At 44.3% G+C, this 72,089-nt stretch overlaps 1 protein-coding gene across 1 annotated transcript; it reads left to right on the top strand.

Annotated features, from left to right (window-relative positions):
* The first annotated feature begins 52,402 nt into the window (after positions 1-52,402).
* TNIP2 (TNFAIP3 interacting protein 2) lies at positions 52,403-58,114 on the top strand. Its single transcript, XM_069744865.1, has 6 exons — positions 52,403-52,941; positions 54,541-54,831; positions 55,218-55,301; positions 55,738-56,019; positions 56,135-56,251; positions 56,566-58,114. The coding sequence occupies exons 1-6, from the start codon at positions 52,576-52,578 to the stop codon at positions 56,797-56,799; spliced, it is 1,374 nt and encodes a 457-aa protein (XP_069600966.1). The 5' UTR covers positions 52,403-52,575; the 3' UTR covers positions 56,800-58,114.
* Positions 58,115-72,089: the final 13,975 nt, after the last annotated feature.

Below are 72,089 nucleotides of genomic sequence, written 5' to 3'. Positions count from 1 at the left end.
TTTCATGTGTCAAGTTGTGTGTTGAGTTGCGTGTGGCGACATGCATGTAGCGACTTTTGTGAGATAAGTTTTGTGTGGCGACATGCGTGTAGCGACTTTTGTGAGATAAGTTTTGTGTGGCGACATGCGTGTAGCAACTTTTTGTGTCGAGTTGTGTGTGACAGGTTAGTGTAGAAAGTCGTGTGCAGCAAGTTGTGTGCAGCAAGTTTTGCGCATGGCGAGTTTTATAAGTGGTGCGTTTTGAGTATGTGCAAGTTTTGTGTGGGGCAACTTTTGCATATGTTGCAACTTTTGTGCATGTGGCAATTTTTCCGCGTGTGCAAGTTTTGTGTGTGGCGAGTTTTCCATGAGGTGAGTTTTGCACATGTGGCGAGTTTTGCGTGAGCCTAGTTTTGCATGTGGCAAGTTTTGCATGTGGCGAATTTTGTGCATGGCGAGTTTTGAGCGGTGACTTTTGTGTTTCGACTTTTATGTGGCAAGGTTGGTGTATGTGTGGTGAAATGTGTGCTGAGGGTGATATGTGTGTTCAAGCACGTGAGAGTGTGTGGCGCATTTTGTGTGTATGTTCATATCCCCGTGTGTGGAGAGTATCCCATGTTGGGGCCCCACCTTAGCAACTGTACGGTATATACTCTTTGGCGCCATCACTCTCACTCTTTAAGTCCCCCTTGTTCACATCTGGCAGCTGTCAATTTGCCTCCAACACTTTTCCTTTCACTTTTTCCCCATTATGTAGATAGGGGCAAAATTGTTTGGTGAATTGGAAATCGCAGAGATAAAATTTTGCTTCACAACATAGCCTATGACGCTCTCAGGGTCCAGACGTGTGACTGTGCAAAATTTTGTGGCTGTAGCTGCGACGGTGCAGATGCCAATCCTGGACATACACACATAAACACACACACACACACATTCAGCTTTATATATTAGATATATACATGCACAGGTGTGTGAAAAACTGTTCGGCCCTTCCTAATTTCCTAAACTTTTGCATATTTGTCACACTTAAATGTTTCAGATCGTCAAACAAATGTAAATATTACACAAATATAACACACTAGATGGTGGCCAGATTCTAACGCATCAGGTATTCTAGAATATGTATGTATGTATGTATGTACGTCGCGCTTAGCACAGCCACGTAGTATATAGCACAGCCACATAGTTTATAGCAGCCACAAAGTATATAGCAGCCACATACTACAGTATATAGCACAGCCCACGTAACACAGACAGCCACATAGTATATAGCACAGCCATGTAGTATATAGCAGCCACATAGTATATAGCAGCCACATAGTAAATAGCACAGCCCACATAATATATAGCACAGCCCACCCAGTATATAACACTGGCCACGTAGTATATAACACAGCCCACGCAGTGTATAATACTGCCCATGTAGTATATAGCAGTCAGGCAGTATATAACAGCCCACGTAATATATAGCACAGCCCACGTAGTATATAACACGCATCGGGTATTCTAGAATATCTATGTATGTATGTACGTTGTGCTTAGCACTGCCACGTAGTATATAGCACAGCCATATAGTATATAGCAGCCACATAGTATATAGCAGCCACATACTATATAGCACAGCCCACGTAACACAGACAGCCACGTAGTATATAGCACAGCCATGTAGTATATAGCAGCCACATAGTATATAGCAGCCACGTAGTAAATAGCACAGTCCACGTAATATATAGCACAGCCCACGTAATATATAGCACAGCCCACGCAGTATATAACACTGGCCACGTAGTATATAACACAGCCCACGCAGTGTATAATACTGCCCACGTATTATATCTAAAAGATATATCATTTTATTATATAATAGAAAAGGTAAAATGTCAGAACAATATATAGTACACCAAAAAACAATGCAGACTGTTATGAACCCCACCCACACCTATCCCCACCCCGCGTATACACTTCAATCCCTGGAAAAATAAATAAATAAAGGTCCAAAGACTGTAACTCAGGAAAAAGACAGTGCGTCCAAACATGGACGTCAGGGAAGCAGCATGCATGAACCAGATGATCGGGAATAAAGTTACACCCGTCTATCTAACATCTGGTGCAATAGTGCATGGCAAGAAATGCAGCGCTTACCAACAGATGAGTGGAAACAAGGAGGGGGGTGGATGGAGGGTGTTTTTTGGTGTTCTATATATTGTTGTGACATTTTACCTTTTCTAAGATATAATAAAATGATATAATATCGTTTAGATATAATCAGTTCGCTCTTTTTGTCCTCCTGTTGTTATCTGATACTGTTTGGAGCTGATTTTTTATTTGGGTTTGCAGACAGATATTCTCTGCCACCATGGTCTCTAAGTATGTACATGGGATTTTGGTTGCTGCCCATGTAGTATATAGCAGCCAGGCAGTATATAACACAGCCCACGTAATATATAGCACAGCCCACGTAGTATATAACACGCATCGGGTATTCTAGAATATCTATGTATGTACGGACGTTGCGCTTAGCACAGCCACGTAGTATATAGCACAGCCACATAGTTTATAACACAGGCCACACAGTATATAACACAGCCCATGCAGTATATAACACAGCCCATACAGTATATAGCAGCCACCCAGTATATAGCACAGCCCACGTAGTATATAGCAGCCATGTAGTATATAGCACAGCCCACGTAATATATAGCACAGCTCACACAGTATATAACACGGCCACGTAGAATAAAACACAGCCCACGCAGTATATAACACTGCCCACGTAGTATATAGTAGCCAGGCAGTATATAACACAGCCCACGTAATATATAGCACAGCCCACGTAGTTATAACACAGCCCACATAGTATATAACACAGGCCATGCAGTATATAGCACTGCCCAAGAGTATATAGCAGCCAGACAGTATATAACACAGCCCATGCAATATATAGCACAGCCCACGTAGTATACAGCACAGCCACATAGTATATAGCACAGCCACATAGAATATAGCACAGCCACGTAGTATATAGCACAGCCACATAGTATATAGCACAGCCACATAGTATATAGCATCCACATAGTATATAGCAGCCACACAGTATATAGCACAGCCCACGTAACACAGACAGCCACGTAGTATATAGCACAGCCATATAGTATATAACAGCCACATAGTATATAGCAACCCACGCAATATATAGCACAGCCCACGCAGTATATCACACAGGCCACATAGTATATAACACAGCCCACGCAGTATATAACATTGCCCACGTAGTTTATAGCAGTCAGGCAGTATATAACACAGCCCACATAGTATATAACACAGGCCATGCAGTATATAACGCAGCCCATGCAGTATATAGCAGCCACGTAGTATATAGCACAGCCAACGTAATATATAGCACAGCCCATGCAGTATATAACACGGCCACGTAGAATATAACACAGCCCATGCAGTATATAACACTGCCCACGTAGTATATAGTAGCCAGGCAGTATATAACACAGCCCACGTAATATATAGTACAGCCCACGTAGTTATAACACAGCCCACGTAGTATATAACACAGGCCATGCACTATATAGCACTGCCCACGTAGTATATAGCAGCCAGACAGTATATAACACAGCCCATGCAATATATAGCACAGCCCATGTAGTATATAGCACAGCCACGTAGTATATAACACAGCCACATAGTATATAGCACAGCCACGTAGTATATAGCACAGCCATGTAGTATATAGCACAGTCACGTAGTATATAGCATCCACATAGTATATAGCAGCCACACAGTATATAGCACAGCCCACGTAACACAGACAGCCACGTAGTATATAGCACAGCCATATAGTATATAACAGCCACATAGTATATAGCAACCCACGCAATATATAGCACAGCCCACGCAGTATATAACACAGCCCACATAGTATATAACACAGGCCACGCAGTATATAACACAGCCCATGCAGTATATAGCAGCCAGGTAGTATATAGCACAGCCCACGTAATATATAGCACAGCCCATGCAGTATATAACACGGCCACGTAGAATATAACACAGCCCACGCAGTATATAAAACTGCCCATGTAGTATATAGCAGCCAGGCAGTATATAACACAGCTCACGTAGTATATAACACTGCCCACGTAGTATATATAATACAAGAATGAGGGTATTCAATAGCAACATCACTAAAGTAGAATCTATATTAATCTGTTGCTTTTATAGGGGATTATATTCAAGCCAAGCCGTACAACAGCACATGAAAAAAGGTGTGGAAACCACATAAAATGACCAAAACTGGAAACTCAATTCTATAAATAATTTTATTGAACATATAAAATATTGTACACAAAAATCATGACAAAAACTAGGACATAAATGGTACAATGTGGGACCATGGTGCGAGACACCGCACAGAGATGTGATTGTGCCAGCAGATCGGAAACCACAGACTCCTAGTTATAAAAGATGGCTGTATAGAGGAGAGGACACCAGGGTATAGACATCAATCATAAGGATATGGGGCATAAAATGATGCTAGGATGTAGGCGCTACAATGTACTAATAATTATAATTTATACCACATAGGGTTAATAAAATAGGTGCCTATAGCCCAGCAACACATATAAATCCCTAGGAAAACCGAGTGGGGAAAGGAATCAAAGATGCACCATAAGCCTTGCCTACATAGATCCCCCCATGGTCAAAATTTGACCAAATATAGTCCGAATCTAAATGTCACTCCATGGGCTAGCGGCCGTTAATCCCATATGTATTACCTCTCAAAAACGGGGGAGCTCTCCGGTGTCCCTGGGTCCGGTCCGCTGGTAGCCCGACGCGCGTTTCGGAGCCCGCAAGCTCCTTCGTCAGGGGGCGTGTTTAATGGCCAGGACGGCGGGGTTTAAATAGAGGGAAGCCGAAGACCGCCGCGGCGCCAACCGGAAGTGACGCAGGCGTCGCCCAGGAGACCCGAGACTCCAAGCGGCAGCGGCGTCATACATGAGCGTCGCCATAACCATGGCGACTACTCAAGCATAAAGACGCCGCGAGTCGCCGGGAGTGACGGCACCAAGCGCGCATGCGTGCAGGCGGCGCCGCGGCGGTAAACGGACCAAAGAGGAAATGATTGTAAATGAGGGAAAGAATAAAAAAATAAAAAACAATAAGGGAAAGAAAATTATATATATATATATGAACATAGAAGAGAGGGGAGACATAACAAAAGGAAAAATGGGAATAAAACAAAAAATCCAAACAAGAAGGAGAAAGAAAATGAATAAATGCGCCTCCATACAGCTAATGCAACTCATTAATCAATTATGAACCATAGTACGAGGCACATAGCATAATACAACCATACTGACAAACGTTCCCACCTCCCCCAATTACAACCATATTGACAAACGTTCCCACCTCCCCTAATTACACCTAACAACATGAACCCCCCACAAGGGATAACAAGAACACAAATTGTTTAACATAACCAAAAACAAAAGGACATATAATGCCACATACACAAAACAAATAAACAAGGACAAGAAAAATATGTATATATATAGAAATAATACAATAATACACGAACGATAGACGAGAAATGATGAAAAGACTTGAATCCCAAGCGAGAGCCATCAGACATATACATAGCATAAACATATCTAAAAAAGGGGAAATAAAAACAATAATTAAAAACAAGCACAAAAAGCACGAAAATGCGGGTGTACCACACTACCCGTGCACTGCCAAGATCAGAAAAATGGCGCATAGCTGATTGTTTCGTTTAATCCATGAGGGTGGACAGTATTTAAGGTCCACATCCACCGAGTCTCGAGCTGTGCCAACCGTTGGGAGATTCGGCCACCCCTAATATTCGGCTCCACCATATCGATACCTTTAACACGTAAGGCATTACCATTGCATTGATGGTGAGATTTAAAATGCCTCGGTATCGTTTTTAGCGTGTGAACATCCGTTACGTGTGCTGCAGCCTCGATCCCCAGGACGTGTTCACGTACTCTTGTTTTCAATTGTCGGGTCGTTAGCCCCACGTAAATCAATGGGCAGGGGCAAATCGCATAGTACACAACGTTCTTTGATGTGCATGTTATGCACTTAGTTATTTTAAAACTTCTCCGTCCTGAGGAGTCCACAAATGTGTCATCTCTAGCGATATTCCTGCACGCTACACATCGACCACAGGCACGACAGCCACCACTCGGTTTTTGTTGAGAGCTGTTTAAAAACGTTCTCAATGGACTAAATGTATAGTGGCTGCGTAACAAATGGTCGCGTATATTCTTGGCCCTACGGAATGTGATGGACGGATGATCGGGCAATAATTTAGCCAATGTCAGATCAGTTTTTAAAATAGGCCAAGCTCGTTCCAAAACATTCCGTATGGCACCTGCCCTAGAATTGTAATTTGTGACGAACCTGACAACCTCAGATCCGCTACTTCTGGTACCATTACCATAGAGCAGAACATTTCTATCACTGTGCTTGGCGCGCAGGTACGCCCTTTTAATGGCACGATTGCTGTACCCCCGTTCTTTAAACCGGGCCTTAAGGTCCCTAGCCTGGATCTCGAACTCGATGTCAGTAGAGCATATACGACGTAAGCGTAGGAACTGTCCAATTGGGACAGCTCACACCATGTGAGCTGGATGAGAGGAGGAAGCATGGAGAAGCATATTCGTTGATGTAGGCTTCCTATGGATTGTAGTTTGAATTGTATCCGTACGGTCTCTTGTTAGTGTTACATCAAGGAATTCAATACTAGATCTACTCGATGTTGCTGTCAGTTTAATGTTCCTTTCATTTACATTCAAGGCGGCCACAAATTCAAAAAACGCCTCACTACTGCCCTGCCAGACAATGAGAATGTCGTCTATGTAGCGCGCCCATAAAAGGACGCGCTCCATAGACGACAGACCGTCTGACTGTAGGAGGTCCCTTTCCCACAGCCCCAGGAACAGATTAGCATAGGACGGCGCAAAGGCCGCCCCCATGGCTGTTCCCTGGAGCTGCAGGAAAAAGGACCCCTAAACGTAAAAAAATTATGGGTCAGTGTGAATTCCAAGACTTCAAGAAAGAATGCCACAAATTCAAGGGACCACCTGGATGTAGAAAGAAAAAATTGAATGGCCGCCAACCCATCACTATGGCGGATACAAGTGTACAAGGACTCTACATCCATAGCCCCCATAATAGTATCCTCCCCCAGCTTAAGGTCATCAACTCGGCGTAATAGTTGGCTAGTATCTTTCAGGAAGGAGGGAAGCTCCTCCACAAGCGGTTGCAGAATCGAATCGATCCATTTATTAATTGATTCTAAATAACTCCCACAACCCGACACAATCGGGCGTCCGGGAGGTGCAGACGTATTTTTATGTGTCTTAGGGAGCAAGTAGAAAGTCGCTATTGTGGGTTCTGTTACGACTAATGCAGTGTTCAATTCCTTTGTAATAACTCCCCTCTCAGTAGCTCTATTAAGGATCTCCCTGAGTTGCGCGCAGAAGGCAGACAAGGGGTTGTAAGTCAATTTCTTGTAACATGTGGAATTTAATAATTGGCGCATGGCTTCCTGCTCGTACATTGCCTTAGGCAACAACACAATGTTACCCCCCTTGTCCGCCGGCTTTATCACAACATCAGGGAGATCCCTAAGCTGCTTAAGGCGTGATCTTTCATGTCTCGTTAAGTTATCATTTTTTATGGATTGGGGGATCTTGCCCACTTCCTCACTGACCACCTTAACAAACGTGTCTATAGCACTGCAGCCAGACAGGGGAGGAAACTTCTTAGAACGTACACGAATTGTTGGTGGAATCATACCTCCTTCCTCCATCAAGTGCTCCCTGGACAGCTCCTCCAAAATTCTTAGGGCCAACTGCTCACTTTCTGTAGGAAACAATTCATGGAGGTTATTGTCAAAGAAATGCCGCTTGAATATCAAGGACCGAGCAAAAAGGTGCAAGTCCTTGATAACAGTAAAGCAATCAATACCTGCCGTTGGGGAAAACGACAATCCCTTGTGCAGAAGTGAGTAGTCAGCTCTAGAAAGAGGGTATTTGCTCAAGTTTATTAGCTTGTTGTCGCCTTTTGTGGTCTCAAAGCTCCGTGGTTTGTATCTCTTATACGGATGATATTTATGATTTCTTGCTCTACCGTAACTTGCTCCTGAGCGTGTAACGGCCGATGATGCTGATATATCCGATTGAGAGCTAATAGATGATATGGAAGTATTAGACCCACTACGTTGGATATAGTGTTGCTGTGTAGAGGGTTTCCTCCATTGATACACATTTTGAGTCTGGTAATCTTTTGTGTCTCTATTCAGTTTGGAGGCCTGTGTCTCGCTGATCTTTTTCACAGTCGTCTCCACAGCCTTATCCATCTGTATCTCATAATCCTTTAATTGCTCATCCGAGCACTTGCTCCGTAATTCGGATAGTGCCAGATCAATTTTTTTTATCCAATTCATCAATAGTTTTAGTGTTAAGCCCAATGAGCAATTTCATCAGGGTGACTGAGCAGGAACCACAAGCCTCCTCCCATCCAGCCACAAACTCCAAATCATCCACTGGGAAGGTTGGCACAACTCGGACTCGGAGGCCCCTAGGAATCATTTTCTTTATGAGATATTTCTCTAGGAACATCCTGTTCCACCAGAGTCTAGTCCGTTTTAATAATATTTTTTTCATGGATTCAAAAATAATATCGCCACTATGATCCTTGGCAGGCACACCACTCGTCCCATCATGTCCGAAAACCTGTTAAATTTGTCCTAGCCAGGACTTTTCCCTGGCTCTGAAATCCATAATACCCCAAAGCGTACAATTTGTGTTCTTGTTATCCCTTGTGGGGGGTTCATGTTGTTAGGTGTAATTGGGGGAGGTGGGAACGTTTGTCAATATGGTTGTAATTGGGGGAGGTGGGAACGTTTGTCAATATGGTTGTATTATGCTATGTGCCTCGTACTGTAGTTAATGAGTTGCATTAGCAGTATGGGGGCGCATTTATTCATTTTCTTTCTCCTTCTTGTTTGGATTTTTTGTTTTATTCCCATTTTTCCTTTTGTTATTTCTCCCCTCTCTTCTATGTTCATATATATATATATATATATATATATATATATATATATATATATAATTTTCTTTCCCTTATTGTTTTTTATTTTTTTATTCTTTCCCTCATTTACAATCATTTCCTCTTTGGTCCGTTTACCGCCGCGGCGCCGCCTGCACGCATGCGCGCTTGGTGCCGTCACTCCCGGCGACTCGCGGCGTCTTTATGCTTGAGTAGTCGCCATGGTTATGGCGACGCTCATGTATGACGCCGCTGCCGCTTGGAGTCTCGGGTCTCCTGGGCGACGCCTGCGTCACTTCCGGTTGGCGCCACGGCGGTCTTCGGCTTCCCTCTATTTAAACCCCGCCGTCCTGGCCATTAGACACGCCCCCTGACGAAGGAGCTTGCGGGCTCCGAAACGCGCATTGGGCTACCAGCGGACCGGACCCAGGGACACCGGAGAGCTCCCCCGTTTTTGAGAGGTAATACATATGGGCTTAGCGGCCGCTAGCCCATGGAGTGACATTTAGATTCGGACTATATTTGGTCAAATTTTGACCATGGGGGGATCTATGTAGGCAAGGCTTATGGTGCATCTTTGATTCCTTTCCCCACTCGGTTTTCCTAGGGATTTATATGTGTTGCTGGGCTATAGGCACCTATTTTATTAACCCTATGTGGTATAAACTATAATTATTAGTACATTGTAGCGCCTACATCCTAGGATTAGTCTTAGCATCATTTTATGCCCCATATCCTTATGATTGATGTCTATACCCTGGTGTCCTCTCCTCTATACAGCCATCTTTTATAACTAGGAGTCTGTGGTTTCCGATCAGCTGGCACAATCACATCTCTGTGCGGTGTCTCGCACCATGGTCCCACATTGTACCATTTATGTCCTAGTTTTTGTCATGATTTTTGTGTACAATATTTTATATGTTCAATAAAATTATTTATAGAATTGAGTTTCCAGTTTTGGTCATTTTATGTGGTTTCCACACCCTTTTTCCACGTAGTATATAGCAGCCAGGCAGTATATAACACAAGCCACATAATATATAGCACAGTAGTATATAATACAGCCCATGCAGTATACAACACAGCCCATGTAGTATATAACACAGACCATGTAGTATATAACAAAGGCCACGCAGTATATAATACAGCCCACATAGTATATAGCAGTGTGGGCACCATATCCCTGCTAAAAAAATAATTAAAATAAAAAATAGTTATATACTCACCCTCCGTCGTCCACCGAAGCTGTCCCGACATGCGCGATGCGGCCGCCAGCTTCCGTTCCCAGAGATGCATTGCAAAATTACCCGGATGACTTAGCAGTCTAGCGAGACCGCTAAATCATTTGGGTAATTTCGCAATGCATCTCTGGGAACGGAAGCTGGCGGCCGCATCGCGCGCATCAGTGGACGTCAGAAGGTGAGAATAGCATAATTTTTTTTTTATTATTATTTTTTAACATTATATCTTTTTACTATTGATGCTGCATAGGCAACATCAATAGTAAAAAGTTGGTCTGGAATGGAGCGACACACTGGCACTGACTGGAGGGGAGTAGGGAGAGGCCAATTTGCTGCCGGAGTAAGCCTGTAGCTGATTGGTCATGGCCTGCCGGCCACGATCAATCAGCGACACGGGATTTCCGTTACAGAAAGACAGACAGACGGAAGTACCCCTTAGACGATTATATAGATAGATGTTGTTAGATGTCGAGTTTCCTCTGCTGCACAGGGGGAATCTCGATCCGTCTCCGCTGCGGTCTCCCATTCTCCTCCAGCTGCAGTGGAGTCTGCTCAGCAGGGACGTCGATCCCAGCATCTCGCTCAGTCTGACTCTGTGCGAAGAGTTACTGCTGCTTTTCCTGCTTCTGCCATTGAAGCCAGTGCTGGGCAGCGGCGAGTGGACATTTCTGGATCTAAGTCCTTATTTGCACACACTGAGCATGCCCAGGGCAAGATCTCCTGTTGGAGATCGAGGGTCACATGCTCAGGTACTGCAGCACATCCCATTGGTCCTTTTGGCAGGTCCTGAAAGGGCAAAACGTCTGTAGCTGTTTCCTGTGCTGCAGCTATATAAACTGCGCATGACCGCACGGCCATGCGCTAGTATTGTCTTGTAAATATGTGTGTGTGTTGTGAGTGAAAGTCGCTCTTTAAATAACCCTCCCTATTGAATGTCTGTTCGCGGAAGGTGTATGTTTGCTATCTAGCGCCCGACTTATCCAACAGCACGTAACACACATTACAGCTACCAGTTGCTGTGTCCGCCTGTACGGCGCCATGCGCTTGCTCTGCGCTTTCCTGACCCAAGCCTGGGTGGTTAGTGGCGTCCGTCTGTGCGGCACCACACGCACTCTTGTGCCTTTCATATTATTATTTAGTTTCCTTACACACCCAGTTGCGGTGTTGTGCCAGCAAGTGTCTAATCGGACTTCAATCCTAGTTGGGGTTGAGTTCGCTGACTACTGACGAGCGCATGGGGTCTTCTGAACTCAAATCCTCAGTCTCGGGTTTGAGATTAGTGACTCCTTGCTCGCGCTCTATGTGCGGTACCGCGGTCCTGTGACGCAACAGGATCGCTTCCTTCACGCAGGGTGTAGTTAACCCGTGCATGTATACTTGTAGTACCGCCATATAGTCCGTCTTACTAGCAGCAGGGTTTTTACCTGCACGGTGGACCTCGGACTGCGAACGCACCTAGTTCCATTTCATCTAGTACTTAGTGCGTTCCGCCAGTCCTAACAGATGTAAACACAAAATGCAGTTTTTAAATGAAGGTCTTTATTATTTATGGAAAATAAATCCAAACCTACAGGGCCCTGTGTGAAAAAGTATTTGCCCCCTAAACGTAATAACTGGTTGGGCCACCCTTAGCAGCAACAACTGCAATCAAGGGTTTGCGATAACTGGCAATGAGTCTTTTACAACGCTCTGGAGGAATTTTGGATACTCATTTTTGCAGAATTGTTGTAATTCAAGAACATTGGAGAGTTTCCGACCATAAACCACTTTTTTAAGGTCTTGCCACAATATCAAAATCAGATTAAGGTCAGGACTTTGACTAGGCCACTCCAAAGTCTTAGGCTACTTTCACACACCTGTCCCGCGCCGTCACGCATAATCCGGTGGCAGGACGGATTGCTAGATCTGGCACAATTAGTGTAAAAACTGATTCCGCCAGATCAGCCTTTCTTCCAGATCAGGGATAAAGATATAATGTAAAAATATAATTTAAAAAATTAAAAATCGTGATATTCTCACCTTCCGGTGTCCCCCACAACATTCACGCTCTTCGCGATGCTCCCGGTCCCAGTAATGCATCACGGCAATGACCTCTGATGAGGTCTCAATTACTTTGTTTCTCATTTGTTCCAGAATTTCTTTGGATCACAGTATGATGTCTAGCTTTTGAAGAACTTTTGGTCTACTTCATTTTGTCAGGCAGGGCCTATTTAAGTGATTTCTTGATTGAGAACAGCTGTGGCAGTAGTCAGCACGAGATGAAGCTGGTGAGAAACAGCGTTGCAGTGTTGTGAAAGGGTTGAAGTATGTTCTCCAGTAGTGATTTTGGTATAATAGTCTGCGTGTATTCTATAATTGAGAAATGTAATAGCACTTGCACTTTATATTACCTATTCAGAATAGGGAACTATATTTCATTCTAGTCCTCTTAAATTAGATAACAATTGGTGACTACTGGGTATCTTTTGGGCAGGAGAAATATAGGAGTAATGACCTAAGAACTTCTACTTCATCATATATATTATGTTAATTAATTTGTAAATGGTTAATTATGGAAGTAATTATTATTTGATAATTTTACATTGTATTTGACATACAAGATGTTATGTACATGATTAATGGACTTTATTACACCACCATCATTTTGAGGGCATACCCCCCTCCTGTTTTTTAATCATTCTTAATTTGTTCTTGTTTTGTGTTTGATTTATTTACTGAATAAAATGTTAACTGGACTCTTCTGATTGTTTCATAGTAACATAGTAACATAGTAACATAGTTAGTAAGGCCGAAAAAAGACATTTGTCCATCCAGTTCAGCCTATATTCCATCATAATAAATCCCCAGATCTACGTCCTTCTACAGAACCTAATTGTATGATACAATATTGTTCTGCTCCAGGAAGACATCCAGGCCTCTCTTGAACCCCTCGACTGAGTTCGCCATCACCACCTCCTCAGGCAAGCAATTCCAGATTCTCACTGCCCTAACAGTAAAGAATCCTCTTCTATGTTGGTGGAAAAACCTTCTCTCCTCCAGACGCTAAGAATGCCCCCTTGTGCCCGTCACCTTCCTTGGTATAAACAGATCCTCAGCGAGATATTTGTATTGTCCCCTTATATACTTATACATGGTTATTAGATCGCCCCTCAGTCGTCTTTTTCTAGACTAAATAATCCTAATTTCGCTAATCTATCTGGGTATTGTAGTTCTCCCATCCCGTTTATTAATTTTGTTGCCCTCCTTTGTACTCTCTCTAGTTCCATTATATCCTTCCTGAGCACCGGTGCCCAAAACTGGACACAGTACTCCATGTGCGGTCTAACTAGGGATTTGTACAGAGGCAGTATAATGCTCTCATCATGTGTATCCAGACCTCTTTTAATGCACCCCATGATCCTGTTTGCCTTGGCAGCTGCTGCCTGGCACTGGCTGCTCCAGGTAAGTTTATCATTAACTAGGATCCCCAAGTCCTTCTCCCTGTCAAATTTACCCAGTGGTTTCCCATTCAGTGTGTAATGGTGACATTGATTCCTTCTTCCCATGTGTATAACCTTACATTTATCATTGTTAAACCTCATCTGCCACCTTTCAGCCCAAGTTTCCAACTTATCCAGATCCATCTGTAGCAGAATACTATCTTCTCTTGTATTAACTGCTTTACATAGTATTGTATCATCTGCAAATATCGATATTTTACTGTGTAAACCTTCTACCAGATCATTAATGAATATGTTGAAGAGAACAGGTCCCAATACTGACCCCTGCGGTACCCCACTGGTCACAGCGACCCAGTTAGAGACTATACCATTTATAACCACCCTCTGCTTTCTATCACTAAGCCAGTTACTAACCCATTTACACACAATTTCCCCCAGACCAAGCATTCTCATTTTGTGTACCAACCTCTTGTGCGGCACGGTATCAAACGCTTTGGAAAAATCGAGATATACCACGTCCAATGACTCACCGTGGTCCAGCCTATAGCTTACCTCTTCATAAAAACTGATTAGATTGGTTTGACAGGAGCGATTTCTCATAAACCCATGCTGATATGGAGTTAAACAGTTATTCTCATTGAGATAATCCAGAATAACATCCCTCAGAAACCCTTCAAATATTTTACCAACAATAGAGGTTAGACTTACTGGCCTATAATTTCCAGGTTCACTTTTAGAGCCCTTTTTGAATATTGGCACCACATTTGCTATGCGCCAATCCTGCGGAACAGACCCTGTCGCTATAGAGTCCCTAAAAATAAGAAATAATGGTTTATCTATTACATTACTTAGTTCTCTTAGTACTCGTGGGTGTATGCCATCCGGACCCGGAGATTTATCTATTTTAATCTTATTTAGCCGGTTTCGCACCTCTTCTTGGGTTAGATTGGTGACCCTTAATATAGGGTTTTCATTGTTTCTTGGGATTTCACCTAGCATTTCATTTTCCACCGTGAATACCGTGGAGAAGAAGGTGTTTAATATGTTAGCTTTTTCCTTGTCATCTACAACCATTCTTTCCTCACTATTTTTTAAGGGGCCTACGTTTTCAGTTTTTATTCTTTTACTATTGATATAGTTGAAGAACAGTTTGGGATTAGTTTTACTCTCCTTAGCAATGTGCTTCTCTGTTTCCTTTTTGGCAGCTTTAATTAGTTTTTTAGATAAAGTATTTTTCTCCCTATAGTTTTTAGAGCTTCAATGGTGCCATCCTGCTTTAGTAGTGCAAATGCTTTCTTTTTACTGTTAATTGCCTGTCTTACTTCTTTGTTTAGCCACATTGGGTTTTTCCTATTTCTAGTCCTTTTATTCCCACAAGGTATAAACCGCTTACACTGCCTATTTAGGATGTTCTTAAACATTTCCCATTTATTATCTGTATTCTTATTTCTGAGGATATTGTCCCAGTCTACCAGATTAAGGGCATCTCTAAGCTGGTCAAACTTTGCCTTCCTAAAGTTCAGTGTTTTTGTGACTCCCTGACAAGTCCCCCTAGTGATAGACAGGTGAAACTGTACAATATTGTGGTCGCTATTTCCTAGATGCCCGACCACCTGCAGATTTGCTATTCTGTCAGGTCTATTAGATAGTATTAGGTCTAAAAGTGCTGCTCCTCTGGTTGGATTCTGCACCAATTGTGAAAGATAATTTTTCTTGGTTATTAGCAGAAACCTGTTGCCTTTATGGGTTTCACAGGTTTCTGTTTCCCAGTTAATATCCGGGTAGTTAAAGTCCCCCATAACCAGGACCTCATTATGGGTTGCAGCTTCATCTATCTGCTTTAGAAGTAGACTTTCCATGGTTTCTGTTATATTTGGGGGTTTGTAACAGACCCCAATGAGAATTTTGTTACCATTTTTCCCTCCATGAATTTCGACCCATATGGACTCGACATCCTCATTTCCTTCGCTAATATCCTCCCTTAAAGTGGACTTTAGACAAGACTTTACATAGAGACAAACCCCTCCTCCTCTCCGATTTTTACGATCCTTTCTAAACAGACTGTAACCCTGTAAGTTAACTGCCCAGTCATAGCTTTCATCTAACCATGTCTCGGTTATTCCCACTATGTCAAAGTTACCTGTAGATATTTCTGCTTCTAGTTCTTCCATCTTGTTTGTCAGGCTTCTGGCATTTGCGAGCATGCAGTTTAGAGGATTTTGTTTTGTTCCAATCTCCTCGCTGTGGATTGTTTTAGAAATGTTCTTACCTCCCTTCTGAGTATGTTTTCCTGGATCTTCTTTGTTCAATTCTAATGTTTTTCTTCCCGTCCCCTCTTCTTCTAGTTTAACGCCCTCCTCATGAGTGTAGCGAGTCTTCTGGCGAATGTGTGTTTCCCAGGTTTGTTGAGGTGTAGTCCGTCTCTGGCGAGGAGTCCATCGTACAAGTAATTCACACCGTGGTCCAGGAATCCGAATCCTTGTTGTCTGCACCATCGTCTTAGCCAGTTGTTTGCATCAAGGATCCTGTTCCATCTCCTGGTGCCATGCCCGTCTACTGGAAGGATAGAAGAAGAAACTACCTGTGCATCCAGTTCCTTTACTTTCTTCCCCAACTCTTCAAAGTCTTTGCAGATTGTCGGTAGGTCCTTCCTTGCCGTGTCATTGGTGCCAACATGTATCAGAAGAAATGGGTGGACGTCCTTGGAGTTGAAGAGCTTTGGTATCCTATCGGTCACATCCTTGATCATCGCACCTGGAAGGCAGCATACTTCTCTTGCAGTTATGTCCGGTCTGCAGATGGCTGCTTCTGTGCCTCTCAGTAGTGAGTCTCCCACCACCACCACTCTTCGTTGCTTCTTGGCTGTACTTTTTGCTGTCACATGTTGCTGTGTGCCCTTTTCTTTTTTGCTTGCTGGTATTGCTTCATCCTTAGGTGTGCCATCTTCATCCTCTACAAAGATTTGATATCGGTTCTTCAGTTGTGTGGTTGGTGATTTCTCCATGGTCTTCTTGCTTCTTTTGGTCACATGCTTCCACTCATCTGCTTTTGGAGGTTCTCTGACACTTTTTTCACCTTCTGTGACCAGTAGAGATGCTTCTGTTCTGTCTAGAAAGTCTTCATTCTCTTTGATGAGTTTCAAAGTTGCTATTCTTTCTTCCAGACCCCGCACCTTTTCTTCTAAAAGGGCCACTAGTCTACACTTCTGACAGGTGAAATTTAATTCTTCTTCTGGTCGATCTGTGAACATGTAGCACATGCTGCAGCTCACCATGTAGGTTGTCACATCTGCCATGTTGCTCCTAGATCCTGCTGACTTGCTGTGTGTTTTCCTTCTTGTGTAATCTACTCAGCCAAGCTCTCTTGCAATAATGTCCTACAGGCAAATTAGCCTCCTCAAGCTTGAATCCCTGGTTTGGTGATTCTTTCCAAGCAGCTGGTCCCGGCTGTACCCAACGATCTTCTAGCTTAGGGAGACTCTTCGCTTTTCCCAGCAGGCACCTGGAATATGCAAATTAGCCTCCTCAAGCTTGAATCCCTGGTTTGGTGATTCTTTCCAAGCAGCTGGTCCCGGCTGTACCCAACGATCTTCTAGCTTAGGGAGACTCTTCGCTTTTCCCAGCAGGCACCTGGAATATGCAAATTAGCCTCCTCAAGCTTGAATCCCTGGTTTGGTGATTCTTTCCAAGCAGCTGGTCCCGGCTGTACCCAACGATCTTCTAGCTTAGGGAGACTCTTCGCTTTTCCCAGCAGGCACCTGGAATATGCAAATTAGCCTCCTCAAGCTTGAATCCCTGGTTTGGTGATTCTTTCCAAGCAGCTGGTCCCGGCTGTACCCAACGATCTTCTAGCTTAGGGAGACTCTTCGCTTTTCCCAGCAGGCACCTGGAATATGCAAATTAGCCTCCTCAAGCTTGAATCCCTGGTTTGGTGATTCTTTCCAAGCAGCTGGTCCCGGCTGTACCCAACGATCTTCTAGCTTAGGGAGACTCTTCGCTTTTCCCAGCAGGCACCTGGAATATGCAAATTAGCCTCCTCAAGCTTGAATCCCTGGTTTGGTGATTCTTTCCAAGCAGCTGGTCCCGGCTGTACCCAACGATCTTCTAGCTTAGGGAGACTCTTCGCTTTTCCCAGCAGGCACCTGGAATATGCAAATTAGCCTCCTCAAGCTTGAATCCCTGGTTTGGTGATTCTTTCCAAGCAGCTGGTCCCGGCTGTACCCAACGATCTTCTAGCTTAGGGAGACTCTTCGCTTTTCCCAGCAGGCACCTGGAATATGCAAATTAGCCTCCTCAAGCTTGAATCCCTGGTTTGGTGATTCTTTCCAAGCAGCTGGTCCCGGCTGTACCCAACGATCTTCTAGCTTAGGGAGACTCTTCGCTTTTCCCAGCAGGCACCTGGAATATGCAAATTAGCCTCCTCAAGCTTGAATCCCTGGTTTGGTGATTCTTTCCAAGCAGCTGGTCCCGGCTGTACCCAACGATCTTCTAGCTTAGGGAGACTCTTCGCTTTTCCCAGCAGGCACCTGGAATATGCAAATTAGCCTCCTCAAGCTTGAATCCCTGGTTTGGTGATTCTTTCCAAGCAGCTGGTCCCGGCTGTACCCAACGATCTTCTAGCTTAGGGAGACTCTTCGCTTTTCCCAGCAGGCACCTGGAATATGCAAATTAGCCTCCTCAAGCTTGAATCCCTGGTTTGGTGATTCTTTCCAAGCAGCTGGTCCCGGCTGTACCCAACGATCTTCTAGCTTAGGGAGACTCTTCGCTTTTCCCAGCAGGCACCTGGAATATGCAAATTAGCCTCCTCAAGCTTGAATCCCTGGTTTGGTGATTCTTTCCAAGCAGCTGGTCCCGGCTGTACCCAACGATCTTCTAGCTTAGGGAGACTCTTCGCTTTTCCCAGCAGGCACCTGGAATATGCAAATTAGCCTCCTCAAGCTTGAATCCCTGGTTTGGTGATTCTTTCCAAGCAGCTGGTCCCGGCTGTACCCAACGATCTTCTAGCTTAGGGAGACTCTTCGCTTTTCCCAGCAGGCACCTGGAATATGCAAATTAGCCTCCTCAAGCTTGAATCCCTGGTTTGGTGATTCTTTCCAAGCAGCTGGTCCCGGCTGTACCCAACGATCTTCTAGCTTAGGGAGACTCTTCGCTTTTCCCAGCAGGCACCTGGAATATGCAAATTAGCCTCCTCAAGCTTGAATCCCTGGTTTGGTGATTCTTTCCAAGCAGCTGGTCCCGGCTGTACCCAACGATCTTCTAGCTTAGGGAGACTCTTCGCTTTTCCCAGCAGGCACCTGGAATATGCAAATTAGCCTCCTCAAGCTTGAATCCCTGGTTTGGTGATTCTTTCCAAGCAGCTGGTCCCGGCTGTACCCAACGATCTTCTAGCTTAGGGAGACTCTTCGCTTTTCCCAGCAGGCACCTGGAATATGCAAATTAGCCTCCTCAAGCTTGAATCCCTGGTTTGGTGATTCTTTCCAAGCAGCTGGTCCCGGCTGTACCCAACGATCTTCTAGCTTAGGGAGACTCTTCGCTTTTCCCAGCAGGCACCTGGAATATGCAAATTAGCCTCCTCAAGCTTGAATCCCTGGTTTGGTGATTCTTTCCAAGCAGCTGGTCCCGGCTGTACCCAACGATCTTCTAGCTTAGGGAGACTCTTCGCTTTTCCCAGCAGGCACCTGGAATATGCAAATTAGCCTCCTCAAGCTTGAATCCCTGGTTTGGTGATTCTTTCCAAGCAGCTGGTCCCGGCTGTACCCAACGATCTTCTAGCTTAGGGAGACTCTTCGCTTTTCCCAGCAGGCACCTGGAATATGCAAATTAGCCTCCTCAAGCTTGAATCCCTGGTTTGGTGATTCTTTCCAAGCAGCTGGTCCCGGCTGTACCCAACGATCTTCTAGCTTAGGGAGACTCTTCGCTTTTCCCAGCAGGCACCTGGAATATGCAAATTAGCCTCCTCAAGCTTGAATCCCTGGTTTGGTGATTCTTTCCAAGCAGCTGGTCCCGGCTGTACCCAACGATCTTCTAGCTTAGGGAGACTCTTCGCTTTTCCCAGCAGGCACCTGGAATATGCAAATTAGCCTCCTCAAGCTTGAATCCCTGGTTTGGTGATTCTTTCCAAGCAGCTGGTCCCGGCTGTACCCAACGATCTTCTAGCTTAGGGAGACTCTTCGCTTTTCCCAGCAGGCACCTGGAATATGCAAATTAGCCTCCTCAAGCTTGAATCCCTGGTTTGGTGATTCTTTCCAAGCAGCTGGTCCCGGCTGTACCCAACGATCTTCTAGCTTAGGGAGACTCTTCGCTTTTCCCAGCAGGCACCTGGAATATGCAAATTAGCCTCCTCAAGCTTGAATCCCTGGTTTGGTGATTCTTTCCAAGCAGCTGGTCCCGGCTGTACCCAACGATCTTCTAGCTTAGGGAGACTCTTCGCTTTTCCCAGCAGGCACCTGGAATATGCAAATTAGCCTCCTCAAGCTTGAATCCCTGGTTTGGTGATTCTTTCCAAGCAGCTGGTCCCGGCTGTACCCAACGATCTTCTAGCTTAGGGAGACTCTTCGCTTTTCCCAGCAGGCACCTGGAATATGCAAATTAGCCTCCTCAAGCTTGAATCCCTGGTTTGGTGATTCTTTCCAAGCAGCTGGTCCCGGCTGTACCCAACGATCTTCTAGCTTAGGGAGACTCTTCGCTTTTCCCAGCAGGCACCTGGAATATGCAAATTAGCCTCCTCAAGCTTGAATCCCTGGTTTGGTGATTCTTTCCAAGCAGCTGGTCCCGGCTGTACCCAACGATCTTCTAGCTTAGGGAGACTCTTCGCTTTTCCCAGCAGGCACCTGGAATATGCAAATTAGCCTCCTCAAGCTTGAATCCCTGGTTTGGTGATTCTTTCCAAGCAGCTGGTCCCGGCTGTACCCAACGATCTTCTAGCTTAGGGAGACTCTTCGCTTTTCCCAGCAGGCACCTGGAATATGCAAATTAGCCTCCTCAAGCTTGAATCCCTGGTTTGGTGATTCTTTCCAAGCAGCTGGTCCCGGCTGTACCCAACGATCTTCTAGCTTAGGGAGACTCTTCGCTTTTCCCAGCAGGCACCTGGAATATGCAAATTAGCCTCCTCAAGCTTGAATCCCTGGTTTGGTGATTCTTTCCAAGCAGCTGGTCCCGGCTGTACCCAACGATCTTCTAGCTTAGGGAGACTCTTCGCTTTTCCCAGCAGGCACCTGGAATATGCAAATTAGCCTCCTCAAGCTTGAATCCCTGGTTTGGTGATTCTTTCCAAGCAGCTGGTCCCGGCTGTACCCAACGATCTTCTAGCTTAGGGAGACTCTTCGCTTTTCCCAGCAGGCACCTGGAATATGCAAATTAGCCTCCTCAAGCTTGAATCCCTGGTTTGGTGATTCTTTCCAAGCAGCTGGTCCCGGCTGTACCCAACGATCTTCTAGCTTAGGGAGACTCTTCGCTTTTCCCAGCAGGCACCTGGAATATGCAAATTAGCCTCCTCAAGCTTGAATCCCTGGTTTGGTGATTCTTTCCAAGCAGCTGGTCCCGGCTGTACCCAACGATCTTCTAGCTTAGGGAGACTCTTCGCTTTTCCCAGCAGGCACCTGGAATATGCAAATTAGCCTCCTCAAGCTTGAATCCCTGGTTTGGTGATTCTTTCCAAGCAGCTGGTCCCGGCTGTACCCAACGATCTTCTAGCTTAGGGAGACTCTTCGCTTTTCCCAGCAGGCACCTGGAATATGCAAATTAGCCTCCTCAAGCTTGAATCCCTGGTTTGGTGATTCTTTCCAAGCAGCTGGTCCCGGCTGTACCCAACGATCTTCTAGCTTAGGGAGACTCTTCGCTTTTCCCAGCAGGCACCTGGAATATGCAAATTAGCCTCCTCAAGCTTGAATCCCTGGTTTGGTGATTCTTTCCAAGCAGCTGGTCCCGGCTGTACCCAACGATCTTCTAGCTTAGGGAGACTCTTCGCTTTTCCCAGCAGGCACCTGGAATATGCAAATTAGCCTCCTCAAGCTTGAATCCCTGGTTTGGTGATTCTTTCCAAGCAGCTGGTCCCGGCTGTACCCAACGATCTTCTAGCTTAGGGAGACTCTTCGCTTTTCCCAGCAGGCACCTGGAATATGCAAATTAGCCTCCTCAAGCTTGCATCCCTGGTTTGGTGATTCTTTCCAAGCAGCTGGTCCCGGCTGTACCCAACGATCTTCTAGCTTAGGGAGACTCTTCGCTTTTCCCAGCAGGCACCTGGAATATGCAAATTAGCCTCCTCAAGCTTGAATCCCTGGTTTGGTGATTCTTTCCAAGCAGCTGGTCCCGGCTGTACCCAACGATCTTCTAGCTTAGGGAGACTCTTCGCTTTTCCCAGCAGGCACCTGGAATATGCAAATTAGCCTCCTCAAGCTTGAATCCCTGGTTTGGTGATTCTTTCCAAGCAGCTGGTCCCGGCTGTACCCAACGATCTTCTAGCTTAGGGAGACTCTTCGCTTTTCCCAGCAGGCACCTGGAATATGCAAATTAGCCTCCTCAAGCTTGAATCCCTGGTTTGGTGATTCTTTCCAAGCAGCTGGTCCCGGCTGTACCCAACGATCTTCTAGCTTAGGGAGACTCTTCGCTTTTCCCAGCAGGCACCTGGAATATGCAAATTAGCCTCCTCAAGCTTGCATCCCTGGTTTGGTGATTCTTTCCAAGCAGCTGGTCCCGGCTGTACCCAACGATCTTCTAGCTTAGGGAGACTCTTCGCTTTTCCCAGCAGGCACCTGGAATATGCAAATTAGCCTCCTCAAGCTTGAATCCCTGGTTTGGTGATTCTTTCCAAGCAGCTGGTCCCGGCTGTACCCAACGATCTTCTAGCTTAGGGAGACTCTTCGCTTTTCCCAGCAGGCACCTGGAATATGCAAATTAGCCTCCTCAAGCTTGAATCCCTGGTTTGGTGATTCTTTCCAAGCAGCTGGTCCCGGCTGTACCCAACGATCTTCTAGCTTAGGGAGACTCTTCGCTTTTCCCAGCAGGCACCTGGAATATGCAAATTAGCCTCCTCAAGCTTGAATCCCTGGTTTGGTGATTCTTTCCAAGCAGCTGGTCCCGGCTGTACCCAACGATCTTCTAGCTTAGGGAGACTCTTCGCTTTTCCCAGCAGGCACCTGGAATATGCAAATTAGCCTCCTCAAGCTTGAATCCCTGGTTTGGTGATTCTTTCCAAGCAGCTGGTCCCGGCTGTACCCAACGATCTTCTAGCTTAGGGAGACTCTTCGCTTTTCCCAGCAGGCACCTGGAATATGCAAATTAGCCTCCTCAAGCTTGAATCCCTGGTTTGGTGATTCTTTCCAAGCAGCTGGTCCCGGCTGTACCCAACGATCTTCTAGCTTAGGGAGACTCTTCGCTTTTCCCAGCAGGCACCTGGAATATGCAAATTAGCCTCCTCAAGCTTGAATCCCTGGTTTGGTGATTCTTTCCAAGCAGCTGGTCCCGGCTGTACCCAACGATCTTCTAGCTTAGGGAGACTCTTCGCTTTTCCCAGCAGGCACCTGGAATATGCAAATTAGCCTCCTCAAGCTTGAATCCCTGGTTTGGTGATTCTTTCCAAGCAGCTGGTCCCGGCTGTACCCAACGATCTTCTAGCTTAGGGAGACTCTTCGCTTTTCCCAGCAGGCACCTGGAATATGCAAATTAGCCTCCTCAAGCTTGAATCCCTGGTTTGGTGATTCTTTCCAAGCAGCTGGTCCCGGCTGTACCCAACGATCTTCTAGCTTAGGGAGACTCTTCGCTTTTCCCAGCAGGCACCTGGAATATGCAAATTAGCCTCCTCAAGCTTGAATCCCTGGTTTGGTGATTCTTTCCAAGCAGCTGGTCCCGGCTGTACCCAACGATCTTCTAGCTTAGGGAGACTCTTCGCTTTTCCCAGCAGGCACCTGGAATATGCAAATTAGCCTCCTCAAGCTTGCATCCCTGGTTTGGTGATTCTTTCCAAGCAGCTGGTCCCGGCTGTACCCAACGATCTTCTAGCTTAGGGAGACTCTTCGCTTTTCCCAGCAGGCACCTGGAATATGCAAATTAGCCTCCTCAAGCTTGAATCCCTGGTTTGGTGATTCTTTCCAAGCAGCTGGTCCCGGCTGTACCCAACGATCTTCTAGCTTAGGGAGACTCTTCGCTTTTCCCAGCAGGCACCTGGAATATGCAAATTAGCCTCCTCAAGCTTGAATCCCTGGTTTGGTGATTCTTTCCAAGCAGCTGGTCCCGGCTGTACCCAACGATCTTCTAGCTTAGGGAGACTCTTCGCTTTTCCCAGCAGGCACCTGGAATATGCAAATTAGCCTCCTCAAGCTTGAATCCCTGGTTTGGTGATTCTTTCCAAGCAGCTGGTCCCGGCTGTACCCAACGATCTTCTAGCTTAGGGAGACTCTTCGCTTTTCCCAGCAGGCACCTGGAATATGCAAATTAGCCTCCTCAAGCTTGCATCCCTGGTTTGGTGATTCTTTCCAAGCAGCTGGTCCCGGCTGTACCCAACGATCTTCTAGCTTAGGGAGACTCTTCGCTTTTCCCAGCAGGCACCTGGAATATGCAAATTAGCCTCCTCAAGCTTGAATCCCTGGTTTGGTGATTCTTTCCAAGCAGCTGGTCCCGGCTGTACCCAACGATCTTCGAGCTTAGGGAGACTCTTCGCTTTTCCCAGCAGGCACCTGGAATATGCAAATTAGCCTCCTCAAGCTTGAATCCCTGGTTTGGTGATTCTTTCCAAGCAGCTGGTCCCGGCTGTACCCAACGATCTTCTAGCTTAGGGAGACTCTTCGCTTTTCCCAGCAGGCACCTGGAATATGCAAATTAGCCTCCTCAAGCTTGAATCCCTGGTTCCTATGTTGAATACTTTTTTCTTGGGTTTCTGTGGCAGTAATCAGGCCTACATGTGACTAGGGAATTTGAACTCAGCTTCCCGAAGATGTGAGAAACCGTAGTTTTTAGTTTAATTTATGTTTTAAGGGCGGCAATCACTTTTTCATGGAGGGCCCTGTAGGTTTGGAGTTCTTTTTCCTTTAATGATAAAGACCTTTATTCAAAAACTGAATTTTGTGATTACTTGTGTTATCTTTGACCTAACAGTGTCTGTAGGTTACTGTGCACAATCCTGCTGACAGGTTCCCTTTAAGAAAAATAAAATTAAGACTTTGGAGTGGCCTAGTCAAAGTCCTGACCTTAATCCAATTGAGATGCTGTGGCATGACTTTAAAAAGGCGGTTCATGCTCGGAAACCCTTTAATGTGCTTGAATTGCAACAATTCTTCAAAGAAAAGTGGGCCAAAATTCCTTCAGAGCATTGTAAAAGGCTCATTGCCAGTTATTACAAACGCTTTATTGCAGTAGTTGCTGCTAAGAGGGACCCAACCAGTTATCACGTTTAGGGTGCAAATACTTTTTCACCCTGGGCGCTGTTTGGATTTATTTTTCCTTAAAGGGACACTGTCACCTGAATTTGGAGGGAACAATCTTCAGCCATGGAGGCGGGGTTTTTGGGTGTTTGATTCACCCTTTCCTTACCCGCTGGCTGCATGCTGGATTGAAGTTCATTCTCTGTCCTCCGTAGTACATGCCTGCACATGGCAATCTTACCTTGCGCAGGCGTGTACTATGGAGGACAGAGAATGAACTTCAATCCAATATTGCAGCCAGCATGCAGCCAGCGGGTATGGAAAGGGTGAATCAAACACCCAAAAACCCCGCCTCCATGGCTGAAGATTGTTCCCTCCAAATTCAGGTGACAGTGTCCCTTTAAATAACAAAGACCTTCATATAAAAACTGCATTTTGCCTTTACTTGTGTTATCTTTGTCTAATATTTACATTTGTTTGGCGATCTGAAACATTTAAGTGTGACAAACATGCAAAAGAATAGGAAATCAGGAAGGGGCACACACCACTTTTTCACACCACTGTAATTTCCTCCTTGTGCCCATTTTGTTGGAGCTGGGACAGAACTTCAAATTCATGTGGAGCAGCGCCGTTCCTAGAGCCACATATCTTACTCCAGTAGCAGCTGGAGTAGGATTTGTGGCGAGTAACACACAGAGGCGTACGCCGTTTGTCCGTCGCTCCTGAGTCATGAATCAGGAGCACTAGGCACTGCCCCTAATAGCCAGTTTCCTACTCCACACTGATGAGGGGCAAATACCCCGAAACAGCTGTCTGTGGATGGATACCATGTTTTGGCATAGGTGGTTTTCCTTTTTGGATGCTGCCCTTCCCGTGGTTGTTCCTTCCCGGTGAAAGACCTGGCTATTTATTGCTTGTGTTGAGAAACACGTGATGGTGTCTCCGCGGCTTTTCTACATGAATCAAAGGCGTGTGACTCCAGCACGCCCCTTTCATCAGGATCGATGTGAACAACGCCAGTCTTGATGATCCGGACCCTTTAATTATTCATCCGGGTGGCTCCGCCCCGTGACTATTAGTAAGTGATTTGCATACAGCACATGTGGGAATAAAAAGTCTTAGTTTACATAAGGTGGTTACTGATAACTGGTCCGGACACAATGTATTTCTTCCTTAGAATGAGGAAACAGATTGACCCTGTGTAGCGAGAGCTCAAGTTCACAGATACACTGAGGGCACATCCTAATGGAGCGGAATACACCCTCAACCTACTGTCTCCTTTCCCATAATCCTGTAGAATGTAAGCCCGCAAGGGCAGGGTCCTCGCCCCTCTGTATCAGTCCATCATTGTTAGTTTGTTTACTGTATGTGATATTTGTAACTTGTATGTAACCCCTTCTCATGTACAGCACCTGGAATCAATGGTGCTATAGAAATAAATAATAATAATAATAATAATTCAGAAATGTTTTGGAGTAGTGCAGATACGGCAACAAAGGAAACTCCTATTAATTTGAGAAGATCATACAACATTAAGAAGTCTCAGTCTGATTGTAATCCAGTGGTCTCCAACCAGCGACTCTCCAGCAGTTGAAAAACTACAACTCCCAGCATGTACTGACTGTCAAAGCCATACTTTGGAAACTACTGCATTTTGTTTTGCCTTCACCACTTGTCAGCCTGAAGATAATATAACTAGTAGTGATGAGTGAATATACTCGTTACTCGAGATTTCCCCCCGAGCACGTTCGGGTGTCCTCTGGGTATTTTTTAGTGCTTGGAGATTTAGTTTTTTTTGCCGCAGCTGGATGATTTACAGCTACTAGCCTGCTTGATTACATGTGGGGATTCCCTAGCAACCAGGCAACCCCCACATGTACTTAGCCTGGCTAATAGCTGTAAGTCATTCAGCTGGGCCGATGAAAAGTAAATCGCCGAGCACTAAAAAATACTTGGAGGACACCCGAGCGTGCTCGGGAAATCTTGAGTAACGAGTATATTCGCTCATCACTAATAACTACAGTTGTACTCAAAAGTTTACATACTCCAGCAAAATTTTTGCTTTCTTCGCCTTTTTTCAGAAAATCTGAACGATAACACCAAAACTTCTTCTCCACTTATGGTTAGTGGTTGGGTGAAGCCATTTATTGTCAAACTACTGTGTTTTCTCTTTTTAAATCATAATGACCCAAAACATCCAAATGACCATGATCAAAAGTTCAAATACCCCATTTCTTAATACCATGTATTGCCCTCTCTAAAATCAATGACAGCTTGAAGTCTTTTGTGGTAGTTGTGGATGAGGTTCTTTATTTTCTCAGATGGTAAAGCTGTCCTGCTGTAGCCAATGACAGGTCAATGTGGCCTTGTGTTTTGGATCGTTGTCTTGTTGGAGCGTCCAAGTACGTCCCATGCGCAGCTTCTGGGGTGATGAGTGCAAATTTGCCTCAAGTATTTGCTGATAGCATGCTGCATTCATCTTTCCTTTAACCAAGATTCCTGTGCCTTTGTAGCTCACACATCCCCAAAACATCAGCGATCCACCTCCATGCTTTACCGTAGGAATGGTGTTCCTTTCATCATAGGCCTTGTTTACCTCTCTCCAAATGTAATGTTTATGATTGTAGTGAAAAAGTTCAATTTTGGTCTCATCACTCCAAATCACCTTGTTCAAGAAGTTTTATCTCTGTTCTGTTTTGCGCATTGTAGGCGAGATACTTGGTGGCATTTGCGCAGTAATGGCTTTCTTCTGGCGACTGGACCATGCAGCCCATTTTTCTTCAAGTGCCTCCTTATTGTGCATCTTGAAACAGCCACACCGCTAGTTTTCAGAGAGCCTTGTATTTCAGCTCATGTTATTTGTGGGTTTTTCTTTGCATCTCGAACAATTTTCCTTGCAGTTGTGGATGACATTACTGTTGGTCAAAATGACCGTGGTTTTGTTTTTACAGAGCCCCTGATTTTCCATTTGTTAATCACAGTTTGAACACGGCTGCCTGGTATTATCAATTTCTTGCATATCTTTTTGTATCACCTTCCTGTTTTATACAGTTCAACTACCTTTTCCCGTAGATCCGTTGACAATTCTATTGCTTTGCCCATGACTCACAATCCAGAAATGTCAGTAGCTGGATGAAAGATGCAAGAGTCTATCTGGATCCTAGAAACTCAGCTTTTATGCACATGTAAGACCGGGCTGCGGGTACCTGTACCGAGCTGGGTCCGGAACTGCTGAGGCTGCCTTCTTTGTTGCCTGGGGTAAAGAATGAGGAGCCAGACCAACCTCATGACCCACCTAGAAGGGGCAACATAAAAGCAAAAGCGTGCGCAGCAGCCGGGAGTTTGGCGTGAACTTGCAGCAGCGCACAGCCTGTTGAGCAGTGTGCTACATCCCCTGAATAACGGCACCATGACAGGCTGCATTGGTTGGTCTCTGCCATCTCCTGCGGGGCCTCTGAGGAGAGAGGTTCCATGCGCTCAGTGACTGAGATTACCACGCACGAGCAAAGGAGAGAATTCCGAGCACCTGACAGAATCGTGTGGCCTTCCCTGCAGTGACTTTGCGCCCATTCCTGTTTGACACTGGAAGTGCCGCGGCCTTGTTTGCTTCAGTCGTGCGTGTTTATGGACTAGGGGCTCAGCGGAAGTTACCAGAGACCAACCGCTGCCGCCAGAAGATGGACCATCGTTTAAAGGACCCTATCTGAGGACATCTTCCCGGACACTCCTGGTGCTACAACCCTTGTGGGATCAACTGCTGCGGAGAAGCAGAAAGGACACGATAAGTTCCTTAACTGGACTGTTATTGTTTTATTTTCATTATTCTTATTAACCATTCTTTAACCATTTACCTCCTTGCGAGGAGTGAATACTCTGTTCCATTAACTTGTTCCATTTGGTTAACCCTTGCTCTGCCTTCTGTCACACACTGATTACAAGCAAGCAGGTCACAGGTGAGGATGTCACCTTTAGTAGCCATTCAATCCCATATGTGTCAACTTCTGTGCATGTTATCAGGCAAAAATCACCAATGTATGTAAACTTATTGATCAGGGTCATTTGGATGTTTGGGTTGTCATTATGATTTAACCCCTTCACCCCAAAGCCTGTTTTCACCTAAGTGACAGGGCCAATTTTTACAATTCTGACCACTGTCACTTTATGAGGTCATAACTCTGAAACGCTTCAACGGATCCTGGTGATTCTGACACTCTTTTCTCGTGACATATTGTACTTCATGATAGTGGTAATACTTCTTCGATATGACTTGCATTTATTTGTGAAAAAAACAAAAATTTGTCGGAAATTATGAAAATTTAGCAATTTTCAAACTCTTAGTTTTAATGCCCTTAAATTAGAGAGTTATATCACATAATATAGTTAATAAACATCATTTCCCACATGTCTGCTTTACATCAGCACAATTTTGGAAACATAATTTTTTTTGTTAGGACGTTATAAGGGTTAAAAGTTGACCAGCGATTTCTCATTTTTGCAACAAAATTTGCAAAACCATTTTTTTACGGACCACCTCACACTTGAAGTGACTTTGAGGGGTCTATATGACAGAAAATGGCCAAAAATGACACCATTCCAAAAACTGCACCCCTCAAGGTACTCAAAACCACATTCAAAAAGTTTATTAACCCTTCAGGTGCTTCACAGGAATTTTTTGAATGTTTAAAAAAATTGAACATTTAACTTTTTTTTCACAAAATTTTTACTTCAGGTCCAATTTGTTTCATTTTACCAAGGGTAATAGGAGAAATTGGACCACAAAAGTCATTGTACAATTTGTCCTGAGTACGCCGATACCCCATATGTGGGGGTAAACCACTGTTTGGGCACATGGCAGAGCTCGAAAGGGAAGGAGCGCCATTTGACTTTTCAATGCAAGATTTGCTGGAATTGAGATCGGAGTCCATGTCACGATTGGAGAGCCCCTGATGTGCCTAAACAGTGGAAACCCCCACAAGTGACACCATTTTGGAAAGTAGACCCCCTAAGGAACTAATCTAGATGTGTGGTGAGCACTTTGAACCTCCAAGTGCTTCACAGAAGTTTATAATGTAGAGCCGTAAAAAAAAAATGTTATATTAATTTTCACAAAAAATGATCTTTTTGCCCCAAATTTTTTATTTTCCCAAGGGTAACAGGATAAATTGGACCCCAAAAGTTGTTGTGCAATTTGTCCTGAGTACGTTGATACTTCATATATGGGGATAAACCACTGTTTGAGCGCATGGCAGAGCTCGGAAGGGAAGGAGTGCCATTTGACTTTTCAATGCAAAATTGGCTGGAATTGAGATCGGACGCCATGTCGCATTTGGAGAGCCCCTGACGTGCCTTAACAGTGGAAACCCCCCACAAGTGACCCCATTTTGGAAAGAAGACCCCCTAAGGAACTTATCTAGATGTGTGGTGAGCACTTTTAACCCCCAATTGTTTCACTAAAGTTTAGAATGTAGCATTGTGAAAATTAAAAAATCATTTTTTCTTTCCACAAAATGATGTTTTAGCCCGCAATTTTTTTCCCCAAGGGTAACAGGAGAAATTGGACCACAAATGTTATTGTCCAATTTGTCCTGAGTACGCTGATACCCCACATGTGGGGGGGAACCACCGTTTGAGTGCATGGCAGAGCTCGGAAGGGAAGGAGCACCGTTTGAAATGCAGACTTAGATGGATTGGTCTGCAAGCGTCATGTTGCATTTGCAGAGCCCCTGATGTACCTAAACAGTAGAAACCCCCCACAAGTGACCCCATATTGGAAACTAGACCCCCCAAGGAACTTATCTAGATGTGTTGTGAGAGCTTTGAACCAACAAGTGTTTCACTACAGTTTATAACGCAGAGCTGTGAAAATAAAAAATATTTTTTTTTCCACGAAAATGATATTTTATCCCCTATGTTTTTATTTTCCCAAGGGTAACAAGACAAATTGGACCCCAAAAGTTGTTGTCCAACTTGTCCTGAGAACGCTGATACCCAATATGTTGGGGGGAACCACTGTTTGGGTGCACGGCAGAGCTCGGAAGGGAAGGAGCGCCATTTGAAATGCAGACTTAGATGGATTGGTCTGCAAGCGTCATGTTGCATTTGCAGAGCCCCTGATGTACCTAAACAGTAGAAACCCCCCACAAGTGACCCCATATTGGAAACTAGACCCCCCAAGGAACTCATCTAGATGTGTTGTGAGAGCTTTGAACCAACAAGTGTTTCACTACAGTTTATAACGCAGAGCCGTGAAAATAAAAAATATTTTTTTTTCCACGAAAATGATATTTTATCCCCTATGTTTTTATTTTCCCAAGGGTAACAGGACAAATTGGACCCCAAAAGTTGTTGTCCAACTTGTCCTGAGAACGCTGATACCCTATATGTTGGGGGGAACCACTGTTTGGGCACACAGGAGAACTCGGAAGGGAAGGAGCCCTGTTTTACTTTTTCAAAGCAGAATTGGCTGGAATTGAGATCGGACGCCATGTCGCGTTTGGAGAGCCCCTGATGTGCCTAAACAGTGGAAGCCCCCTATTATAACTGAAACCCTAACCCCTAACCCTAGCCCTAGCCCTAACCCTAGCCCTAACCCTAACCCTAGCCCTAACCCTAGCCCTAACCCTAGCCCTAACCGGAAAATGGAAATAAATACATTTTTTTACATTTTATTATTTTTCCCTAACTAAGGGGGTGATGAAGGGGGGTTTGATTTACTTTTATAACGTTTTTTTGGCGGATTTTTAGGGTTGGCAGCTGTCACACACTAAAAGACGCTTTTTATTGCAAAAAATAGTTTTTGCATCACCACATTTTGAGAGCTATAATTTATCCATATTTTGGCCCACAGAGTCATATGAGGTCTTGTTTTTTGCGGGACGAGTTGACGTTTTTATTGGTAACATTTTCGGGCAGATGACATTTTTTGATCGCTTTTTATTCCGATTTTTGGGAGGCGGAATGAACAAAAACCAGCAATTCCTGAATTTCTTTTAAGGGGGGCGTTTATACCGTTCCACGTGTGGTAAAATGGATAAAGCAGTTTTATTCTTCAGGTCAGTATGATTACAGCGATACCTCATTTATGTAATTTTTTTTATGTTTTGGCGCTTTTACACAATAAAAACTATTTTATATAAAAAAATAATTGTTTTTGCATCGCATTATTCTGAGAGCTATAACTTTTTTATTTTTCTGCTGATGATGCTGTATGGTGGCTTTTTTTTTGTGGGACAAGATGACGTTTTCAGCGGTACCATGGTTATTTATATCCGTCGTTTTGATCGCGTGTTATTCCACTTTTTGTTCGCCTGTATGATAATAAAGCAATGTTTTTTGCCTTGTTTTTTATTTTTTATTTTTGCGGTGTTCACTGAAGGGGTTAACTAGTGGGATAGTTTTATAGAGCGGGTCGTTACGGACGCGGCGATACCAAATATGTGTACATTTATTGTTTGTTTGTTTTTTTACATAAATAAATGGATTTATTGGGAAATGTTTTTTTTTTTTATTTGGGAATTTTTTTTTTTTTTTACACATTCTATTTTTTTTTTTTTGAACTTTCTAACATTGTCCCAGGGTGGGACATCTCTGTATTAGATCAGATCGTTGATCTGACACTGTGCATAGCACACTGTCAGATCAACGATCTGACAGGCAGTTTAGGTGGCTTTCTGGCGCCTGCTCTCAGCAGGCGCCGGCTAGCCAGGTCACTTCATGACCCGGAAGGAGTCCGGCGGCCATCTTGGATCCGGGGACTCCTTCTGGGTCACCGGAGCAACATGATCTCATTGCGTTGCTCCGGTGGGAGAGCGCAGGGAGCCCCCGTCCCTGCGCGATCCCCCTCTATGCCGCTGTCACTACTGACAGCGGCATCAGAGGGGTTAAATGCCCGCGATCGGCGATAGCGCCGATCGTGGGCATTGCTGCGGGGTGTTAGCTGTCATATACAGCTGACACCCGCACCCGATCACCGCGGCGCTCAGCGCGAGACCGCGGTGATCGGTGCGCCGTACTAGTACTGCTGCTGGCACAAATGCAGTGCCGGCAGCGCAGTACTAGTACGGCGCATGGCGCGAAGGGGTTAAAAAGAGTAAACACAGTAGTTTGACAATAACACCCAACCACTAACCATGAATGGGGAAAAAGTTTTGGTGTCATCATTCTTATTCTCTGAAAAAAGGTCAAGAAAGCAAAAATTCTGCTGGGGGTATGTAAACTTTTGAGCACAACTATATAGTAAGCATATTATCTAGATTTTCCCTCTATACATTTGGATTAAACCCAAAATCTGCTGCCAACTAAGCAGGCGAGACATCAGCAATTCTCTCCTGCACTTTGTTGATATTTTCTTCTCACAAATTATTCTGCCAGGAGGATTTTTTTTTGTAAATCTCCAACGTGAATTCTCTGTGCAGATTTAGTGCGGAGTTGGAAATGGAAATGGGAAAATCTGCAGCAAAATCTGCATGTAACGCTGATAAGCAAATATTACAGTGATAAGACCTCAAACAGCGCCCGATATCTGAGGTTCCAGAATGAGCCGTATTTTATCTCCATATGAGCAATTAGAAATCTACGTGATCATTAGATGATGGTTATATCATAGATCTGCCTCCTACATGGCTCTGACAGCATTATAGCAGCCGGCAATATGTCACACTCAGCTTCATGAACTTGTTCACCTCAAACCTCGCTGCAGGCTGCGGCCTCAGTAAACCTAGGTGTAAAAGAAGTCACTGATGCACAAAGTACGGAAGGCTCTGTTATAGGGTTCCTCTACTATTGGATGGTGATGGGTGTTATCATTGATGAAAATCTAATATCGATCTATTATCTATTATCTATATATCTATTATCTATATACAGTATCTACTGTATATCTATGTATCTATTATCTATCTATCTATATATTTATCTACCTATACTCAATCTATCTATTATCTATCATCTACCTATTATCTATCTATTTATTATCTATTTTTATCTATCTATTTTTATCTATCTATTATCTATCTATCTATTATCTATCATCTATATATTATCTATCTATCATCTATTATCATTAGTGATGAGTGAACGTGCTCGCCACTACTTGTTACTCGCCCGGGTATCACTATACTCAGTGTACTCGGCGAGCAGCGAGCATTTCTGGTATTATTCGGCGGTAACTGCAGTGTCCACCCAGCAGTTTTGGTGGACTTTAGAGACCCAATCACGGTGCAGGGATTGTCTGCCAGGCCATGAAACGCCGCAGCCATCTTTGTTGTGGTCGTGCAGTGATTGGCTGGGCCGTACAGCATCACCCCGAGTATAAGAGACCTGGTGCCGCCCTGCTCGCCGCATTCTGTCCCTGTATCAGCGAGAGTAGGGAGAACTGCTGCCGAGATAGGGTCAGAATCGTGGTTTTAGAATTAGTGTAGGTCTGCAACTCTTACATCCACAACTCCTCAGAAACCAAAAGTCCTTTTTAGGGCTAATTCATGGGTTCCGATATTGCAGCGCTAGGCAGGCAGGGCACAGCATATCCACATCAGTGCAAGGCCTGCAGGCACTGTATGTGCGTCCATTGCTCCCACTGCATCTTTCCCAATGGATGCCCAGCTTATTTACTTTTTATATACCAATTTTTTATTTTTTTCCAAAAATTCCCCCCCCCCTAAAAAAAAATATACAGTCTGTTCTGTCAGACTGAGGCCTGTTGAAAAGTCATAGTTTGTCAGACATACGTAGCATAGTTGCGTGTGCTACCCTTGTGCCCCCTTTTTTTTTTTGGTGTTTTAAATTCACCGAAAAAGGCCTTATATATCTCTGCTCCAAGTTTGGTCATTGGAGGCCGGTGTACTCATTTTTTGGCTGTGTGATACTCAAATTCTATACAGCACTATTTTGCATAAAAAAAATTCAAAGGCCACAGATAAACCAGTGTGGTATTTCCGTTACAGCCGTCATATATCTCTGTGCTCCAAGTTTCGACATTGTAGGCCGGTGTACTTATTTTTTGGCTGTGTGATACTCAAATTCTATACAGCGCTATTTCTCCTAAATTAACTTTAAAAAAATAAATAAATAGAATACAGTCTGTTAGGTCAGGCTGAGGCCTGCCTAGTGTTTGGGTTTGAAAAATCGTAGATTTGCAGGCATACTTATCACATATTATTTTGCTAGTAATAAAGACATTTGTGTTGAGCATTTGAAATAGTGCAGTAGTCCATTTAAAATGGTTAAGGCAAGGGGCAAGGGACGGGGAAGTGGACGTGATGCTGATGGTGCATCCAGAGGACGAAGAAGTGGGCAAGGTGAAAGTGGGCAACAACAAAGAACCACATCTTCTCTTTCGACCTTCCTGTCCCAGTTTCTGGGGGACCGCAGCACACCACTATTGAAGCCAGAGCAGTGTGAAACGGTTGTTGGTTGGATAGCGGATAATGCTTCCAGTCACTTAGCCACCAACACCACCTTGTCTTCCACACGGTCAAGTCTGAGTAGCCGTGAGTGTGGCCAGGATATTCCTCACCCTGATCCTCCTTCCTCCCACCATGCCGAGTGCCCTGAGACAACTGATCCCACACTTGGACACTCTGAAGAGCTGTTCAGTTTTCCATTTCAAGATTCAGAAATCTCTGCCGGTCAACTTGAAGTGGGGAAAGATGAGATCGCATGTAGAGCTGCACAAAGCTTTGACCAGCCCCGGTCACACGAAGGTGATGGTGGGAAAGTGTCACAAGAGGTGGACGATGATGAGACACAATTGCCAGAAAGTCAGGAGGAGGAGCAGGGTGCGGATGTGGAAGATGAGGTGGTGGATGACATAGTGACTGACCCAACCTGGCAGGAGGACATGCATAGCGAGGACAGCAGTACAAATGGGGAAGGAGGCATATCCCCCAACAGGCAGGAAGAAGCAGTGTGGTGACCACAGACAGAAGGCGTGCATCTATTCCCTGTAACAACAACATGAGTGAAGTTGCATTCCACCTGTGAGATCTTCCAGAGTCTGGCTATTTTTTAAAGACTCTGCCGATAACCCCAAACAGGCGATTTGCAGCACCTGCCATGCCCGCATCAGCAGGGGTAGCAAAACAACCAGCCTGACCACCACCAGCATGATCAGGCACATGCAAGCAAAGCACCCGACTTTGTGGGCCGAACCCCAGGCTCCAGGGCCACTGCCTGCTGGTCACACCACTGCTTCTTCCACTGTTTTGCGTAGAAGCCAATCCCCAGTACACCGTGCATGTGAAGATGCCTCTAGCCCTGCACCTGTTGTGGCCCACAGTCAAGCAGCACCATCAGCAAGCCCGTCCTTGTCCCAGCACAGCGTTCATTTGTCTATAACTCAGTCTTTGGAATGCAAGCGGAAATACCCAGGAAACGCCCCACATGCCACAGTCCTCAATTCTAATATTTCTCTTCTGCTTGCGCTAGAAATGCTGCCTTTTAGGCTTGTTGAGATGGAAACAGGTATCACTCCAATGATGCACACCACATATAAAAATAAAAAACAAGATATTTAAAAAAAACACAAGATTTTATTGAAACACCATATAAAACAAAATTAAAAACAACAAGCACAAAGCCCCAGATAAAGTAAGGACTATATATGGTCAGCTGAAAATACCAAGCTGGCCAGAGAATGTACACCCTGCACCACCCTATACGTAGCGATGGGTACCTGACCCAAAAAGCTGCCTGAATATAAACAGTAACCTATGCGGCTTATGGGACACTTATAGGTGTCTTACCCAGAAAATAATTCCAAAATAACATGCTAACAGCAGAGAAAGGACCGCCAAATAGCGAATGCCGGGATAAAGAATACCCAAGGCAGAAGGGTGGCCAGGAACAGTCCAGGGGTAAACCGGCACGCCAGCAGGACTAGGGACAAAGCAGCCTCACGCGTATCGCCCTCCCAAGTAGGGCTTCGTCAGGGGAAGTGTTTGGTGTGTATCACTTGTCTGCTATTTATACAAAGTTTGTGATACACACCAAACACTTCCCCTGACGAAGCCCTACTTGGGAGGGCGATACGCTATGTATAGGGTGGTGCAGGGTGTACATTCTCTGGCCAGCTTGGTATTTTCAGCTGACCATATATAGTCCTTACTTTATCTGGGGTATAGGCAGGGTTACAGCATTGCAGGTTTGTACATTTATTGTGCTTTATACATATTATTGTACCTTGCATTTATTGTTATGGACAGGGCTTTGTGCTTGTTGTTTTTAATTATGTTTTATGTGGTGTTTCAATAAAATCTTGTGTGTTTTTTTCAATATCTTGTTTTTTTATTTTTATATGTGGTGTGCATCATTGGAGTGATACCTGTTTCTTTGTTTGCATTACATAGTTGTTTATCACTCACTTGCACCCCGTATCATATTTTCATAATGTTGGTATACCATATGTACATCTGTGTGGTGCGCCTTGGTTTTTGCTCATTCGCACAACACTACCTGTGCCCTCAACAATGCTGTTACTGGGAAAGTCTACCTAACCACGTACACGTGGACAAGTGCTTGTGGGCAGGGACGGTACATCTCAATGACAGCACACTGGGTTAACATAGTGTAAGCCGGGACCCAGTCGGACCTTGGGATGGAACACATCCTCCCCATGCCGAGGATTGCTGGCCCTACGTCAATCAGGGTTGCCCCCACAGTCTACAGCACCTGCACCTCCTCCTCTTCATCCTCCATCTCTGAAATCACATCAGTCAGAAGCTGGAAGCACTGCAGCACTGCCTCAGCCAAGCGGCAACAGGCTGTGCTGAAGCTAATCTGCATAGGTGACAAACTGCACAATCCAGAAGAGTTGTGGACAGCACTGAAAGAGCAGTCAGATGTTTGGATGACACCGCTAAACCTACAGCCAGGCATGGTCATGTGTGACAATGGCTGTAACCTGGTGGTGGCTCTGAGGCAAGGTGAGCTCACACACGTACCTAGCTTGGCCCTTGTGCCTAACCTCATGGTTCAACGTTTTCTGAAAAGCTACCTGGAGCTGCTAGTGAAAGTACGCATCTGTCTGCCCATTTTAGAAAGTCAGCTACAGCTTCAGCCGCCCTTGCCATGCTTCAGCAGCATTTTCAGCTTCCAGCTCACTGACTGTTGTGTGATGTCCCCACATGCTGGAACTCTACGCTGCTTATGTTGAAAAGGATTTGTGAGCAGAAGAGGGCCGTTGTTGACTACCAACATCAACAAGGCCGTAGAATTTCAGGTCAGACTCCACACATAAGACCTCAGGAGTGGACATGGATGTCAGACATATGTAACATCCTTCAAAACTTTGAGGACTGCACCAAGATGGTGAGCGGCGATGACACCATAATAAGCATCACCATCCTGCTTCCCAAGTAGGGCTTCGTCAGGGGAAGTGTTTGGTGTGTATCACTTGTCTGCTATTTATACAAAGTTTGTGATACACACCAAACACTTCCCCTGACGAAGCCCTACTTGGGAGGGCGATACGCTACGTATAGGGTGGTGCAGGGTGTACATTCTCTGGCCAGCTTGGTATTTTCAGCTGACCATATATAGTCCTTACTTTATCTGGGGTATAGGCAGGGTTACAGCATTGCAGGTTTGTACATTTATTGTGCTTTATACATATTATTGTACCTTGCATTTATTGTTATGGACAGGGCTTTGTGCTTGTTGTTTTTAATTATGTTTTATGTGGTGTTTCAATAAAATCTTGTGTGTTTTTTTCAATATCTTGTTTTTTTATTTTTATATGTGGTGTGCATCATTGGAGTGATACCTGTTTCTTTGTTTGCATTACATATTTGTTTATCACTCACTTGCACCCCGTATCATATTTTCATAATGTTGGTATACCATATGTACATCTGTGTGGTGCGCCTTGGTTTTTGCTCATTCGCACAACATTACCTGTGCCCTCAACAATGCTGTTACTGGGAAAGTCTACCTAACCACGTACACGTGGACAAGTGCTTGTGGGCAGGGACGGTACATCTCAATGACAGCACACTGGGTTAACATAGTGTAAGCCGGGACCCAGTCGGACCTTGGGATGGAACACATCCTCCCCATGCCGAGGATTGCTGGCCCTACGTCAATCAGGGTTGCCCCCACAGTCTACAGCACCTGCACCTCCTCCTCTTCATCCTCCATCTCTGAAATCACATCAGTCAGAAGCTGGAAGCACTGCAGCACTGCCTCAGCCAAGCGGCAACAGGCTGTGCTGAAGCTAATCTGCATAGGTGACAAACTGCACAATCCAGAAGAGTTGTGGACAGCGCTGAAAGAGCAGTCAGATGTTTGGATGACACCGCTAAACCTACAGCCAGGCATGGTCATGTGTGACAATGGCTGTAACCTGGTGGTGGCTCTGAGGCAAGGTGAGCTCACACACGTACCTAGCTTGGCCCTTGTGCCTAACCTCATGGTTCAACGTTTTCTGAAAAGCTACCTGGAGCTGCTAGTGAAAGTACGCATCTGTCTGCCCATTTTAGAAAGTCAGCTACAGCTTCAGCCGCCCTTGCCGTGCTTCAGCAGCATTTTCAGCTTCCAGCTCACTGACTGTTGTGTGATGTCCCCACATGCTGGAACTCTACGCTGCATATGTTGAAAAGGATTTGTGAGCAGAAGAGGGCCGTTGTTGACTACCAACATCAACAAGGCCGTCGAATTTCAGGTCAGACTCCACACATAAGACCTCAGGAGTGGACATGGATGTCAGACATATGTAACATCCTTCAAAACTTTGAGGACTGCACCAAGCGATGACACCATAATTAGCATCACCATCCTGCTTCTCAGCATTCTGAAAAACTATCTGCTCCCAATCAAAGAGGATGCATTGCATGCGGAGCACGAGGACATGGAGCAAGGAAACATACAGGTGGATTACACTCAGCCCAGCCTCATGTCTTCTCAACGTGGATTGGTAGGCAATGAGGAGGAGGAGGAGGAAGAACAGGAGCTACTTTCATGCGCTATAGACGGTACTACAAACATATCTGTATTAGCTTCTGCTCAGTGGGGATGGCCTGAAGACAGGGAGGAGGAGGACAGCATCGGACTGGAGTAGTTTGGGCCCACCAGAGAAAATCATTCTAAGAGCCCACCATGCTAAAGGGGTACTAGCTGCAGAGTCATCCCTTTTTCACTGGATCCTGCATAAAAAAAACGGTCCGTCGGGCAGAGAAAACGTTCAGAGGAACGTTTTTTCTGAACGTCGGAAAATTGGTCAGCGACGCATCCTGCGCTGCCCGTCACTGAGTACAATGGAAGCCTATGGGCGCAGGATGCGTCGATGCCTGTGAAAAGCAGGAATCCAGCGACGGGTCCCATCTTTTCAAAGAGAGCATGCGTGGAAGAATTTCCCGTCAGGGAAATTCTTTCTCGCTCGCTCTCTCTCTTTTTACTATTGATGCTGCCTATGCAGCATCAATAGTAACAAGATATAATGTTAAAAATAATTTCAAAAATAAAAAATCGCAGTATTCTCACCTACCGGCGTTCCCGCGCAGCGTCACCAATGCTCCCGGCAGCAAGCGTTCCTAGTAATACATTGCGACTTCTTGCGAGATTTCGCAGTGTATTACTAGGAACGCTAGCTACCAAGAGCATCGCTGCGCGGGAACGCCGGTAGGTGAGAACACTGCGATTTTTTTTTACCTGGTTTGTGTTGTGTATGCGTTTTCGCAGCGGAAAACCGCTGCGAAAACGCATACACAACAGGTGCACATAGCCTCGACGGGTCCGTCAGAAAGGCGGGCCCAGTGCACACGTTTTCCACAATCTGCACAGGATCCATCATTTCAACGTCTTGATGGATCCTGTGCAGAAGATGGAAGTGTGAAAGTAGCCTTAGTTTCCATCTAGTTAAGCACCCTTACCGGCAGCAGATAATTTTATGTAAAACCTAGAACAATGATATTCTATAAGCACAGAAAGATTTTATTATTTAGACATGTGCCACATACACACAATAGACACGACACATACACACCAGTCACACACTAGACACAGGATACATACATGTGACACACACACCAGTCACACGCTAGCCACATGACACACTCACGCACCATACATACACCAGTCACACACTAGACACAGGATTAGAGATGAGCGGACCCCTAGATGTTCGGGTCCGGCCGAACAGTTAAAAATGAGTCCAGGTTCGGGTACCAGAACAGTACCTGGACCCTATTCATTTGAATGGGGGGCCAATACATCCAGTGTTTACCACTCTGTCAGATGCAAGACAGAGCGGCAAACACTGCTTCTGATCAGCGGTAAAATCATTACCACCAGTCAGACAGCTGATGTTCACACGCTGTCAAATGATGCAAGCCCACAGCTGTGATCGGAGGTATAAAGTTTACCTCCGGTCACTGGCGCCGGCTAACCTCATCGAGGTTATGTCAAGTCACTGAGGCTATGTTCTCCGCCAGGCCCCTGAACTGCGGTGACCTTGGTGAGATCCCCACTAGCACAGTGAGAAAGTCCCACAGTGCAGAGGCGGTGAACTCACCAATGGGCTTTTTCTCACTCCCACCTCTTCTCCACACAGCCCCGGATCACCTCTTTTTCCACAAAGCTCATCATCCCCCCTTTGCCACACAGCCCCCTCATCACCCTCCCTTTTCCACAAAGCTCATCATCCCTCCTTTTCCACACAGCCCTCTAATCATCCTTCCTTCTCCACACAGCCCCCTCATCATCCCTCCTTCTCCACACAGCCCCCTCATCATCCCTCCTTCTACACACAGCCCCCTCCTCATCCCTCCTTCTCTGCACAGCCCCCTCATCATCCCTCCTTCTACACACAGCCCCCTCATCATCCCTCCTTCTCTGCACAGCCCCCTCATCATCCCTCCTTCTACACACAGCCCCCTCATCATCCCTCCTTCTCCACACAGCCCCCTCATCATCCCTCCTTCTCCACACAGCCCCCTCCTCATCCCTCCTTCTCCACACAGCCCCCTCATCATCCCTCCTTCTCTGCACAGCCCCCTCATCATCCCTCCTTCTACACACAGCCCTCTAATCATCCCTCCTTCTCCACACAGCCCCCTCCTCATCCCTCCTTCTCCACACAGCCCACTCATCATCCCTCCTTCTCTGCACAGCCCCCTCATCATCCCTCCTTCTACACACAGCCCTCTAATCATCCCTCCTTCTACACACAGCCCCCTCATCATGCCTCCTTCTCCACACAGCCCCTTTCAAGTTACATCAAATAAATTCATCCTCTGACCACTCACACTGAATCCTGGGTCTTCATTCCTATCTGTGCGAGGGTCCATTGTGCAGACCCTCATTCCTCTCCTCCCACAGTTATATAGTGCAGCCCCCTCGGTCCTCTAGTGCAGAGGTCCCCAACCTTTTTTGCACCAGGGACCGGCTTTAAGCAAGACCAGTTTTCCATGGCCCGGTGGGGTGGGGGTGGGGCAGGGGTGGGGCTCTGGTCATATGGGGGTGGGGTTATGGAGGGGTGGAGCTTAGTGCATACTTATCATGTAATTATGACATTTATAATGAGAATGTGATTCACACATTCTCACACACACATTCACACACACACACATTCACACACACACACATTCACACACACATTCTCACACACACACATTCTCACACACACATTCACACACCCCTCTCACCTCTTCTCGCACTCTACCACAGCATCTCATTGCCTTCCTCTGACACAGCCGGCCGCTGAATGATGACGTCATCCAGCGGCGCGTCTGTGGGCAGCGGAGCTGCGGGGATTTCTCCCTGCCCGTCGCAGCCACCCTGCAGGGGCTCCCCTCCACCTCTGCACACGTTGGGAGCCGGCGCTCTGCAGCTTCTCTGTGCCGGCTGTCAGCTTGACAGTCGGCACAGAGAACAGCTGACTCCCTGACCGGGGGCGGCAGAATGCAGCCGCCGGGGGAGACACTGCGGACCGCCGAATGAAGCGGCCCGACTGCGCCCCTCCCTGCCGGCTGCACCCGGGGCAAATGCCCCGGCTGCCCCCCCCCCTAGATACGCCACTGGGCGTGTCAGTGAGGAGAGCCTGCCGCCCCACCCCATCAGGAACACACCATGCTGCGCAGGAGGGCTGCGTCACTAAGACCCGCCTGACGCCCCGCCCCGTCCTGCATAATGTTCTCTGCCGGGAGCTGCGAGCTGTCACAGAGCGTGCTCTGACCAGGCGCAGGGCCGCGAAGCTAGCTGTCAGAGGCGCCGCGGACCGGCTGAAAAACCTCAACGGCCCGGTCCTGGTCCGCGGACAGGCGGTTGGGGACCTCTGCTCTAGTGGTCACAGGGCTCCAGCAGCCTCAGTCAGCACAGCGTTGCAACTTGCTTCCTGTTATCAGGTCACTGGTCTGATGGAGGCCCCGCCCCTTCCAGTGACATCATGACCTCAAAAAATCAACTCCGTTCTAGACGCTGTGTGCAGTCAGTGTCTCACAGCCTGTGGCTCTGTAGTACTGTGCGTGGCGCTGTGTGGGTTATTCTATACCCGGTGCCGGCCGCCTGCACTGCTCAGTAACATGTGATGTGAGGTGAGAGCTTTCTATCACCTGCTGTTGCCGCTTCTATTGATCTCATGAGCACTGGGCAGCTGAGAGAGCGGCGCCAAGACATCAGTAGAAGCCGCAGCAGGTGATGAGAAAGCTCTCACCTCACATCACATGTTACTGAGCAGTGCAGGCGGCCGGCACCAGGTATGGAATAACAATCACTGCTGGGTGCATGCAATCATAATGCGCTAAAATACAGGACAAAGCAGGAGTCTGGTGAGGGGGAGGGCCCTCTGGGGGGTGGGCCCTCCGGAGGATTCTCCGATCTCCCGGTGGGCCAGTCCGACACTGGAGGAGGATGAGGAGGAGGAGAACAGCATAGTCAGTTATCCTGTTGGTGAGGACACGGAAGTCTTGCCTGTTAGCAGTCTGGCACGCATGGCTGACTTTATGTTGCGCTGCATTTCACGTGACCCTCGACTTATCAAAATTTTGGGTGACACTCATTACTGGTTGGTGACACTTCTAGACCCACGCCAGAAGGAGAACTTTCAATCTGTTCTGCCTGAGGCAGAGAGGTGTACTAAAATGTTGCAGTACCACAGGGCCCTTGTAGCCGAATTACTTAGAAAATTCCCATGTGAGAACGCTGGCAGCAGACGTCAGAGTTTGTTGTACGACCAAGGACTCCAAGCGAGAGAAACAGAAGTACAAACCAGCTTAGGCAGGGGAACAATGGTCAAGTTCTGGGACAGTTTTCTCAGACACTCCCATCATGGCGGCACAGAGGCAAGGAGTGTTGTCACAAGAAGTGCAATGTTTGGGAAGATGGTGAGGGAGCACCTTGCAGATTGTACAAACGTCCTCCATGATTCCTCTGTGCCTTTTAATTATTGGGTATCCAAGCTGGACACATGGCATGAACTGTCTCTCTACGCCTTGGAGGTCCTGGCCTGCCCTGCTGCTAGCGTTCTGTCAGAGAGGGTTTTTAGTGCCGCTGGTGAAATTATAACAGATAAGCGCATCCGCCTGTCAACTGAAAATGCTAGCAGGCTGACTCTTATAAAAATGAACAAGGGCTGGATGGGGAAAGACATCTGTACACCACCAAGTGAAAACACCGAAACATAACCTCAAATACATTCTCTCTTTTGGGGAGGTGTATTCTCATGCACCTCTTCACAGCCACACATGGCTATACGCTTCCAGATTTGGTCTGTTTGTTCTTATCCTCCTCCTTATCCTCATCCTCCTCATCCAGAACCACTTTATCACCAGGGTGAACGTGGTCTGCACGGTGCATTTTGGCCAAGGGTGCTGTGATGGCACTCTTTTATTTTTTAAAAAAAGGACAACACATTGGGGAATTGGGCATGACATTACATTGGGCCTACTTCTTAACTCGGTCTCCTGCAATCTGTCCTGTACCTGCCACTATATCACCAGGGTGAACGTGCTCTGTACGGTGCATGTTGGCCAAGGGGGCTGTGATGGCACTCTTTTATTTTTTTAAAAAACGAAAACACTTTGGGGAATTGGGCATGACATTACATTGGGCCTACTTCTTAACTTGGTCGCCTGCAATCTGTCCTGTACCTGCCAGTAGATCACCAGGGTGAACGTGCTCTGTACGGTGCATGTTGGCCAAGGGGGCTGTGATGGCACTCTTTTATATTTAAAAAAAAGGACAACACATTGGGGAATTGAGCATGACATTACATTGGGCCTACTTCTTAACTCGGTCTCCTGCAATCTGTCCTGTACCTGCTAGTAGATCACCAGGGTGAATGTGCTCTGTACGGTGCATTTTGGCCAAGGGTGCTGTGATGGCACTCTTTTCTTTTAAAAAAAACGACAACACATTGGGGAATTGGGCATGACATTACATTGGGCCTGCTTAATTCAGTCTCCTGCAATCTGTCCTGTACCTTCCAGTAGATCACCAGGGTGAACGTGCTCTGTACGGTGCATGTTGGCCAAGGGGGCTGTGATGGCACTCTTTTCTTTTTTAAAAAAGGACAACACATTGGGGAATTGGGCATGACATTACATTGGGCCTACTTCTTATTTCGGTCTCCTGCAATCTGTCCTGTACCTTCCAGTAGATCACCAGGGTGAACGTGCTCTGTACGGTGCATTTTATCCAAGGGGGCTGTGATGGCACTCTTTTATTTTTTTTAAAAAGGATCCCACATTGGGGAATTGGGCATGACATTACATTGGGGCTACTTCTTAACTCGGTCGCATGCAATATGTCTTGTACTTGCCATTAGATCACCAGGGTGAGCGTGCTCTGTACTGTTATAGGCCAGTGAATTTTGGGCAAGGGGGCTGTGATGGCATTCTTATTTTTTTTTAAATGGACCCCGCATTGGGGAATTGGGCATGACATTCCATTGGGCCGACTTCTTAACTCGGTCTCCTGCAATCTAAAATGTTCCTGCCACTAGATCACCAGGGTGAACGTACTCAGTACTGTTATACCTTTGAAGTTTGGGCTAGGGGCATGCGATGGCACTAGTGTATTTTTAAAAAAGGTACCCCCATTGCGGAATTGTTTGGCAGATCATGCACTGCATTACAAGTCTCAGAGACCCACACCACTACATTGACCCTAATTCTTAACTCTGTCTCCTGCGATGTCTCTTCCTTGTCTCCGACGACATGACCTGGGTGAACATGCTTTGTGCTGTTATAGGCCCATGAAGTTTGGGCAAGGGGGCTGTGATGGCAATAGTATATTTTTTAAAAAGGTACCCCCCATTGGTGAAACCACATCCTTGATGGCAAACACTTCATATTTGTGTACCTTAAAGAGCTCACTTGAAAAGCTCCTTCTTGTGTTGCCTGGTTGGTTAAATTGGACACAATACACTTCATATAAATTTGATAAAGCAATGCTGTTAGTTTGGCTCAGTAGTTCATTAAAAATGTAGCTTTGTCCAATATATTAGTTTCTCTCCTTGAGAGCCATATCTTTGGCTGCCTCAAATGTACAAATGGCGATTTGTAAACAAGATTGAAATACTGTACACCGAATGCATTCAGACAATCACATAGCTGCATTTCTTGTAAAAGATTTACAGGTGTGACAGACAATGCTCATAGTGATACAATCTTGATAAATGTTTGCTTATTCACTTCACAAACAGTTCTATGCCTCTATATGCTTCCTGTTTGTCATTGTAAAACATTAAGGCTTACTGAAACTCTGCCTGTGGTGGTTTGATCTAAATCCTTGTGGCTATTATTTTCTAGGGGTTTATGACCCCTCATCTGATGAGTCCATGATATCTCAGTTTCATCCAACCTTGAAAAGTGGCCACTTGAAGGTCTGGGTGAAACTAGAGTAACTACATAGTGTAAATCACTATATAAGACCAGAGAAACATGACTAAGACAGATGCCAAAACTGGGGTACCTGTACAAGTACAGTGTGCTGATGCCTGCATAATTGGGGATGCCCATGCAGTGTAGGTAATATCCCAGGGGTTCTCTGTCTTGTTGTTGCTTCTCGGATATTCCAGACGGATGATATTTAAAAGCCTCTTGGTGATGATCTAAGTAGACTGTATGAAGTTAATCTTCATATATACGTAATCAGTATATTTATGTAATCCTTATATGTACTTATTAACCTTTGTATGTTATTGTTAACATATACAAAAATGTACGCACTCACACTATTCAATCTTAATATTCCTTGAATTTTGTAGTTTGCAATGAAATTGCTTTGTATTGAAAGGATTAGCCTTTTTTAAAGCCGTATCTGAACCTTAGTGTTAAAAACATGGCAAACACAATTGCCAAATTCGCCTGTAAAAAATTCTGCAAAGAGAGAACCATCATGCCATTAAAAAATACAAGTGGATTTTCTTGGGCCCATCCAGTATGTGGGTTCTAAGGCGTAATGGGGTGCATATGACTGACTATGCAGCAGGGCTGGCCTTGCTGGCAATGTGTAAAACCAAGTAGTGCGGGAGTACAAAATGCATAATGTGAAGTGGATTTTAATGGGCCCATACAGTATGTAGGTTCCAAGGCCTAATGGGGTGCATATGACTATGCAGCAGGGCTGGCCTTGCCGCCAATATGTAAAACCAAGGAGTACAGGAGTACAAAATGCATATTGTGAAGTGGATTTTCATGGCCCCTCCACTATGTGGGTTCCAAGGCCTAATGGGGTGCATATGACTGAGTATGCAGCAGGGCTGGCCTTGCGGGCAATGTATAAAACCAAGGAGTATGGAGTACAAAATGCATATTGTGAAGTGGATTTTCATGGGCCCATCCACTATGTGGGTTCCAAGGCCTAATGGGGTGCATATGACTATGCAGCAGGGGTCGCCTTGCCGCCAATGTGTAAAACCAAGGAGTACGGGAGTACAAAATGCATATTGTGAAGTGGATTTTCATGGGCACATCCACTATGTGGGTTCAAAGGCTTACTGGGGTGCATATGAATTGGTAGCAGGGCAGGCCTTGAATTCAATGCAACACTTTTTCAGGAGACCCTCCTGGACATCTTATAACAAGGATATTGTGGTGCGTCGTAATTCTTGGCAGCCCATCCACTCACAGGATAGGCTACAACAGCTTAGGAGACCCACTGTTTCATAATGGCCTTTTAAGAAGATTAATTATCATCTATCCATTATCTATCTATTATCTATCTTTCTATTATCTATGTATCTATTATCTATCTATTTATCTTCAAACATGCGTCAATCACGCCTATCCTCAAAAAAACCTCTCTTGACCCATCCTCTGTATCTAGCTATCACCCTATATCACTTCTCCCCTATTCCTCAAAACTACTGGAACAACACGTCCATCTTGAACTGTCTTCCCACCTCTCTTCTTGCTCCCTCTTCGACCGCTTACAATCTGGCTTCCGGTCACACCACTCCACTGAAGCTGCCCTAACTAAGGTCACCAATGACCGACTAGCCGCCAAGGCCAAGCGACACTACTCTGTCCTCCTCCTCCTGGACCTGTCGGCTGCCTTTGACTCAGTGGACCATTCCCTATTATTACAGACCCTCTCATCCCTTGGCATCACAGACTTGGCCCTATCCTGGATCTCGTCATATCTAACAGACCGGACATTCAGCATCTCCCACTCACACACCACCTCCTCACCTCGCCCCCTATCTGTCGGAGTCCCACAAGGTTCAGTCCTAGGGCTCCTGCTCTTCTCCATTTACACCTTCGGACTCGGACAGCTCATAGAATCTCACGACTTTCAGTATCACCTCTATGCTGATGACACGCAAATCTACCTCTCTAGACTAGATATCACCACCCTACTAACCAGAATCCCACTATGTCTGTCCGCTATTTCATCCTTCTTCTCTGCTACATTTCTCACACTTAATATGGACAAAACAGAATTCATCATCTTTCCCCCATCTATCTCGACCCCCCCAACAGACCTATCCAGTAAACGGCTGCCCTCTCTCTCCGTCCCACAAGCTCTTGCTACCTCGGGGTGATCCTTGACTCTGTTCTCTCTTTCAAGCTACATATCCAAGTCCTTGACTCCTCCTGCCGACTTCAACTCAAAATATTTCCCAGATCTTTACATTCCTCAACCAAGAATCTGCAAAAACCCTAGTCCATGCCCTCATCATCTCCTGCCTTGACCACTGCAACCTCCTGCTCTGTGGCCTCCCCTCCAACACTCTCTCACCCCTCCAATCCATTCTAACGTCTGCTGCCCGACTAATCCACTTGTTCACTGGCTATTCCCCGGTCTCTCCTCTCTGTCAATCCCTTGACTGGCTCACCATTACCCAAAGACACCAGTTCAAAACCCTAACCATGAAATACAAAGCTATCCACAACCTATGTCCTTCGAATATCTGTGATACTTACCTGCACGCAACCTCCGATCCTCACAAGATATCCTTCTCTACTCCCCTCTTATCTCCTCTTCCCACAATCGCATACAAGATTTCTCTAGCGCATCACCCCTACTCTGGAACTCTCTACCCCAATACATCAGACTCTCACCTACCATTGAAACCTTCAAAAAGAACCTGAAGTCTTCCAGCAAGCCTACAACCTGCAGTAACCAATGATCGTCCAAACCACCACAAGACCAGCTCTGCCCTCACCTACTGTATCCTCACCCATCCCTTGTAGATTGTGAGCCCTCACGGGCAGGGTCCTCTCTCCTACTGTACCAGTCGTGACTCGTATTGTAAGAAAGTCCTTACTGAGAGCTGGAAGAGCCGGGAAAAATATGTAGAGAACTCTTTTTATCAAGCCGAGGCTGAATTTTATTCGGAGATTCGCAGCAGAACAGCACATGGATAGTCAGTGAAATAAAGCATGTGAGCATGAACGGAAGTCCAGACAGACAAAGTAATGTTGGGATATCTGGCCGATGGTCTGGCCATAGCCGGGCCATGGTGTGGCACGGCGGCAGAATGGCGATGGAATGGCCATGTTGTGGCACAGCAGCAGGTTGGCGATATAATGGCCCCGAATAACAGTAACAAGGGCTTTTTATACATGATACAGACAAAGAAGGCACATTGCGGCAAAAAGGGCGTATACATGATAACATCATACTGCGAAAAAATACACATTCAAGGACAGAGCATAAAATAGTTAAATGTAATGACTTTGAGGCTCTTTACGCCAAACTCCATTAGATCTCGTAAATCTCCATGTTCTTCTTAGTAACTGTCATTGTTCACTTAATACACGTATTTATTACCATGTGTTTACCCTTTTTCTGATCCAATTAACCCGTGTGTATGTCCACTATACCTGCTAATGGCTATGATCTCGTGTCTCCAATCTGTCTATAACTTTCAGACGTACTTCTTAGACAATTAGTTGGTTTCTAACTTTGCACAAGATGGCTGCTAGAGCCAACATGGCTGTGCAGTAAATTATGACTGACCATTCTCTTACACGTATTGTCTATGATTACTGGAATAAACGGCGCTATAATAATAAATAATAATATATTTATTATCTATCTATTATCTATCTATCATCTATCTATTATCTATCTTATCTATCATATATCTATTATCTATCTATCCATCATCTATTATCTGTCTATCTATCTATTATCTATCATCTATCTATTATCTATCATCTATCTATCTATCTATATCTATCTTACCTACCATATATCTATTATCTATCTATTATCTATCTATCCATCATCTATTATCTGTCTATTATCTATCTATCATCTATTATCTATCTATTATCTATTATTTATCTATCATCTATACTGTATATTATCTATTATCTTTCTATTATCTATCTCTCAGTCTCCTAGTGAATATGAGTTAGTATATTGTTTTGTTATCCAAAAAGTATCGTTTCTCCTTGCGGAGATTATATTGTTTTGGACACTGGTATCTCTGATGTCTGGAATCATCTGGCTTTTGGATTTGTATTTACCGGGGAATTTTAGTCTTTTAGTTAATCTTCTTCCCACCACAAAATTTTCTTGGTCTGCTTTGCATTGCCAGAGGTTAAGGAATTACCAAGCGAGTAACTTCCTGTCACCTTGATCATTACCAATCACATAAGACAAGTGCTGCCACCTTGTGGGAGAACACCTGAATTTGGCCTTTTAAAAATAAATAAATCTGTAATTACTGATTTGTGCATCTGTGTTATTAGACTGTGCATTAATGTGTATGCATATGTATGTAATGTGTGTTTAATGTGTATGCATGTGTGTAATGTGTGTTTAATGTGTATGCATGTGTGTAATGTGTGTTTAATGTGTATGCATATGTGTGTAATGTGTGTTTAATGTGTATGCATGTGTATAATGTGTGTTTAATGTGTATGCATGTGTGTACTGTGTGTTTAATGTGTATGCATATGTGTGTAATGTGTGTTTAATGTGTATTCGATGTCTGTAATGTGTGTTTAATGTATATGCATATGTGTGTAATGTGTGTTTAATGTGTATGCATGTGTGTCTAAAGTGTACGTGGACATGTACATGTGTGTTCAATGTCTTTGTATATGATGTGTGTTCAATGTGCATATATGTGTAGATTGTAAGCCCGCAAAGGCAGGATCTTCGGTCCCTATACAATAATTTTCTGGTTTTATGTCTAATCCACTCTCTTTGTACTTTAACTTTTTCAAAGGGGCAGCACAATGGAATAACAAGTACTTTACAACAAATATTAATATTTATAAACATAAGTATGCATTGTGTTTGCTGGTAATTGAGTTTTATTATATTATTATTATTATTTATTATATTTATTAGTATTATTTCAGCGTGCGGTATAATGGTATTTTTTAGATTATTTATTAGAAGGACAATACATTTTAACACCTTTTTTAGTGTCACTTTGCACTACCACTTCTTAAGAAAAAAATATAAAAAAATGTTATCCTGGGTGTATAAATGCGCTCAGATCCCCTGTGCTACAATATTGAGGGGAAAAAAAATAACATAGGTATTCATTATCACGCCTGGTATTAAAACCAAAAGGCGTTACTTGTGTCTCGGCTTCCTGACAGAGGGGGCATCCTTCTGCACTTCTGTGGGACCTGTTGGTGACAAGCAGCTGATTTAGGGACTGTACTTATAGTTTTTTACCAGCAAAACTTATTCATGGGGAGTTGGATATTTGGAAAGATATCTTCCAGGATTCTTAAAAATAGTTGGATAACAGGTTTTTTTTTTTTCATTTACGTAGAGCCCCCTTTGCTCTCCAAAAGTTCTAACAAAATTACCGGCACCTCAAGGAAATTCCCACATAGCTCCTCCTCCTACTCCATCGAGCATAATATCTGCAGGCAGCAGCGTCAGCAGTCACTTCTCACAAGCAGAGCTCAATGTGACCACAGTCACTCCTTGTATTTAGAGCACAGAGGGTCCTTAAGACCTTCTGGCCGAGATCTTGAACTTTGAACTTTAATAAATTCTCCTTTGGAATATCCCTTTTTATTTTGTGGATTGACCCTTGGTGTGGACCTTGTACAAGATGTCTATCAGCGATGGTAGCACTGACCCCCTTCTAGCTAGATTTAAAGTTCTGGAGGAGACTGTGGATAAACTGCACAGGGAAAACAGATCTTTGAAGACGAAGCTGCAGAGTTACAACACCCTGAGCACTTTCTACCATGAAGCCCGGCAGCAAAACAAGAACCTCAACAAACAGCTGGCGGAGAAGGAGGCCATCATCCAGCAGCTGACTGACAAGCAGAAAACGTTTACAGCTGCTGCAGAACATCACGCCGAGCCTCCTCGATCACTGATCGATTGTTTGATGGAAGAGCTGAACAGAATCAGGAATGAACACATCGAAACGGAGAGGATTTATCGTGAGAAAGTGGAAAAACTCAATCAGGTAAAACATGTATGCATTTGTAAAGTTTTATACTTTGTTGTTATTTGGACTTTTATATTTTTTATACGGTTATATGGACTTTTATACTTTGTTATACAGTAATTTGGAATTTTATACTATTTTTATACTGTTATTTATATTTTTATTTTTTTATACTGTTATTCCGACTTTATTGTTTTATACTTTATTTTATACTTTAGTATTATTTTATATTTAATTTTATACTTCCTTTATACTTTAATATTTTATACTTTATTTTATACTTTATTTATACATTAGTATTATTTTATACTTTATTTTATACTTCATTCATACTTTAATATTTTATACTTTATTTTATACTTTATTTATACATTAGTATTATTTTACACTATGATTTCATACTTTTTGCATCCTGTTATCTGAATTTTTATACTTTTTATACTGTTATTTTGTCTTTTATACTTTTTTTATACTGGTACTCAGTCTTTTACACTTTTTTTATACTGCTATTCCGTCTTTTATACTTTTGTTATCCTGTTATGTGGACGTTTATACTTTTCTATACTGTTATTTGGACTTTTATAATTTTTTCATCTCTTACTGACTGATAAAAGACCTACCTTGCCACGTACCCTTTTAGTATGCAATATAGGACTTTGTTGCTCCAAGACTGGTGCTACTTGTTGAGATGTTCTGCAGCAGCTGCAGATTTACCTATGGGAGCCATTACCTTTTGCAAACAGTTTAGAATGCATTATGGTTCTACAGACCTTCTTGTCTTGAGAGTTTGCACATTACTCTTGAATGTACTCAAATTTATTTTGAAATTCCTTGAATATTTGGTTTGTAGGGATTGCACAAAAGTATCTGGCTCTATGATCTCATCTCCAGAAATAGTTCTGCATATATTTATTAAGGGTTTTGGCAGCTCCACTTTTAGAAACAGTAATACTTTCACAAGCACTGTGAAATAAGTCTCATTACTTCTCAGAAGGATCCTCGCTACTGTTTACTTCTTAGACCATGGCAATTCCAATATAAAGAAACACGCCTTATGTTTGCTTGCTGGTTGCCGTAGAGATTGACTACCTGTCAGATTAAAGTTCTACGTGAACTTAGAGGCCCTGATGTTTGTTATGTCTCTTGCAAAAGGGAGAGAGGCGTGTGTTACATAACACTGGTTAAGTAATCCTTAACGTAAAGACCTTCAACTCCACTAAAAAAAAAGTTGATGAGTTCAATGCAATCGTTAAAAAAAAAAAATGAGTAGAAACCAGTTTGTACTGGTAGCTGATGGCCTAGCAACAAGCATAAACAGATTGGACAAATAGTACTGAAGTGCAAAGATAACAGGGAGTAGTCGTTTGTCTTCAAAGTGTTTGATCAACTGTGATCCTCCAAATTTGTAGTTTTTTGCAAGCTGGTTAATATATCACACATATTTAGGCTTATAGTGGAGGACTATCCTAAAAGAAGCCCACAAAAAAGTCAACCAAGATGCATCCTTGTGACCTAGTTGAATTGCTTATTTTCTGAGTTGGTATCATATGCCAAATGGTATCAGATAAGTCTGTCTTGCTGAATAAAGTCTTAAATTTACCTATTCAATTATTTCAGGAGAATCAAAAACTTCAAACACAGTTGGAGTTGAGAGATGATGAGATAGAGAAGGTATCCAGTTGGCCTCAGCAGGAGAAAGATATGGAGCTCCTGCGACTTCAAAGATCTCTTGCCGAGAAGGAACGAGTCCAGGCAACTAGTGAAGTTCTTTGTCGATCCCTTTCTGATGAAAGCCACCAGCTTCGACGTAAACTTGCTGCCACGGCAGAGATGTGCCAACAACTTGTCAAGTGTCTCGAGGAATCCCGTCAAAAGGACAAGCTTGTTTCAGAACAACGTTTCAGCCAGGTTTGTAATGGGTTTTCTTGCTTTGGGGAGGTAAATGGGTGGTGGGTGGTGTAACCGCCATGACCACCAGATGCCACCAAGTATTGATAAGAGTTCTCCACCCTAGAACATAGGAAAAAAGTCTTCAAGGAAGATATTAAGTAGATATGAAGCTCAGGTCTTCTGGTGGCCCAATTTCTAACAATTGGAGGAGAGCACTCTAGTTATCAGCTCCTTCTTTTATCAGTTGCACATTGACTCAACCTTGATTGGGGTTTTCATTGAACCGCAACCACGACGAGTTAATTATACCAAACCAAGAAAACACACTGCCAAGTTATGACTTTTAGCAAATGTTAAAATCTTCAGTTGTATTAACGTTTTTTACCTTGTATGGTCTTATACAGATTCAGAATAAAGGGAATAATAATGACACCTCCTCAAAAAAGTTACAGGAAGAAAACCGGCTATTAAAACAGAAAGTAGTACATGTAAGTATATGTAAATATTGAGATATTTTCGTAAGACACTTCCCTTTTTTACTTTACTGGAATACCCTGATATTTACTTTCATTGAAGGGGCACATCATTTACGACTTTAGATTCGTCGGGTACTTTTGGGTGACTGAAATCATTCCTATATATAGTAATTGTTACTATGAGTCTTACGCATTTTACAGTAAGACTGACTTTACGTGACAGCTTTAACAATACATGAAGTATTTCTATCTACTGGCTAACACAGTACAAAGATATATATCTTTCCGTTAACAATACATGATCATTCTTGTAAGAAGATATAATTATCGGCCATATTTGAGGGTCAATATTTCACCCTACCATTGAACAATACTATGATGAGGACCTAAATGAGGACAAAGTTGCTCGTAGCTCACATCCTTATCATATCATGATTAACTTTTCCAGGTTGAAGATTTGAATGCCAAGTGGCAGAAGTATGATGCCAGCAGGGAGGACTATGTCAAAGGTCTACATCAGCAACTAAAGGAGCTAAAGGGCCAATCTGAGCATCTAAAGGCTCCACACACATCGCACAAACACGCAGATATTTTACAGAAAGAAATCTCAAGGCTCAACAGGATGTTGGAAGAGAAAATGAAGGAACATTCCAAACTCCAACAAGAAGCTGCTGAAATGGTCCACGCCAGGATTACTGATCACGAGAGAATCCAGATGCTGGAGCAACAGGTATTGACAGAAGCACCATTGATTCAATCCATTGGTTTCCCATTATGGCTTGTTTTATCGTCTGTTTTCTTTGCACTGATCCTTTAATAACTCCAGAATTGTGTTGGTATTGCAGTTACTTGTTTACAAAGATGACTTCACGTCAGAGCGAGCAGATCGGGAAAGAGCACAAAATCGAATCCAGGAACTGGTAGATGAAATCTCTGCTTTGCAGCGACAGGGGAGACAACAGGTAAGAAATTTAGGCCTAAATCAGATTGATACGACAAATATAACATCTAATTAATATTAAAGAGCTTGTCCACTTTGATAAATTTCTTACAATTAGAAGCGATCAGCTATCAATTATTATGAGCTTGAGAACCTTTTAGCATGGAGGCTGTTTTCCTGCAGTGCCTCCACAGGAGAAATGAAGTATTACAGAGGATAAAGTGTCTTGCAATCTTAATATTCATGCAGCATTTCGAGATGTTTTTGCTAATATGTGGAGAGGATAAGTCTCATTAGTTATAGTTATTAACAATTTTTCTTATTTTTTCCCCCCAGAATGACAGAGACTCTGCTGGTAAACAGAACAAAACCAATATTAAGAAAAACTTAGCTGATGCTCAGCTTGTCCTGAATGTAGAACCTGCCGAAAACAGAATACAAGATCGTCAAAGGAGCCCCAGCTCTGAACCGAGAGGCCAAGACGAGCTCCAGTGTCCTCGGTGTCTCAGGGTCTTCCAGGACAGACTAGGAGAAAACTTTTTGGAACATATCTCTGAATGCTGTCAGTGACTGTGAATCCAAAAATTTACAGATATATCCACTACACGACATACTTCTGTCAATAATGCTGCTATTTTCCTTGGTTTAACCACCAAGTAATTTGTCGAGAATCAATTTTAAGGGTGGGATCCGTCTAAGTACAACCGGTGTCGGAGTCTTATCTTGTTTTATCTATTGCACTGCCTGTTAATAGCCATTTACTTTTATGAGGCTGGCTTCAAATTTTTGGACAAATTTCAGACTGACAAATGATTAGCTTGGAAGACTAATTGGAACTTGAGTAGGAGGATTAGGTGTATGGGTTCGCCATACGGGTTGTCAATAGTATACTGTGATATGTCATTGGCCTTCGACTGGGACTCTGAAAATGGGCTTTATTCACTATGTAGATGTTTACATGATTAAATATGGGATGACAAGACAGGGAAAGGTTCCAAGTAAGTGTCCAGGAGAAGAGGGTGGTGTGACCAATGAGTTGTCCAAGTCAATCATGGGCTGCCATTATAATACCATGAAGGAACTTGCTTGGAGCGTCCTTTGTTTTGGAGTCATCTAAATAGACAAAGACAATTGTGTGTGGTTTACGATAAGTTTTCTTGAACCGGTTGTTGCCTAATATAATTTTTATAGTAGAGTACCATATGTTATAGCGCCAAGTAGGATCTTATTATACGCCAATACAGGGTCACAATGTTACTTGACGGTTTTCATCATGACATGTTATCATCGTCCTGCTTAAAAAGACGATACATAGAAGAAGTCAGGATAAAAAAAAAAGTTAGGCGTCAATGGTTTTGTATTCATAAATGTGAATTTATAGGAAGTCAAAATCAGGTTTACATTAATTGAGACTACAAAGTTTTCATTTCAATGCACTGAGAGACTGAGAGGTTAGAGTATAATATATGATATATTGCGATATGTCGGCCGTATATTCCTATTTATCAACTGGAAAAGCAGATGTCGTCAAAACTGGAGCTTTACTCTAATCAATGAGTCATAAAAGTGCAAGACACACCACATACAATTACTTATTGCCCATAAAAACTGGTGGAACAAATTACTGAAATTACCATAACTCTGCTGCTAAGGGGTCCAAGACCCCGATTTATCATTATCGGGCCAGTTCATCTGATTTCTAGAATTTTTTTTTTTTACTTAATCCAATAGAAATTTATTTTTATATCGACCTGCACTGAATATTTTTTCCTATTTATATTTATTTTGTTAATTGTAAATTTGTGTATTTTCCTCGTAATTTATTTATTTCTGAACCCAATTGAAAATCTTATTTTTGTAATAAAATACATTCTTGTAACACTAATGTGGGAGATTTACTTGTTTCTTGGTAGTCATGGTTGATGTGTAATTTATTTGATTTTGATTTATATGTTTTTTTTTGCATATATTTTTATATATTACTAGATGGAGGCCCGATTCTAACGCATCAGGTATTCTAGAATATGCATGATCACATAGTATATTGCCCAGCGACGTAGTATATTGGCCAGTCACGTAGTATATTGCCCAGCCGCGTAGTATATTTCCCAGCCACGTAGCCACATAGTATGTTGTCCAGTCACGTAGTATATTGCCCAGCCCCGTAGTATATTGCCCAGCCCAGTAGTATATTGCACAGCCCACGTAGTATATTGTCCAGTCACGTAGTATATTGCCCAGCTACATAGTATATTGCCCAGCCCCGTAGTATATTGCCCAGCCCCGTAGTATATTGCACAGCCCACGTAGTATATTGTCCAGTCACGTAGTATATTGCCCAGCTACGTAGTATATTGCCCAGCCCCGTAGTATATTGCCCAGCCCCGTAGTATATTGCACAGCCCACGCAGTATATTGTCCAGTCACATAGTATATTGCCCAGCCACGTAGTATATTGCCCAGCCTCGTAGTATATTGCCCAGCCACGTAGTATATTGCCCAGCTACGTAGTATATTGCCCAGCCACGTAGTATATTGCCCAGCTACGTAGTATATTGCCCAGCCCCGTAGTATATTGCCCAGCCCCGTAGTATATTGCACAGCCCACGTAGTATATTGTCCAGTCACGTAGTATATTGCCCAGCCACGTAGTATATTGCCCAGCCACGTAGTATATTGCCCGGCCACGTAGTATATTGCCCAGCTATGTAGTATATTGCCCAGCCACGTAGTATATTGCCCAGCCACGTAGTATATTGCCCAGTCACGTATTGCCCAGCCACATAGTATATAGCACAGCCCACGTAGTATATTGCCCAGCCACATAGTATATAGCACAGCCCACGTAGTATATTGCCCAGTCACGTAGTATATTGGCCAGCACAGAGCCACGTAGTGTAGAGACTTAAAAAAATAAATAAATAAACATATACTCACCTATAGCCCGTTGAAGTCCTGCTATACTCACCCTCCGCCGCCTTTGCCGCTCATCGCCACGCTCCCTGGACCGCTCCATTGCAAGCGGCAGCTTGCGCTCCCAGGGCTGGTGTGAGCAGGACCTATGATGACGTCTCGGTCACATGACCGTGACGTCACAGCAGGTCCTTGCCGCACACCAGCCCTGGGATGGGACCGGAAGCTGCCGCTTGCAATGGAGCGGTTCCGGGAGCATGGCGAGGAGCGAGAAAGGCGGCGGAGGGTGAGTATAGCAGGTTTTTTTATTATTATTTTTAACATGACCTATTTTTACTATTGATGCTGCATAGGCAGCATCAATAGTAAATAGTTGGGACACACAGGGTTAATAGCAGCAGTAACGGAGCGCGTTACACCGCGGGCCGTTACCGTTGCCATTAACCCTGTGTGAGCGGAGGGGATTACGGAGCGGGCGCCGGGCAGTGAGTGCAGGGGAGTAGGGGAGGGACTAATCGGACTGTGGCCATCACTGATTGGTCGCGGCAGCCATGACAGGCAGCTGCCGAGACCAATCAGCGAACGAATAACCGTGACAGAAGGACAGACAGACAGACGGAAGGACCCCTTAGACAATTATATACAGTATATAGATGAGTTGGACATAGAAGAATGACTCAAATGTGATGAAAGGTCCTGGTCCTTTGTAAGATCCCGCACCCCTATAAATGCCGAAATAACATCTGACATTACTACCTCTTGTGGTCGGCATTACACAGTATGACTGCTCTAACTGTAAAGAACCCTTTCCTATTTAGCTGTCAGAATCGCCTTTCTTTCACCCATAATGCGTGCCCCCTGGTCATCATTATGGTTTTTGGACTCCTTGCACATCGTCCTTGGTGGGGTTAGAACCCAGGACCCCAGTGTTGCATGGCTACAGTCACAGTTTTGTCACGGATCACAATTTCAGAAATATATTTACCAGCAAAGTTTAACTTTTTCTTGTTTTATTAACCATAAATCTACCTTCTGCCACATTGTCTTGTTTTGACACTTGGCAAATCCATTCCTACACCAACTTGGTATGTCTTCCTTCTCTGACTTTATTATTTCCATATATCAAGAATATGCTGCACCCAATGGTTGGCTCAAATGTAGGAGAGAAAACTCAGGTGACCCCATATACTTCCAACAATACATGTGTGAACTTTTTAGGGCTCCATGTTTGTAGCCATTCATAACTAGAGAAGATCAGAATTTATGGTTCTTATCACCTGAGAGACAATTGACAAACTTGATCTCCCAGAGAAGAACATACTCATCATCGGGGCAGAACTTGGGGATGCTATGGGGACCTGGAAGACTGGGATCCCAATTCTGGATGTGCAGAACTACAGAGGACTTGCATCTATATCAATCAAGTTAAGGAATTGACCCAAGAGTCATGGATTCTGTACTGAGTGGCAAAACTTGGTCCTATAATGGGGGCCAATTTCTTCTGTGAACGGTTTAGAATAGACTCTTTTGTATCCACAACCTAATCTTTATTCACAACACTGAAAAAATCTATCCTCTTAGGCTGCCGTCACACTAGCAGTATTTGGTCAGTATTTTACATCAGTATTTGCAAGCCAAAACCAGGAGTGGGTGATAAATACAGAAGTGGTGCATAGGTTTCTATTATACCTTTCCTCTAATTGTTCCACTCCTGGTTTTGGCTACAAATACTGATGTCAAATACTGACCAAATACTGACCGTGTGACGGCAGCCTTAGACTGAATCGGCACACCCAATGATTCAGGCATGGTTTACCTACCAATCTGCCTAGTATTGCATTTCATTTATTAGTATGATGGACTAAAACAATTTATAGGATGTAATAGTAATAATTGTATTTCTATAGCGCCAATATATTCCACAGCGCTTAACAATGTAAAAAAATAAGGGTTTTCATATAAAGCTGGATGATTCGTTCATCAGACAGGATGTGTGTAAGTACAGTTATCAGGTGCTATTGGATGCATGGAGGATGTGGAGACAGATGAATAGTCAGAAGCAGATTATCATAAACATTTAGAAGGAGGGAGAGAGGTTAGTGAGTTGAGGTGATAGGCTTGTCTAAATAGATGTGTTTTTAAAGCACTGTTAAAAACATGAGGGCTAGATATTAGTTGGATCGTCTAGGGCAGCATGTTCCAGAAAACTGGCACAGCACGAGAAAAGTCTTGGAGACGGAGGTGTGAGGTTCGGATTATGAAGGATGTTAGTCTTAGATCAGTTGCAGAATGGAGGGCACGGGTAGGTTGATAGACAGACATGAGGGAGGGGTGGTGAAGATCTGTGGAGAGCTTTGTGGGTGAGAAAGATAAGTTTGCATTGTATTCTGTAGTGAATGGGCAACCAGTGTAATGACTGGCACAAGGTGGAGGCATCGGTGAAGCTGCTGGACCGAAATACGACCCTGGCTGACGCATTCAGAATGGATTGGAGAGGAGAAAGTTTGGTTAGAGGGAGATAAATAAGTAAAGAAGTACCTGGAATACCCAAGATCATATAGTCATGACTGTCACAAGACCGTGAGCTCATTATAACCTCCAACATTTACAGTAAGACATAAAAGAAAATTATCACTGGGTACTGACCTCATCTATTTCCCTCTGCACCTTCAGTTCCCCATACCAATACTTAGATGTATGTATAGTCTGTGCAGTATAATATTCTTCAGCTTGCTTAGGGATATATCATCTGCTGCCAACCTCTAATATATGTAGTAGGTCTCCGTATTCTATCTCCTTCATCTCTATGTCCAATATACAGTACGTGGAGATGTGGTTGCACATGTGGCTTCTCTCTCCGTTCTCTGCTATGGGAATCCAGATACTGTAAAGAAGATTTGCTCTGCTGTATTCTGAAATCTCATGACAAAGAATGGAAAGACCCAGTACATGACATGTACCGTCACCTCGCCACTCACTGGTCTTGCCAGAATGGGGGATTGGGGGATCCCTGTTCGGAGATAGGTGCTGATCCTAGAGGTGGGACCCACATGTATTAGACATTTACGCCATATTTTATGCCTTTTCTAAGGCCACTCTTTGAAGATTAAAGCAGAGGATGTATATGATGAGGCATATCCTGGGAAACACATCTGATATCGATAACATGTTGGGAAGTTTGTGTGGTTGGAATTAAATCTTTACCCTTTGTGGTTTGCTTTAAATAAAGCTATGTATTAAAGGTGTGGTCCAAAAGCAAAGCTGTTTTTAATATTAAATGTCTGTTTATTTAATTTAATAATCCAGTCACTTTTCCAGTATACTCTAATTAAAAATTCCCTACTGTTCCCACTCTACTTTAATTTCCTGTCTGCTTTTTTTTTTCTTTTTATGATATTTCATTTGGGAACTCCCAATGCATGTGCCGGATGTTCTGACACATGCTCAGTATGAGTTCCCTGCTCTGTATTCTTTTGAATGCACACTGACAGTGCACTCCCTCACCAACTCTGAAGAGAAGCGACAAGGCGACAAGAGAGTGCACTGTCAGTATGCATTGAAAGTGAGCAGGGAGAACAGAGACCACCCCAGCCCTTGAAATATACGTCACTGATGACATTCTGCTTTTCGGGGCGGTGCTGTCAGTTTCGGAGATGGTCTGGTCTCTTTTCTCCTTGCTTGCCATGATCTCTCCTTTTCAATGTTCACATATTGAACAACAGATCATTTTCGAACAATAACTTCCTTTTAAAAGGGTTATCCAGGACTATATTAATTTTTTACTGTGGGCCTAAAACTAACTAGCAGGTAGTTTCTACCTACCTGCCTGTTGAGCCAAGCGCTGATCTCTGTCGACACAGATAGATCACACTCTGGCTTCCACTGACAGCTTCTCTTCCGCTCTGCTCTTTTGATGGGGTATGACTGTCAATGTCATGCTGATTGACAGCTGCCTACTTGCTGTCTATCTGTGGTGAGCCTGTTGTCAATCAGCATGACTTCGGCAGTCATACAGCATCGATAGAGCAGCCTGGAAAAGGGAGAGTAAGGCTATGTGCACAGGTAGGAAGAGGGCTGCGGGTTCTCCCGCGGGTTTTCCCGCAGCGGATTTGATAAATCTGCAGATTTGATAAATCTGCAGGGCTGCGGTTATCCCTGCAGATTTATCGCGGTTTGTGTTGCGGGTTCCGCTGCGGGTTTAATCCTGCCCTTGTTTTTGTTAAAAATATTTTGTTAAAAATAATACAAATAATGATATACTCACCCTCTGACGTCCCGGTCTCCTCAGTGCTGCAGGCGGCGGTCCGGTTCCAAAGATGCTGTGCGAGAAGGACCTTCGTGATGTCACGGTCATGTGACCGCGACGTCACCGCAGGCCCTCCTCGCATAGCAACCTGAGACCGGACAGCCGCGTACAGCACTGAGAGGTGAGTATATCATTATTTTTTATTTTAATTCTTTATTCTTTTTTTTTTTACACAAATATGGTTCCCAGGGCTTGGAGGAGAGTCTCCTCTCCTCCACCCCGGGTACCATCTGCACATTATCCGCTTACTTCCCGCATGGTGGGCACAGCCCACACCCATCAATGCATTCTTATGGGTGCAGAACCACCGCGATTCTGCACAATGAAGTGACATGCTGCGGGTTGTAAACCGCTGCGTTCCCGCGCGGTTTTTCCTGCAGCATGTGCACAGCGGTGCAATGGAAACTGCAGCGGACCCGCAGCGGCAAAATCGCCGCGGTTCCGCGGTAAAAACCGCAAAGTATGAACATGGCCTTACTCTGTTAACGTAAAAGCAAGTGAAACTAGTTAGCAACTACCTGCCTGTTAGTTTTTGGCTCACAGGAAAAAAATAATTTAGTCCTAGACAACCCTTTTATGGGTAGACAATAGTTGACAGGTTCATCCTCACACCTCACAGTTACAAAACACCTGACAAAAGTAAGTTTCTAAAAGCTCCTATAACATAAATATTGTACGTGAAAAAAAGTGCTTATACTGAGATTTAAAGCTCTTCTGGGAAATATTCTCAAAATCATTTGTGGTTACAGTCACTGAGAAGATGCCGTAGAGAAAAACTACATGCGGTGCATATTACTTCCTCATGAATCTAGAACCCATTTCTTTAGATGTGTGGCCAGAAATGCCACATATTCATATGTGCATGACCCATCGCCGCTGACTAATATACCGAGCCCCCTAATTTACTACTCTCAGCAGGTTTCCTCTTCAAAATCAGAACAATTTTCATAATAGTCATATCAAAGAGAGGTAATTCCGGTATGATCATGTCCCTTCTTAGTTGTTCGGGTGGAAAAGAGAATATTAATTCAACATTTTTTTTAGGGAGAGTGCTGTTGTTTTCCATAGTGAGACCAGATGAGTATGCAGACATATTGCTAATGCGATATACAATGGCTTGCAAAAATATTCACCCGCTCAACATTTTTCATGTTTTGCTGCCTAAATCTCTGAAATTTCACTGTTTTATTTGAGGGTTTTGCATTTGTTCTTGTAAATATGCCTACAACTGTGAACAGTTGGTTTTCTTTTTTTTGTGAAGCAAACAACAAATAGGATAACTGAAAACTTCAATGTGCATAACTATTCATGCCCCTAAAGTTACAACTTTGCGGTAATTACAGCTGCAAGTCGCTTTGGATAAGTCTCTATGAGTTTTCCACATCTTGCCACTGGGATTTCTGCCCATTACTCAAGGCAAAACTGCTCCAGCTCCTTCAAGTTAGATGGTTTCCTCTGGTGAACAGCAATCTTCAACTCTGATCATAGATTCTCAATGAGACTAAGGTTTTGGCTTTGTCTAGTCCACTCCAAAACATGTACACGTTTCCCCTTAAACCACTCAAGTGTTGCTTTATAAGTATGCTTTGGGTCATTCTCTTGTTGCAAGGTGAACCTCCATCCCAGTCTCAAATCCTTAACAGACTGAAACTGAGACTCAGACAATTTTCCCTGTCTGCTGCCGAAAAACTTCATGCTCACCGTGTTTCACTGTGTGAATGGTGTTCTTGCGGTAATGAGCTGTGTTGATTGGGCGCCAGAAATAGTGTTTACCTTATGGCCAAAAAGTTTAATTTTGATCTCATCTGACCACAGCACCTTCCTCCATACATTTGGGGAATCTCTCACATATCTTTTGTCAAACTCAAAACACATCTTACAATTTTTGTGTGCAAGTAAAGGCTTTTTTCTACCCACTCTTCCATAAAGGCCACCTCTATGGAGTGTACGGCATACTGTAGTAGTATGGACAGATACTCTAGTCTCTGCTTGGGAACTCTGCAGCTCCTCAGGGTTACCTTTGGTCTCAGTGCTGCCTCTTTAATTAATGTCCCCCTTGCCCAGGCTGAGAGTTTTGGTGAGTCTCTCTTGGCAGGTTTGTTGAAGTACCATGTTCTTTCTATTTGATGATAATGGATTTGATGGTGCTCCAGGGATCATCAGAGTTTGGGATTTTTAAAAAAAATTTTATAACCCAACCCTGACTTGTACTTCTTAATAACCTTGTCCCTGACTTGTTTGGAGATCTCCTTGGTCTTCATGGTGTTTGGTTAGTGGTGCCTCTTGTTAATGGTGCTGCAGCCTCGGTGGCCTTTCAGAAAAGGTAAAGTGTATATACTGACTGTAATGTCTGCCTGAAGCGACAGGCTCAAAAGGTTGCCCTTGGCAGACTTGGCACAATCTACTCTGTATGATAGACTACAGAGAAATTCCAATACCATTTATCCCCTGAACAGGGGTCTAGTTTCACAATAGGACCCAGTGGAATGGTACCATGGAAGAGCTGCTCTCCAGAGGTAGGCATGGTCGCCAAGCAGGGTCAGAGTTGAGAGGTCACGTCAAGTGCAAAATCAGGAATACACTAAATTAAACAGGAGCAGAAGACACACACCAAGCCAGTGAAACACTAAACTATACCTGGCAGCTTCCAGCTGGAAACCTTAGTAGGGTGCAGCGCTCTCCAATTGATTGTAGCAGGGAGCTGATAACTTTAGCTGGAAACACACACACCCATACTGCCAGACTGACGATACTACAGGTCCCAGCCACTATAACCTTAGAGGCTGGACAGAGCTTCTGTTTTTGATATTTCTATCACCGGTGGCGCCTTTTGACAGATGGAGAAGTGGCAGGAGCAGGTTCTGGTGGAGATGTGACGCTGACAGGCCATGTGACACTAAGATTGCACACAGGTGGACATTCTTTCACTAATATGTGGCTTATGAAGGCAATTGCTTGCACCAGAAATTTTTAAAGGGACTCTGTCACCTGAATTTGGAGGGGACAATCTTCAGCCATGGAGGCGGGGTTTTCAGGTGTTTGAGTCACCCTTTCCTTACCTGCTGGCTGCATGCTGGCTGCAATATTGGATTGAAGTTAATTCTCTGTCCTCCATAGTACACACCTGCGCAAGGGAAGATTGCCTTGTGCAGGCATGTACTACGGAGGACAGAGAATGAACTTCAATCCAATATTGCAGCCAGCATGCAGCCAGCGGGTAATGAAAAGGTGAATCAAAAACCCCAAAACCCCACCCCTATGGCTGAAGATTGTTCCCTCCAAATTCAGGTGACAGAGTCCCTTTAAGGGCTTCGTCGCAAAAGGAGTGAAAACATATGCACATGCCAATTTTTTAGGTATTTGATCCCATAAATTAAATTTATGCCTAGATTTCTCCTACTTCACTTCTCCAACTTAGACTATTTAGTGCTGATGCATCACACACAAATCAGGTTACAAAAATATTTGAACACAAGTTCTAATGTACCAAGATAAGTAAACAGCCAAGGGGGGAGGATACATTCGCAAGCCACTGTAGGAAAACAAAATCAAATTATCTGTCTTCTGGAAGAAAAACAATTATCTTGATTGTTCCTCCTATGGAGGTGTAAGATGGCGTGGGGCGGTAGCCGTCAGCGAGGCGTCTCTTGCAACCTGGCATGTTACATGAAGGTGGGGCTCCTGGCTGGGTGTGTGGACTTGTGCTGTGAGGGCGCTACACCCGTGCAGGTCGCATGCAACTGATTACGCTGGACCAGATGTTAACCAGTTTATGAAAGAAGACCACCAGAATTGAATATTTTTTAAAAACAGAAAAAAATTCTCATGCAAGTTGTTTTCATATTTACAGAAGAGTCAGACAGTCGGCGGGGATCGGTACGCTGTTCTCGGACTGGCTGGCGGCTCTCTCGACCTGAGTGTGACAGCACGTATTTCTATGCAGCTGTCAAGCTCGGGTCAGAATAGCCAATGGCCAGTCCGTGCACTGCGATGCGATCCCTGTCCAAGTTATATGGCCTTCTGACTCTCCCATTAGCGAAACCTTTTGAAATTTCTACTAGACAATTCCGAATTTCTATTACCAAGAATGGAGAGGGCCTACAAAGAGCATTTCTTGCTCTAGATGATTCATCATATCCAGGTATTAAATAGATATCCCACTGATTTCAATAGAGGTCATGTGATTCTTCATTTCCCCTGTGGCGGCGCTGCAGAGATATTAGTCAGTTTTTTCCATATATTACAGCCTATTGCTAGGGGTGCCAGTAGGCGAACTCGCCGTGTTCTTCTTCTTATCAAAAGACCCTTTTAATTTTTTCAAGGTCAAAACAGACCTTGTACTGAAGCAATTGCATGCAATGCACCAATTATAATTAAATCTATGTATATAGTGATGAGGTGAAAAAGTAAAATTACAAAAGGCTGGCAAAACAGGAAGGAGTCCACCAGAATTCTTTGCTCTGTGATGTGAAACCTCTAGCTTGTACTTTCCAAAGATTTCAAGAACCACTAAAAATATAAGAAAATGTATCTTCCACTTCCACAGACAGTGCACACGGTCTCCTGATGTCTAGACACATATGGGTCAGTATCACAAGTGTCATAGGGAGGTTAAATCTAAAAACAGAAAGCTAATAAGAGTTATCGAAGCAATTTCACACAACCACAAAAAATGGGCAATATCACAAGATCATAACCTTAAATTGTAAAATTCTGATGTTTCTATTGTTAAAAAATGCAATGTCTGTCTGAGGCCAATGGATCAAAAAGGCAACCTAAGACAGACTTGACCCTAGCAACTGCATCTAGCAGTTTCCAGAAGAACTTTGCCTTTCATCCTTTATCTGCAATACAAGGATCTGGATTTACAATAGGGGCCCCTTGGGTTGTGGCCACAGAGTAGCTGCTGCCAGGAGGCGGAAGTCGGAGGCAAGAGTGGTCAAGGGGAATTATGGAGCTAACAAAGTCAGACTCTAGCCAGGTTAATGACAGGAGCTCAACCATAAAATAGCCCCAGAGATGTGTAAGTTCATGAACTTTGAATCCAGATCCCTACAAAAATTTATACCGCAGATGACATCCTAATATAATTCAGACTTTAGTCTCCTAAATAGATTCTGACGCAATGCAGATACTGTAAGACAAGATGTGCAGCTCCTAATAAATTAGGTGCATTTACACTGCCTGATTAACAAGCGTTCCTAGAAATGTTAGTTTCCTGAAAATCAGCCGGTGTAAACAGGCTGTCAGACAATGACAGTCTATGCATATAGAATGAAAACCGGAGGAAATTGAGTATAAAGGGTTAAGAGCAAAATACTTTATTAATAACTCCATCAAGTGACAAACAGTACAAAAATTAAAAACAAGGACAGGATGTATGGATGATCCCCAGCACCATCAACCCCCCATAGGTACAGAAAAAATACTCAAGGGTAATGCACTGACTCTCCATATAATATGCATATGCAACGACCAAGTGGTTTATACAAGCATAGTAAGTGCACTGGAGCAGCGCTTACCAGAAGAATCTAGAGTGGGGTAACAGAGCTGGACAGGCTGGTGGTACCGGGATGGACCTCGCAGACGCCCCAACGCACGTTTCGCCTCTTTGGTGTACAGCTTTCTCAAGGGGATGCCGCTGTATCTCAGCAAGGACCTTTTATAGCCGTATGGCATCACATAAGGCCGGTCACCTGTTGTGACTCGGCAAATCGTATTGGCATCAGCGGCACATGCGCACCGCAATCCGCAGGTCCTATCCCGGCCAACGGCGTCAGGCACAGACGCGCACGCGCGGCGACAAGACGTCACCGCACACGCGCGAAAAGCCAGGGAGACGCCGCAACTGAGGAAGGAGACCGCGGAAGCCGGGCACATGTGCACAGCCAGATAATGATATCAGACACAAGTACATATACGCCAGAGTTCAATATCCGCAGCAGAAAGAGAGAAAGTCCAATAATTCAATCAATTTTTCTAGATCCAAAGTCCATCTCTGGGTAAGGTTAACAGCATATAATCTTCCTGTGGAAATGATGCCTCGGCGTAACGTATGTTGTTATTAATGCATGGAATTCCGGCCAGATAAAAAGATAACTGGAAGCCATTACAGGTATATTTAGGTCCGTGCCTCGAGACTTTGCTAAAGATATAAAGAAAAATCACACACAAATTAAAAACAATATAAAAAAAAGACAAACAGAGATCCAAATCACGATCCTGGGGGAACAGGATGATACATAGGTGGGAACGATTTCATGACCTTATAAAGAAGTATGGAGTCACAGAAATGAGGCAAAGCTTAACGACTCATTTAGCCCATTGGGCACCATTGTATTGAGGCGCACTATCCAGCTTGCCTCTCGTTGAGCCAAAAGTTTTTTGTAATTCCCACCCCTTATGCCCAGGTGTAGGCTATCGATCCCCCTGACCCGAAGGGATCCCGCGTCACAATCATGGAAAGTCCAGAAGTGGTGCGGAATCGTCTTCAGCCCCGAAGGATCAATCACCGTTCTGGCCGCGCCAATGTCCCGAACGTGCTCACGCACCCTAACCCTAAATTCACGAGACGTAAGGCCTATATAGATCTTAGGACAAGCACATGTGGCATAATAGATGACATTCTTCGTGCCACACGTGATGTGCTGTCTGATTTCAAATTGTTTCAGGCCATCAGAAGTCTCAAACGTAGACGTGCGTTGGACATTGGCGCATGCCAGGCAGTGGCCACATTGAAAACAACCCAAGGGGGGACCCCGAGTGCCAAAGATGTTGTGAATAGGTGGAATATAATGGCTCCTAACTAATAAGTTGCCGATATTTGGTGCTCTTCTGGCAGTCATAGCCGGAAAGTCACCTAGACTGGCCCCCAGGGCGGGCTCGGTCTTCAAGATAGACCAATGTTTCTTCAAGATGCCCCTAATGTTTGACCATTCATGGTTATAGGTACCAATAAACCTGATGGTATCCCTCTCACCTCCTTTGTTATATCTCTTGGTTGCATATAGCAGGTCACCCCGCCGAGTTTTCCTTGCTCTATCAAATCCACGCTTGATGCACCTGTGGCTGTAGCCGCGTGCCTCAAAGCGGGATTGCAGATCTGCCGCTTGATTGTAAAATTTCTGGTCAGTCGAGCAGATCCGTCTCATTCTTAGGAACTGTCCGACCGGGACAGCTCTGATGGTGGCAGGATTATGGGCCGAATCAGCTCGAATCAGGGAGTTGACCGAAGTTGGCTTACGAAAGACATCAGTCTGGATACACCAAGCATTGTCGAGTTCCAGTCTCAATAAAATGGTGCCCAATGGGCTAAATGAGTCGTTAAGCTTTGCCTCATTTCTGTGACTCCATACTTCTTTATAAGGTCATGAAATCGTTCCCATCTATGTATCATCCTGTTCCCCCAGGATCGTGATTTGGATCTCTGTTTGTCTTTGTTTTTATATTGTTTTTAATTTGTGTGTGATTTTTCTTTATATCTTTAGCAAAGTCTCGAGGCACGGACCTAAATATACCTGTAATGGCTTCCAGTTATCTTTTTATCTGGCCGGAATTCCATGCATTAATAACAACATACGTTACGCCGAGGCATCATTTCCACAGGAAGATTATATGCTGTTAACCTTACCCAGAGATGGACTTTGGATCTAGAAAAATTGATTGAATTATTGGACTTTCTCTCTTTCTGCTGCGGATATTGAACTCTGGAGCATATGTACTTGTGTCTGATATCATTATCTGGCTGTGCGCATGCGCCCGGCTTCTGCGGTCTCCTTCCTCGGTTGCGGCGTCTCCCTGGCTTTTCGCGCGTGTGCGGTGACGTCTTGTCGCCGCGCGTGCGCGTCTTTGCCTGACGCCGTTGGCCGGGATAGGACCTGCGGATTGCGGTGCGCATGCGCCGCTGATGCCAATACGATTGGCCGAGTCACAACAGGTGACCGGCCTTATGTGATGTCATACGGCTATAAAAGGTCCTTGCTGAGATACGGTGGCATCCCCTTGAGAAAGCTGTACACCAAAGAGGCGAAACGTGCGTTGGGGCGTCTGCGAGGTCCATCCCGGTACCACCAGCCTGTCCAGCTCTGTTACCCCACTCTAGATTCTTCTAGTAAGCGCTGCTCCAGTGCACTTACTATGCTTGTATAAACCACGTGGTCGTTGCATATGCATATTATATGGAGAGTCAGTGCATTACCCTTGAGTATTTTTTCTGTACCTATGGGGGGTTGATGGTGCTGGGGATCATCCATACATCCTGTCCTTGTTTTTAATTTTTGTACTGTTTGTCACTTGATGGAGTTATTAATAAAGTATTTTGCTCTTAACCCTTTATACTCAATTTCCTCCGGTTTTCATGTATTTATGGAGTGGGTTTATTTGTGGCTCCCTTTTTAGGGGCACTTTCTAACGTAATGTACGTATAATATTGTTACTATGTGGGTTTCTGGCATTCTGATGCTATTAACTATAACTGTGTTTTCCACAGTATTTTGCTGGTCTTCCATGGACTATAGGGCACAAGATTTGATTTGGCGTGCCCAAATTAATCAAACGGTCAAGGATGATGGTAATGGGGGAGCCAATGGGGCGAATAATGACCTTCAGGAAACCATGGCTCGATTTAAAGAACTTCTACGCA

This window comes from Ranitomeya imitator, chromosome 1, assembly GCF_032444005.1.
Source record: "Ranitomeya imitator isolate aRanImi1 chromosome 1, aRanImi1.pri, whole genome shotgun sequence".
NCBI classification, from domain to species: Eukaryota; Metazoa; Chordata; class Amphibia; order Anura; family Dendrobatidae; genus Ranitomeya; species Ranitomeya imitator.
Note: the sequence above shows the minus strand (reverse complement) of the source record. Positions and strands in the feature narration are given on the sequence as shown.

Excerpts from the sequence above, each read along its gene's own strand:
- TNIP2 (XM_069744865.1), top strand. The coding sequence starts at position 52,576 with ATGTCTATCAGCGATGGTAGCACTGACCCCCTTCTAGCTAGATTTAAA. Across the intron at positions 54,832-55,217 it reads CAGAACAACGTTTCAGCCAG|ATTCAGAATAAAGGGAATAA; the intron begins GTTTGTAATGGG and ends GGTCTTATACAG. Across the intron at positions 56,252-56,565 it reads AGCGACAGGGGAGACAACAG|AATGACAGAGACTCTGCTGG; the intron begins GTAAGAAATTTA and ends TTTTCCCCCCAG.